The sequence below is a fragment of the Mizuhopecten yessoensis genome, unplaced genomic scaffold (assembly GCF_002113885.1).
Source record: "Mizuhopecten yessoensis strain PY_sf001 unplaced genomic scaffold, ASM211388v2 scaffold9023, whole genome shotgun sequence".
NCBI lineage: Eukaryota > Metazoa > Mollusca > Bivalvia > Pectinida > Pectinidae > Mizuhopecten > Mizuhopecten yessoensis.
The window spans coordinates 559,376-610,872 of record NW_018407840.1 but is presented as its reverse complement, the minus strand read 5'-3'; the positions used below and the strand labels follow the sequence as shown (position 1 = coordinate 610,872).

The window sequence follows — 51,497 nt, the reverse complement described above, 5'->3', positions numbered from 1 at the left end:
GGGAATTGGAGGATTCATCTGCGTACCAGCTTACATGCAGCTTTGCGCGAGATGGTTGATACTGTAGTATATATATCCGAAATGCGAAATAGATTTTACACGTAGATTATGAAGTTTAATTTTGCAAAACTGTAGAAATCACGGTTACCGATGAACTCTTGTTAATCTCCTTTAGCCTTTTTTATTTTATTGTTTTGAATTCTAAAAGTACTCACCTTTCACCAAGACGGCCGGGGTTCGATTCCCCGCTCGGACGTGACCAGGTTTTGGGTCAACAGCTCGACCACGGTTTCCTCCAACTTTGAGACACCTAGCGTGCACACACCAAGGCTAACACGAGTGACAAATATAATTTAGAACAACTTGTTCTATAACTTTTGTAAAATAAGAAAAGATAATATATATTATAATTTAGAATTAAAGTGATTTTCTGTTCTATTTCACATATGATCCCCACCACTACTGCAGTCCCAAAATCGAAATCCAGTTCGTATTTTATTGTGGAGTGAAATGCTGAAAGCACATGTAAATTAATAAATATATTATAGCTCTCTTAATATTGGTATCATACTCAATTAGGATTTAATATGTTTTAAGCACATTAATTTTGGCATATTTCGTGGTGTATTAAACAACAAAAACAAATAAGTTTTAGCTGGCAGAATAAGTACCACATTTGTCTTACCGTGTCTTTTGCATGACGTTTCTCAATCTGAGCATTTTGAGGACCACATATTGACCCTAACAATGGTTGATGCTGTTCTGATGGGCAATTAAGGATGCAAGCATAACAGGGGACCGATGGAATCACCTTGGCGCACACCAGTAAATATGTTAATTAATCAGAGGCCACGGCGGCCAGGTTTGATTACTGATCCGAAAATAAAACACTTTATGCACACCTACACATGCTCACGAATTCTCATGTGAATTTTCACAAGTAACTGGCCAGTTATCATTGAGAAGTGGACGCAAAAGTATTTGGCGGACGGAAAATTAAAAGAAAATGATGTGACGAAATTGTATACTTCATTTGCCACTCGGGACGTTTCGCTTATCGATAGAGAGCGTGTCGAATGACATATGAGATGAGTTACCGATACGAATCGCTCACTCAGTCATAGCTTGACAAAGGGGCCAGTCGGTCTTGAAACGTCGCAGCTCATTTAATTCGCACATTGTTTGTGTATAAAGAAAAACTTTTGATTTTATATATTTTTAAACTGAGGAATCTTATTGAAGAAATAACTGATAGTAATAAGAGTAAGAATTGGTTTCTATGCGCCTTCCTTATTGTAATTTTTGATAGGAGTTGCCTCCCTTCGACCACTAAGTTAATACTTATAAGCTTTTCATAACGCTATTCACAGCGTAAGAACTGCTATTCTCAGCGTCTGAGGTCAGGAAACCAGGATCGGTATTCATCAAATCATCCTTATGCTAAAACTAAGATTCTGTACTCAATCCCAATAATTTTACAATTTGTGAATGGTTTGGAGGAATTTTGGGAGAACCTTAAAGCAGCATACCACTTTCGACGTTTACAAGTGGCCTTTGACTGTGTGACATGGTGGAAGCAAGTAACAAGGAAGTTTGTTCGAGCACAGACTCCATGCTTGAACGGGCCCAGAACATCCTGACGTCGAACCTTCACATTTGATATAGAGATGTCTCCCTTAGGTTGTCGTCTACAAGTTTACATATATATGATTATCTTCAAGTCATGTATGTACTAAATCTCAAACGGAAGTTGGTGCGAAACGGTGTAAACCGGAACATATCAGTGTATTTACAGGCGAATCTGAGCCTGATTTCGAATAAAAACAACATAGTTTCATCATTTATCTTCCGAAATTTTGTTTCAACGGTTGCGGCGATATACATAAGCAAACGGCTGTTATAATAACACACATCCGTTTAAGCATAACACATAAATGGTTTGATACAGTAGGGTTATCCCTTCAGTACCATCAGACTGCAATATCAAACCACAAATTAAGATTTACATGTACAATGCTCATATGCATAGCCTTGTAATTGTATTTGGTATTTTCATGTTTATAAATATCAGGAATTCAAGTAGTTTGTCGTCACGATGCATTCACAACACAAATATTCCTAAAGAGCGTTTATATATGCATGCTTAACCAAAGTAAAGTCGACTATATATACATTCTCTAATAGTTACTATTTAAAGATTGGACTAATATATATATTGATCTCAAGAGTGCACTTCCATTATTCACCCCTGCAGTTCGGGGGTCGGGAAAAGAATGACCTGCTGTTAACCTCTGCAAGAACTCCTGCAGAATTGCGATTTGCCTTTGTTTCCTCTATTTGGGAACAATTAATCGACCAAAATAAATCGGCTGCAGCCATTGCAATATTTGGGATCTTTTCTTTCTTTCTTTCTTTTACTTATAAATACCTTTTATTTCTTAGTGCCTTGCTTGGCAACACCTCACTTTTGGCTTTAATGTGAGCGTTCGCCCAGGTGAAGAAGGCAATGGGCTCTGTCCTAAGGCGGGGGCATACCAAAGTCCTTTTGGTAATTGTTATCTCTGCTGACCTTACCTGTAAATAGGACGTTAAACAAAACTAAACCAAACCAATCCGCTATCCGTTTATCAATCGAAAGATCAATTTATTATCTAGTTCATTCCTTACAAAAACAAAAAAAATCAATGGCACGTTGATTTTGACGTTAACCAATCAGATCCCATGTTTGGAATTCCCTGCACGCGCTACGACGTGTTCTTAAAGTAAGGTCAACACTTGACAGATTCTAGAACAACCAGTGATAAAGCGTGTTGCAAACAAAAGTAAATGATATACGGAGATTTTCATAGGAATTTTCTTTGGTTTTAACTCGAAAAGCCGATTTTAGTTACAGCTACCCCCTATTTTTTAATGAAAAAATACTCATTTTTTACCATTTTTTTACAGATTAAACGCTTGATATAAAAAGTTATGGTATTTGACTTTTTTTAATATTTAATGAATTAAATGAAAACGTGTTTCTCTTTCTAAAACATCTACAAAAATGGGGGGTCAGTGTGCTTCTTTTTTTGGCCCATTATCATTTGTGTTATTTTTTAGTTTTTTCGGGGTCAAAAATCAAAAGTGCTTCAGTTACACTAAATACGTAAAAAAATATCAATAATGTATAATTTTCCAGTTTGTTGCATATTATTTTTATCATATTGAACATTATAAAGTTGTACAGCAAAAATGAACCTGCTACAATTAAAAATGGCGACACAATGACAATTTAAGTGATCAATCTAGTGCCAAAAAAGGTGAAAATTTGGCCTTTTTTGAAGCAAAAGATTTACACAATAATACACATTTTCAAAATGGCCGCCGAATTGGTAATTTCTCAAAATTCTTGTAAAAAAAGTGCTACAAACAACAGGCATCTAGTTTTTTGACATATTTTTTAGATGCGTGTTTGCTAATAAACTTGATCATAAGTTGTTAAATATTACAAAAACCCATTACATCAGATCAAAACGAGACTTGAACGTGATTGAAACCTCAGAAGAGTACATCCTTAAGTCCGCACCGGGTGTATTGCTTCTGAAACATGTTACCGGTTATGTTTTCGATTCTTTTATTTTCATTATACTGTGCTTCTTTTCTTCTGCCTGACTTCATTCCTAAACATGGGGAATTTCGCAGTCTCCTATTCTTTGATAGGTAATTAATCGACAGTTTGATGTCGTTCGCTCAACTGACAAGACTGAGCGTACAACATATGGCACAGAAAACCACATTATCCAATACTCCATTATCTAGTAGCCTGTATCGTAGTCAGACAACCATTGTACATATGATTGATATTGATTTCAGTCTTCAGGATTTAGCGTGAACAAAATCATTCGTCAAGGCGATAGGAATGTGCAAAATTGGCTAAGTCTATTTTCGCATTATATTGCAATACATTTATATACAGTGTACCAGTGAAGAACAAATTCCGACATAATAAATCTTCATTTTTTCTGTGAAATATTTTTTTATGATGTATTTATTAAGTAAAAGATCCAACTATTATGTTTAATCTGTCACTTAACTAACATACTCATCAGGACGGTGTTATGCTGTGGACAATGACTTTCATATCGGTTTAGTTTTTGTGTTTTACGTCCTATTAACAGTTATGGTCATTTAAGGGCTTGTCCGGTTTTGGTGGTGGTCAAGTGAAACCAGGGTGCCCGGGGAAAGACCACCGACCTGTGACCAGTACGTTGCTACTGCCCAACGTAGGCCTCGAACCCGCTACTCAATAATGGAAGACTAGTAATCGATTAGGTCAGACGCTTAACCACATACATGAAGCTATCGCCGCACTGGTCTTCATATACAAGACATGGAAATAATAAAAAAGAAACATTTTAAATAATACGTGAAAGGCTATGATGTTATCGATTCATGTTTGCACACATATATGTTTTGGTATTCCATCTTATATTTTGTATGCATACATTTGATTGCTATTATTTTCATTCATTGACAATTCATTGCAATTTCATAAGTGTTTAAAGATTTATAAGACATTTCATTTAAGCTGTGTTTAACAATTAATGCTACAGGTGAACGCTGGTTAAAGGAGAATTCAAAAACGACGAAACTAGGGCAAAATATGACCACGGGAAAGGGGCGCCTGAAACAGTGCAAGGGCAATACGACCAGGTGTTCCGGAGGTGTAAGCTTTTTCCTCTTCATTGACGACACCCGCCATGTTAATCTCGGTCATATAAAAAAAACAGTATCTAGTTACCGAACCGACCACACGCACCAGGCAGAGGACTCGGTCCGTAAAGCAAACGATATGAATAACGTTAAAAATGTGTTGCCAACTCTCAACCATAAAACAAAGAAACGTTATCGATGATGTCCTACCAACTTTGTCAATGATGACCTATCTAGTTATAGCAAAGTATTAATTTTGAATAATATAGATGAGCATTAAAATCATAAATACGTAAAAAGGCCGGCGGATTTTGAATATTGTTGAATATCTGCAGAAAAGAAGATGCTAATATGTAACCATTTTTATCGTTGATTTGATGCTGTAATAATGCTGAAGGTATTGAATAATGTAATAATATAATCATCAATTTAATACTGTAATAATACTATCATCAATTTGATATTGTGATAGTGCTTTAGTTAATTGATTATTGTAATAATGTTATAGTTTGATAAATATTTTCATATTAAATTTTTTCAATATTGTTATTATGTTACAGTTAATATACTTAATTTTGTCATAATTTTATATTTTATTTAATATTGTAACAATGTTATTTTTAATATAATATTGTAATAATGTCATAGTTAATCTGATATTGTTATGAGGTTATTTTTAATTTAATATTGTTAAAATGTTATAGTTAATTTGTTTTGTTTTTGTTAAAAAGAAATTATTGAATGTTTCTTTCCTTTACAATTTTTTGTTGTAGCAAATCGGCTTGCAAAAAATGTTAAAAAGACATCAAAATATTTTTTCATGAAAGATATTAATTCAGAAACTGCGTAGTTATGCAAAATACGAATTTTGCTGATTCGTCCATAACCAGCTGTCGGCACACGGGGATATGAAGACGACACAAATTAGAAAAGGGGATTGTCCTGTTACCTATAAATGTCAGCCAGACAAAAGGATGATAGAACACACCGTGTTCCGTACGTCAGAAACCGCTGTAAGCCGATTAGGGTTTAATCCTATCTCACAAGGGTCTCTTTCAAACTAATATTACTGGTATCTTTTCAAAACACAAACATCTGTTTCGTGGATGTAATCTCCTGGAAGGAAAATGAAATTAGTTTGAAACATATTTTGTCCTCCCCTGTAGAGATTTTATTATACAAAGATCACGGAAAATGTTGCACTGACTCGTCAAACAAACGGAATTGCAACATGTTGCACAACCCAAGAGATTGGTTGTTTAATTGATGTATGAATCCAAATTAAGACTGGGGAACACAAATCTTATTGTCTTGTCATGAATAAAAAAAACCAACCGAAATAAATAAAGAAATCCATAAACCTATGTCTTGTCAATGAAAAACAAAATACCCTTCTCCTCCAAAGTCAGTTTATTGTTGTTGTTAAATATATCTTTGCAATTGCTTAAGGGATCAACTTTCCCTTTATCAAATGATACCGGGTCCATTTTTATTTATGTCCGGTGTACTAATATAATATATTGTTACTAACTATATAAATAGGGTTTCTTCATTGTCAAATGTTTCGTGTTTGTTTACTTCAAATTTTCTCAAGAAAAAACCCCCCAAATCTTGAACACTATGAGAGCTGACAGTAAAAGTTTTGATTTCTTCATTTGCCCATATTGAGTTCACTCTTGTAGAAAAAATTGATGACATTATGCAAAAAAAATGCGAAACTTTCCCGATGTAACGCTAAAATAACGCGATATAATGTGAAACTAACACGTCAGTATATCGCGAACTTTTCGCGTAAGTTTCGCGTTGTATCGCCTTTTTATATACAAATATGAGCTCAATAGGGTTTCGTAACAAAATACACTTGGTATCGCCGATGTTCCGATTGATTCGAAAACCACTCTAAGTACGCCAGCGTGAAACCGGCAAAAGAACGCGTACTCTGTTCGTCTGTTCCTCCTTTGACACAGAAACGTTTCCATATTCTTGTTTGTCCAGGAAAGCTAGCTATTTGCAAAATTTGATCGGAATATGTTATCGGTTTTTAGAAGAAAAAAATCAACTTACCATCAAACTATATTTTATTTCATCTTCATAAAACAAGAGCTTACGGTGAATACTACTGAAACGGTTTTCAATTTTGTATCAACGTAGACTATCTGGAACTTAAAAAGCTGAATAGTTTTTTTTTTGTTTTTTTTTGTTTTTTTTTTTATCTTTTTATCATTCTGAAAATATTTGTATAATGCCTTGTAAGTCAGCAAAAACGAATTGGCCTGCTTCATCACACTGTATAGTTGAATGAGAAAACCAAAGTTAATGAAACTTAACATTTGAGTGCTTTTGCAATTGTGACTTTAAGCTTAGAGAGTATATACAAGAAATCAGGCAAATTCAACAAATATTTACGATAACATTGCAGCAGTTTCGATAAAGTCTAGCTGTATCGGAAATTATTATTCTATATCTTTAACCCTTACACAACTATTCACGCATGCAGGAAGTAATTATTTTGTCTTACTATATTGCATATTGCGTATTGCAAATTAAGCCTTTTTGTAGTTCCAACTTCAAACTTAAGAATATAAATGAGAAAAAAATGTATAACACGTAATATTTAACAATAAATATTTTTCTCTACATAATCTCAGATCAGAAACTGTAGAGATATGAAATTGTTAAATTGATACATCTATATAGAGTTATACAAAGTTTAAGAAGCAAAGTTAAGGAATGTAATAAATTGACCAATCAGAACACAGTTGTTCAGAAAATGGGCGGAGCTTTACAACGAAGAACGAACATCTGTTAGAGCCCCTTTGCTTGCAGGTATAAAAGCAGGCGAGTTTGATCTGTTATTCGGAATTCTCCCAATTTGATATAAACTGTTATTAGAACTTAGATTTTATCAAGTTTTATTACAGTAATATATTTGCTGATATTGAAGAAATTTCAGTTACCCTCTTTACCCTTAAGGGACAATGGCTGGGCCATTAGGAAGTATAGTGATATGGATTTTATTCCTGGGAACGGCAAACATCTGGAACTTAGCAAACGGCCAGCAAGCAAATGGGTAAGTACAACTCATTTTTCTGCTCCTCTGAATAAGATTTTGGGTTTTTAAGACTACAAATGTCATAGTGTCCTTAAACGTTAAGCTCATATCCTTCTGTTTTGATTTACGGAAATGTATTGCATTCGAATTTTTCATGTGTCCTACTTCGATGTTTTATTATAAGGAAATCAGCTAAATAAACTGTTCACATGTCTTACTTTTTCAAGGATTTCAGGATAGTTTGGTATACCGTAATACACGTATAATAGGTAATGTAGTTAATATGAGCATGTGATGGATATATTTATCCTAAACTTTTTCGTTTCTCTATCCTTTTGGCTGTATCCTACGACATAACCATCTAAAAAATAAAACAATATAAAAAATCATTTATATATAAATAAAACAAAAAATATAAGAAATATAATCCTAGCGAATCCTCTTCAATTATAGAGCCTCGCAACCACGCCATCGAACATACAACGTTCACACTTTACAAATGAATTGTTCACAAATGAAATAAAACAGTTACGGACTTTGTAAGGGTAAAACCGCTCAGTCAATATACATTTCTCAGGTTAATGGAACCTTTTGGAGACAAGTGAATCTAATGATGTGAATAATACTAGTAAATAGCTCCAAAAAATTCAAAGACCTACTTTTGTAGGCTCATATTTCATCATTTTACCCCCACATAAATCCATAGCTGTGTTTTAAGTTTTCACTGTGTCAACACTCTTGTTCAAGTCCGTAATATTGACTAACTTAACAGCCAAGTTGTTGATATATATTTTTGTTCGAGATTTGCTTGATACTTTATGTTTTTCTCATATGAAGGCTGCGCGCCACGTGAAATGGGTTGCTTAATTCAATTCTACTAATTGTGCTATTATTTCACAAGATTTCCAAACAAAACTGATATCAATTGTGCAGTTATGTAATTACCTTAGTGTATGTACCAAAGCAGTGACTACCATTGATTCATTTGCATCTGACACTAAAAACTTTACAGATTTGAATACATTGAATAGAAAGTACATCTCTGATATGCCAATGCTTAAATTGATATGTTCACATATGATGATGTAACGTTTTTAGTTTGTCTTTACTGCAGGGAAACATCGTTATATTTTGTTTTTCGAATATGAGTTGTTTTTTTTTTTTATCAAATTGATAATTTCCCATATTTCATTCATGAGAATGTAATTTTTTTTTTAATAATAATTGGTTCACATTTTAGAACTAATATCTGTGACTACGAGGAAACAAGGGAAACCGATGTGAGAGACTTATGTCGAAATTACGTCGATTTAGTCTTAAGTGACCAATCAATGGAACTAGATATGGGCAGGAGTTTCGGGAATGAACTAAGGAGCAAGATGAAACAAATCGTCACAGGTATTGTTTTGATAAAAACTTCATTCCTGTACAATGAGTTGTCAAGAGAAATTGTAAAACATCTTGTGGGGTATCGAGATTATTTCAGAAACAAATCCAACATTAACTGCTTAGAGCCGAAGGGTTTGTAAAACTGAAGCTTTAGATAAAACAAAACAGAAGTTATTGCAGAAACATTTTTATTTTAACTTTTAACCAAATGTTATTCGAAATATGAAATCATTTAAAAAAAAATCATGAAAGAGGAATACAGAAGATGAAATTGATCACATTAATCAGTTGTCTGAATACGTTGAAATAGAAAAGTTACAATGAAGACGAAACGTCTTAGATGCTCATGGTTCTAATGTAAATTATACCGAACCTTTTGGAGACAAGTGAATCTAATAGTATGAATAATACTAGTAAATAGCCAAAAACAATTCAAAGACATATCTTTTTTCCAAAATAATGTTATGATTTTACATCTTTGCAACCAAACCATACTACATCTTAAATATTGCTTTCTTCAATAAAAAATAATAATATTGAAAAAAACGTGCTGAAAAAGTATAAACTTTTGCAGTGGTGACATTCCATTTTTTATTGTATTTATTGTAATTATCAGTTTCTCAAGCTATTCAAGGCTTATAACATTTTTGTTTGACTAGAAATAAGAACTATTCATCACATCTTTTACTCACCAGTCACAATCATTGGCAACGATACCCATGAAGTTCATTTAGTGGTAAAATGTTAAAAATATTGTCATGAGATCTGGAATATATTTTTTCGTTAACTAATATTTATCCATGTGTACCTGATATTCATATTTCTTTACAAACAGTCATTGCTCGTTAGAAAATTGACTCAATCTCTGTATACATGTATATGGATATGAAATACAAATGTTATATTTCCAAGGCGTCGATCCAAAGTACCGTGACATGATGTGCATCTATAAACGGTAAGTCTATTTTCTTAAAAGGAAATAAACAACCAATATTAGTGTTTATTCGACCCTGCATTCCTCAATTCCAACTAAAAAAACCTTTTTTACAAAGCTGCAAACAAGTTCAATAATTCATGAAATATAAAGTGGAAAATGAGAACATAGTTTAATTTGTTGAGCTGAAATGCTGAAAGAATAGCCAGAGTACTGTGTTTGTTTGGTCCATAGGTTTTCATTTGCCAATATAGTTTTTTTATAGTTTAATTTTTGAATTTGGTTAGAGGAATGACGAGTATTATAACTAAGGGTTCGCTTTAAGATATGGCATAAATAACCGCAAAAACACGTTTGGCGAAAGAGAGAAATTTGATTTTTCAATGACGTAAATTTTTATCCGTTTAAGAAACTTATATACGAGCAATGTTTATAGTTTTATTACTATATTAAGATATGATGGCGTTAAAACATATAAACCTTTATGATGATTGCCACTTAATATCAAGGGGAAGACTGATTAGGTTTACTCCTGACCTGTTCAATCTTTAAGCACAGATTAAACGTATTTTAATGACATTGACTATTTTGATTGTATCAAATTTCCATTTCATCCACTAATTTGTATTCATCTTTCTCCCGCGATTATTTATAAACTTTTGATCTACTTTGGTGTTCTTGTTAATTTTCTGTTTGTTAACTGTAGCAATATTTTTCGGGTGGACAGATTACACGTCGTGAAAATAATACTACTATTTTAAGCATTTTATGCAGGTGATACTTGCGACATATGATACTCTTTCTAACAAGAAACGTATTTTACTGCATAACTTCATTTAATTGATTCAAAATTTAAGGGAGTCATTGTTTTAATTTGTTTTACAGGAAAGAGTATGTAAAGGTGAAAAAGTGTTGTAAAGGTTGGATCCCTGAAAACAAATGTGACATTCGTAAGTATTTCCTATCAAAAGAGTAATCTAGAAGGACCTAAGGTCAATGGTGGAAATAGTAATGGTGAAAACGTATTCGTCTTACTTCTGAATGTGGCATTTATGAAGGTATATTGAAGCTTCGATAATCAAAATGGGAGGACACAAAGTTTAGATGTGACTAAAACTCGAACGTACTGACGAAAACAAATTGAAATAAAGGACACGTACTTGTTTATTGGGACTTTAATCACATGGTATATATGACAAACAATTCAAGTCAAATATGTTGGCAACTGTTTTTTCCAACATCAATGCATAGCATGCATTTGTGATTAGGTGATTTTCCTGTGCGTAAAATTGAAAAAACCGGTTCCAACTGATTTTCTGCTCTCTGTTTCGCACTTTGCTTCAAACTTTCTTAAGAATATGCGTGATACCATTGATCTTTTATTTATAAATTTTAACACATTTTTTCAGCTACTTGTCAATTTCCTTGTGAAAACGAAGGGAAATGCACGGATGTTGATACATGTACTTGCACCGAAGGTTGGAGTGGATACTTGTGTCAAGACGAGAAGCTGAGTACGTATTACATGTTGTACAAACACATTTTTTTTCCAATTGTATTTCAAAAAGATAAAATAAATAGCAAGTGGAAATGCTAATTTTATTGAAGACTATATGTTCTGACAGTGCATTGGCATAAAGAAAAGTCCATGTTTCATAAAGGTCATATAAAAATGAGCTGAAGCACAAGTTGTTATTACATGCGACCATCAAAATACTTCTCAAATACATTTAAATCATTTTGTTAAACAACATAGCAATGACTGATTAAGATTCGGAGTTAATTATAGCTTTATAAGGCTATAAGGTTATAAGGCTTTGAACAATACGTTAATTCTGAACTTATCTACGGAATCGGACAATTGATAAAAGAACTGGGATCAAGCCTTTCCTACATGACAAAAACACATATGATTCGAATTTTCTTTTGTTAAAAAATTCAGGCAAATAGTTTTTATTTATATCTTAATATTTTCAACAAAATAATGGTGTTGTATTCTATATTGATTTCTACGTCACAGATATCCGACTTTAACATTTTTCTTGTTAGCAAACTTAGATATAATTCAAAAACACTTAAACGGAAAACAGAGCTACAGATGTATTCATATATATCATCCAAACTTGAAAATGGACACTGTGTTGTTCTGCCGGATTTCTATCAAAGACCAAGCAGAAGCCAAGCTAATGCGTCATACTCACAGTTGGTGCGAATTGCTTAATTCATCGTTAATGTTTCTTTATATTACTGTGTACTGGGAAAAAAACATGTGATTATATAGTAACACTCGACGGATACATCGACTTGTCTAGATCTGCTATTTCACTAGAAGTTATAAACTCATTTGTTTCATGAACAAAATTCCATGAAACCAACAGGCTACGTATATCAGCTAATTACAATAAAACATCTTGTTGTTAAAGATGGTTTGAATTGTTTCGTACACTTGTACTTTAATACTTATAGACTGAAAAAGAGGTATCAAGAGACGGTTGCCCCGGTAGCTCACAATATCTACCGGTCTTCCAGTGCTACAATATTAATAGGGTTTTCAAATATTCTTCCATGATTTCTAGTAATACAAGCATGACCAATCTCTGTACTGTATTTCGATTATTTGAATTGATTCGTTATTTTTTAATTTTATAATCTGATCCGTTTTCCTGGAAAACGATGATTTTGTATTTCCAATATTACAATTTTAATGGTTTTTAGTATTTCAATCAATATACACTTTCTAGTATAGCAATCTTTAATGTATGTTAATATTCTTTAATGTATGCTAGTATTCCGATATTTAATGTTTTTATGTCTTTTAATCGTTACTTTTTTACTAGTATTCCAACTGATTCGTGGCTTCGAGTGTTTTGCTCCTTACACATTTTCCATTATTATAAACTTTCGTTAAGGTGGTGTATATTGCATACACTCTATATGAACATTACACTGGTAGCATTGTCCAGATGTTAGGTTTCTAATGTAAAAAGGTTTGGTCTATCATTAAGTATTCACACACACTATTTCGGAGAAATAAAGAATGCTTTTTGTTCTGCAATTGATTTCAGCTCATTTTGATCAGTCGATGTTTTGTTATTTAGGTAGATTTAAAAGTTTTTTTGCTCTTATTTGAAATATACCCTTTTCCTGATGTTTTCAGAAATTCAATTTCCAAAAGGACCAGCTAACTTTTCTTTTGCTTTAAGTTGCATAACATACATTCAATTTAACACGTAAATTACAGATCAGGATCCAGAGAGTAAATATATGTACATTATGATAAATCCCGTAAAAGCTCCATGGTCACATGCACATGTATAGATCTACCTGGACACATTTAGTTCGACACGAACACGTACATAATTCTACCTGTTCACGTTCCACCACAAGTGCACGTATTAAATGTAGATATGCACCTTTTTAATTCTGCCCAAACACGTTTAGATTTTACTTTTAAACTTCTGTTGATTTGCCTGTTCACGTGATTGATTCTACTGTACACATGTTTAGTTTTATCTGTACACGTGTAACATTTTACATGGACAAGTGGTTTTTTTTGCTGTGCACGTGTTTGGTTTTGTTTGTTAATTGTTTAATTTTACCTGTAAAGCAGTATAATTTCACCTGTACACGTATGTTCTTCGATCTGTTTTCGTGTTAACGTTGTCTCTGTACACATGTTTAATTATATCTGCACACGTGATTGGGTCTAACTGTACGCATGAACATTTCTTCACGTACATGTGTTTACATCTTTACGTTTTAGTTAAATATAGATACCTTCTGTGTTTGAGGTTTATGCGTTCATACTAATTGATTTTGTAATAAAAGGTAACTGCAAGAAAATCATGTCATTCATATAATTTATATAATGTGGCTCGTTATATATAAAAGGAACCTCTCTACAAACAAAGTTATCATTTAACGTACGTATGCTACCATTTCATTGAATATGCTATAATCGTTTAGCGTCAGTCAGATACACTTGTTACATTCTTACTTTGGAAATGCGTAAAAATCTCAAATTTGTCAAGCATACGTTGATTTTATGAATGCGCACATAATCAATTTGAGTATAATAGATTTTCCTGAACGAGCGCTGGTTGGTCGTCATGTTATCAGGTAGTCACTTGTCAAATTTTAAACTGTCACAGTTACAAGATTTACCGAATGTCGTTAAAAATTTGAAAACACTTAGCGCTAAAAGAAAAACCTGTCATCACGGGTGTAGGGACTCCACCCATAGCGTTCTTACGACATCCAGTGGAAACCACGTTCACTTGGAACATATTGGGACTTTTTCCCTAAGAATGCTTTAATGATATCTAGGGAAAACCACTTTTCTCCTGGAATGAAATCATCCCTGTTTTGATTAGGGAAATAATTGTCACAATGAAAATATTACAGCAAACAGTAATATAAAGTGACGTAATAGCTAAAAGAATTACTGATGAATACACGTCCAATGGCAACGACGTTTATATAACCAAAAGATTAGGATTGTTTCAAACATTTTTGTCAAAAAGCTGTTTTAAGTATATAAAAATGTTTTCGATTAACCGTTTTAACATTTAGACACAGAATGATTTTTTCGAGCAATACTTTTACTGTAATGAAACTTGAATTCCCCCAACGGTTACGAATAAATAATACTTTTTCAATCACTTTTTATCACATTCAGTATATTGATAACGCTTTATCGTATAATAATAAACAAATCCAGAATTATTTGATTTGTTTTTCCTCTCTCTAGAACACAAAATAGAACATGTCTCTATGTCTATATAATTTCCCTGTCTCCATACTTTTAAATTGTTAACGTGTAGACATCAGTTTGTGTCGCGTGCATTTCCTTTTCCTATAAAACAAGCCTTCTCTGCTTTTGAAGTGCATGCTATTCTTCCTGACTAGCCTTTTTACTCATGTATTTATTGAATCATAAAGTCTTCAGGTACGTGGCGTCACATTCGTCTTTGTGAAAGTTGCTGAAATCTTTACAAAGTAACCATAGTCATTTAGCCATATTTTAATTACTTTCATGCATCACTCTTTTGATAGTGTATTTCATTGTTGCCATTGTTAAAATGTATTTCATCATTTTGACAAATATAATAATTTTATATCAAAAATAACATCAGTCACAGTTTGTAAAAATTATCTTTCTTATTATTATTGAACCAGCAAAACGGTGCTTTCTATCTAAAGGCGTCGATTGCTTGTCACTTCTTCTAAAGCCGGCAGTAAAATTGACCCTAGATTAAGAAGTTGTTTTGGTTCATTTAATGAAAAGGCATTAAGAGGTTGACTTCACAACAAATTTGTTAAATTATTGTCAGCAAACTTTATCAGAAAGGTGAAAAGTCCTTTCAAAATTGCTTTTAAATTTCAAGGGTGACGTTATTAGTTTATTGCGCCAATATTACGCTAATAATTAATGCCGTCGAAGATACATTAACTTTGATTGTATTAATAGAAGATTTTCTGTTGAAAATCATACACAATATAAACCATATATAATTCATTCAAATAACAGATAATACTGATAATTTCAAACGCGCTTTGCAGTCCTAAATAATCTTGATATTCTGCCAAGTTCATTAAACATCTATGCTATTTAACCGGAAACCATTAGCTATCCTCTATGTATTCATATGTGTTAGTTATTTTTAAGGCGTAAGTAAGGAGGCCCGCATAACAGTACGACAGCCATACAATCAACATGTGTTATTCATTTGGCTTTGATAATTATGGTGGTGCGCCTTTCGTAACAAGGGTGATATCACGCAACCTCGTTTACTTTGCATAAGTGAGTATACATTATCATGATATATAATTCTTATTCCTTGTCAAGAACCTGGTACTAACGAGATGTACTGCTTCGAGAACAGAGAATGCTACGGGGAAAAGGCTGCCGGATATGACAATGCACTTGTAACTGCAGATGATTGCTGTAATAGTGGAAAAGCTAAAAGTTGGGGGGAGTACGGCTCACCAATGTGTAATAACTGTGACGGTGAGTATTTATGAGTATAAGTGAGCTGACACAAAACACACACATGATGTTAAAATAGACAAAGTCGATGTTTTGACAGAGCATCAACCCGATGTTGTTGTTTGTTACTAAACATTGCTAAACGAGTGTGTCAAGTAAGAAAAAAATCATAGATTTCTAGCACATTTCATAAATAATATTCATACAGCATATTTCTTGTTTTATCACATACACATGCGATGTGCAGTGTTACACACGAAATGGATTTATAAAAGGACGTCAAGTGATTAGTTTTACATCATACGAGATCATTATTGAGACATGGAAAATGCGTTCATTGCTTATGAATCAAATAAGATGAAACTAAAGAAAATAAATGACTATCGATTATGAAGGCAGGCATACTTTCAAAGAGGTAATTGACACCTAAGAATATAATATTACAAAAGCACGCCCTTACCTTTAACTGTGATTCCTACTGTTTCCTGTTTCAATGAATTGCAGCGTACTACATTCGTATGACCTCCAACCAACCCATGTTACACAACCAGTATAAACTACGTTTGTTGAGTTTCTATCCTCCTCTGTTACACAATTATGTTTTCGTAGCGTGCTGTGTCGCCTTATCGATTCATGTCATATTTACATGTCATATTTTCATATGTCATATTTTCGTGTCATATTTTCATGTCATTTCATTGTAATATAACAACTTGTATGCTCTTATCATGCTATTGTGATATTTCTGCTAATTTAAAACTCAGAGATTTATCTGGTCGTAAAACAGTCTTTTGCAATAAACAGGCTTTGATTTTATTTTAGAAATTGCCGACGACAGCAATCCACTGATCAACCAGAACACTACACTCAATTACAGAACCTGTCTTGCCTTTGGAAAAAGTTATTTCAGAACATTCGATGGCTTGGAGTATCTGTTCGAGGGAGAATGCAAATATGTCTTAGCACAAGGACAAGACTGGTCAATTATAATCGAACCATTTGAATGCACCAGTGCTTGTGATTGTTACAAGGTGAGTCATTTAAATTTGGGATGGTCGGGTGGCAGACTGGATGGCTCACTCACTTATTATGAAAACCGTCTTTCTTCGATTTCCTGCCCGAACCTTACTATATACATGTAGGGATGGCCTGCTCTTCTGTATGTGGACACTCTGTCTTCCACTTGTATTAATGCCCACTGCTCAATGAGGGGAAACACGATTAAGTAATAAAAGAGAGTAAAACTGGTTTCATAACTATGGCAAAATTAAGAGTAAGTTTCCGCAGAAAAAATACTTGCTTTCATTGTTATAAAGGTTGATTGTATTAGGAAATGAAGAGAGTTGTATTAGGAGAAAAGGCCCTGAGGTGTAGAGTAATGATAATGTAGAATTTTATAAAGACACTCTATGTATGTCTATGCCTCTAGTATTGTGTTTTGGTCAAATATCTGTTTAAGGGCTGCCTGGGATTAACAGGTATACAGTACGATAAAATTTTCTCAACTCCATAAACTTACAAGCAAGGTAACAAAAGTGAAATCGTTAAACAAATTTCGACGACATAACGTAAAAAATATATTTCGGGGCTCTGGAGTCTTAAAAGTTTATAATGCCTTAAAACTGATAATGCACATTTGTTTCTGATATCTATTGAATTGAGTTACAGGAATTTTTGATCCTGCCCAGGTCAAAAATGAATACAGATGATTACATGTTTAAACCTAGGATTAAGATATTTTGCTAGTAGCTACCTGATTGAAGTACTCTTAAGTGTCTTCAAATAAATATTCTAGACTCACCTCCTTTCGAAGTCATTGCATTGAAATGTAGAATTATGATTTGAGATGAATTGCCTTCAGTGACTTTCAAGATCAAAATATTTAAAGGAATAAAACTGAGGGTCATCAAATCTGGTGTGGTGATTTATGGCCTGTAGTAAGCTTATACCAATTATCTAAGTCACATTGGTCAAATGTACTAAAAGATCTCAAGAAAGCTTCTGAGGGACATAAGAGGAAATAACTGTGATGTGTTAGACTGCTTGCTATCAAATGTTTTCAAAAGAAGTATATGCAAATACCATTTACTAGCATATGAGGAATACAAAACCAAAGTGACCTCAGGTTATTAATTTTCTTTGAACTCTTTATGGCGGATAACTATTGCAGACAATTCAATGACCGATTCAATTTTTTTTAAAGGCAATTGGTGCTACTTTGAACAAACAGTTTGCAGACATTCCCGGAAAGCAAAGCAACCCACCCTTTTTTGCAGTTTACAATTTTCGAATCTGCAATTATGTTTTTAACACAACAACTTAACATAGATACTGGTATGAAAATACATTGAAATTGAAGCTGTAACAACACGTTTTCACTTTAGGTTTATTCAATCTTTAATAGACAACATCTTTGAACAAGAAGCAGTTTTGAATGGAATTATATGAAATAATATTAACCGAATCATATATATTTATAACAAAGAATAAAAATAAAATGTAAGGTAAAAGTCGCATCTTTCTTATGATTTTTATTGCAAACGACAGACGATCGTATTGCAAAATATTTATTTGGGAAACAATTTTAAAATAATTTAATACGGATATTAAAATCTTATAAAGCATACCGAACGAAAAAGGTGTATCTATGGTTACAGTTCGTAATTATAAAGTAAAATATAAAAGATATTTAACCCACGGTATGTTTTTCATGACGTCTTTTGTTTTGTTTTTCTATGTTACAGAAAATAACAGTACTTTACCATGGTCAGCAACTTGTTATCTTCCAAGGAAAACTAACAATTAATGAAGCAGAAGAGATCCCCACAGATGTTGCACAGATCAAAAATGGTAAATACTAGAGAATGTTTCTGTTTCTACATCTTCATTTGTTTAATCATAATCACGTTGAGCTCGGTACTTTGTTATATTGACTTGGTGTTAGATTTTTTAAGAAACGTTCGGTCAATATTCACTTTATTATGTCATTTCAGTTGTTAACTCATAATGCTGTTTTCCAAAGCAGTATTTTTTATTTGACAATTTGCTTAAGCTCCATCTTGTTTAATGAAGAAAGAAAATTAATTTCATGTCATGCATACCATTCTCAGGACTTTTCTTTCGTTGAATATGTTTTATATTAACCTGAAAAGTGATATTGACCTCGGTTTCGTCTTCGTCAACATCGTTTTTGAAGTCTGAATATCTACCCTAGGAAAAGTCCAAAATTGATAAATATTTCATCCTCCTCAACATTTTTAACATGCCGATTGGTAGTTCACCATTGGCATGTTGGTAAATTTCAATTTTTTTTTCAATATTATACACACAAGATATAGAAGACATGTTTTGCGCTTGTGTCTCATAAAAGAAGCAAACTTCAAATGACTTTTTAAATTATTTCAATACAGTTACATCTATATAATGCAAACTTAACTATGTCTCTGTCAAAACGTGCCGAATGTTATTAAAGGCAGCATCTAGATTCATTTTAACAGTAGACTTTATAATATTGTTGAATTTTATATGTTATCGTTTCCAGTTTGAATTTATTTTGAAATAAAGTCCCAGCCAAACCGGTCAAAAGCCAATGTGTAATGGATCTAATTGAAATTCAAACAATTGAGTAGAAAATCGTCTTTATCTGGAAAGAATAATTTCTATCCAACGTTACTTCTAAAGTGTCATTATAAAAATGAGGTTAGTAATTTGGTCATATAAGTGTATAGATATATAAGCCATATACGCGTTAGGGTTATAATGTGGATTGACGTTTACCGGTACTATTGTTATATGAAATGTGTTGCATTTTTCAGGAATAACATTTCTGCAAAGGTTTAATCTGTGGATAATGATTAAAACGCAAGAGTTCCGAATGAAGGTTGACGATAAATCGACAGTGTATGTGACAGTCGATAAGGATATCGCTAGTAATGAAGAAATACAAGGTCTTTGCGGACTTAACAATGGCGATGCATCAGGTGAAGTAAAGCCGTACAAATGTTTTGCATTACAATCTTAACATTTCTACTGCACTTGGACTCAATATTCCTACTAAAAGATATGAGGTTTATTTTCCCATTTACTTTCAAAATTTGCTTGTGAATATAAGCAAGTAAATGTGAGAATTAACCTCATTTGTAGATTGTTTTATAATATGATTATTCAGAGGTTTCTGATTAAAATAATCATGTCTTTATTCGACGTCATATAGTTTTTACATTGTAATCAATACAAAAGTGCAATTTATTTTACCTGGACGACGTTTCACTGTAAGTGATGTCGTGACACGCTCTAGCAGATTTCGTGGTGTTAGACCTGCACAAGTTCGACACGTTAAGAAATTACAAAAAATCCACAAAAAACCCCGCAATAGCACCGAATGTTGATATTAGGATTGACTCGTATTGTGTTGGGGTTCATACTCTGTTTGTCAAGACGCGCTAGAGTTTATTATCCATTAAAGTCAACATAACATGATTCAATCGTTACATAATTGTCTCGTGTTATAATCAGATACGTTAAACATGGTTTTTAAGACGACGGTGTAATAAAAAAAATAACAGTTCGGAATAGACAATCGATATATAAACAATTTGCTAGCATTTTGTTTTCGTTGTTCATGTTATGTTTATATTAATTCCAAATATGGCTTAGCTTTCTTGATGGAAATGCTGCATCCGTTGTTTGGCGCTGCATTCAGTTTAATAGAGTTGCATCTTCATGCATTGTCAGAAATATTCTCTGGTTGTTGTTTATGTTGAATCTGAATCACTGTTTAAAGTGTTTTAATGCCATTTTTTGCCAAATGCTTTAGCTGACATTACGCATGACTAAAGACTACCTTAATGTGACAATCATAGATACAGATACTGTTAAAATTGAAATGTTCGCGTGTGAAAATGTTCGCGCTGTGACCTTTTGAAATGATGACAGTGTGGATTTTTTTACGTTGGTGATAGGTTCTGAAATCATTATATTCTGTTTATATATAACTTATACAATCTATAAATACATATTAGTATGTTGGCACTTTGGGGCTTATTTACTCAACGTGAAACAAGTGAACATTTCCACACCGCGAAAAAATAACAAAATACTGGTAGGTAAGATAATCATAATGATTAATTGATGGTGGTTTCATACTTATCGCTTGCTTACTCTTTGACATAAATTGTATTTCTTGAAATCGTTTCGTGGTAAAATAAATAATCGATAAACAAAGTATGTTGAAATTAATATATATATATATTTTTAAATATTTAGACGATTTCCAGATGAGATCTGGACAGGCTACCTCAAATCCAACAACATTCGGAAATTCCTGGAATATTGATGAAAACTTTGTACGTATTAACGAAGATTATTTCTACTAAACTTTAATTGACTTTTGCTCTGTGACTGCTGCTTATGCTGCGTCAGTATCATCAACATTCGGTTTGTCGTGTTATCTATGTATGAAATCCAGCTTTGGTTATGTATATAATTTCTAAATTTTAACGTGTGTTGGGATCATATCAAAACATTATTGAAATATAAGTAATTTCTTTACTCATCCGAAAAAAACACTTTAATAAGAATACTCTCCTAGAAAAGAGCACGCCATGCTTACAAATTCCAAGATCTTAATCAATTTTAGTCGTCTTACGATTTTATTAACGATACGTGGATATGTATGCATATATATATATCGATTCGGGTCAAGAAATTAATATCAACGGTAACTTCCAAAAAACCACTTGTTCCTTGCAAACGTACCTATATTTATATTTATTAATATGTTACTTGTGTATTTAAGTGCCCCTCTGCTAGTGCTATCCAGCCCTGCAAGGATGAAGTTGAGCAAGCAAACGCAGCTGCAGCATGTGGTATTTTGCGTATGAATACATTCAGAGATTGCAGAAACTATGTAAGAATGCTTAGTTAGAATCAGCATCAAAACGATTCCACAATCTTGAAAAATCGTACTGTTTTACACTGAAAACGCGTCTTGTCTGCAGTTATATCCGAATTTTCGTTTAAGAATTTAGTGTGAATCGATTTAATAATTTGAAATTACGTACAGTGCATAAACTTTGTGTTGTTTTAACCAAATGAAGTGCCGTAAACGTATTATATGCATTTATAATCGATGATTTCCGATATTACTGCGCAAATATCAGTTCTGTTTTACATGAACATATAAATAAATAATGATAAAAAAATTGCTGAAACTTATCCTGTGTGTACCAACGATTATTTTATCCTTTTCATTTATATTATATATGTTTTTTTTTTCTACCCAAAAGGTTGCATTTACCACATGGTACCAGCTGTGTGTTCACGAATACTGTAAGGTTGCAGCCGAGGATAAAGAAAAAGTTCGGTGTAAGGTGGTTGGCGCTTACGCTCATGAATGTGCTCAACACAACATCATTGTTAGTTGGAGAAATTCAGAACTATGTGGTAAGGATTTAAAATGATAGTTCCATTTGTTACCTAAGGAATGTATTGCAGTTTTGGTTAGGTTATCAGGTGATAACTCCAGTTGGGCTGTTAATTGAAAAGATGGTGAATCCATCGTTGATGAATTGACTTGTGCTCAACTGGAGATATCACTTTATAGCCTAATGAAAATGGAAAACTGTTCCTTATATTTTTCTGAGAAATGGTTCATAATTATTTCATCCATTTGTCTGATCAGGTGTGGACACGAATTTCATTTCCGAAACAAAGTAACGTGTGATTAGTTCACAAAGAGTAACAGCCTGAAATTTGCATTAACATGGTTAACTCTACTCCACATCTTCTGGTCATGACGTCACAAATTTGTTTTGCGTTCGCGGAAACTTTGCACATCTCTGTCCACATGTATTATGGTCGACGTCATAGAAACTTGTTTCGTTCTATGATCAGGTTATGCGAAAATAACTCCAGTTTGCGGGAGCTAAGGTTATTTAGTGAATGTCACTGTAGACTGTATTTACAAACTAGAACACAACAAGTATGGTATACCTTCAGTTGTGTGTTCCAGTCTTCCGCTAAAATCCATTACATTAATTTACTTAATGTATTTGCCTAATACAGGTAAATTTGTGAACATGTCAACTAAACTGTGTCTCACATACATGAAGAAATAGATATTCAAAGTTGTAATTATTCAGCAGCATGCATCATATTTTGTTACTTCTGAAGTGGCCTACATGTGTAGCTATGTAATTTAAAATATCAAATTATCTTTTCGTGTACCTGTAAAGTTGCCAATACGGAACAAATTAAAAACATATTTGAAGTTACAAAAATAAAATATCCTTGTTTGATTACAGAGAAAAAAATCAATATCCGTCAATTATAGACAATCTTTTTAAGATTTAATTAAAATTGATTAAAAAAACCCAACAACAACGACACAACTGTATAGAAAGTAAGTGTGAACTATACAACTTCTTCTTTTTTAAGCACCGGAGTGCCCCGAAGGTCTTGTGTACAACGAATGCATTTCTCCTTGTCAAAGAAGCTGTTCAAATCTATTTGCTGAACTCTCAGATGAATGTCAAAGTAAAACTGAATGTGTTGCCGGTTGTACGTGCCCACCTGGACTCATTTGGCAAAAGAACGAATGTGTTGTATTGGAAGATTGTAAATGTTCTTACCAAGACAAGTTTTATGAACCATACGATACCATTAGGAGCGATTGTAATGAATGGTTAGTATTATGTAGAATATCATTATCATGTTTATGAATCCTTTAATTTAGCGTGCCATAGTATTCATAAAAACCTGTGGTTGAATGCTATTTTTACTTTAAGGTGGCATAAATGTAGACGAAAACATGTTTCGTTTGTTTTTGTTTTAAATTTGTTCAAAGTGCAACTGTTTTACTTTTAAGTATATGTTAATTGTACATGCATTATACTAATGTGTTTTTTTATACATTATATTGATTCATTGTAAACCTTTAAATAAGATTGAAACTATGAATATATTACACAAATTATAATTGTATTTTGCCCTTTTAAGCACTTGCGTGAAAGGACAATGGGATTGTACTGACGAGAAGTGCTCGCGTACTGCAAGCTTAGTTGGCCTGCGCCATATCACAACATTTGATGGTAAACAATACAGTTTCACACCTTGTTCCTGCACATACACGATGACAAAGGTACTACCACTAAGAAAAGAATAATTTATTTTTGCTATCAATATAAATTGCATACATTAATGGTAAGAATTCAGCAATATTGAAACAAGATGTTTGCGTTGTGACTCTTTAAACTGGAAATCTATTTTTCTTCGTACCTATAAGAATGAATATATTATTCAGGTGTGGATATACACTGACACGTAAAAGAAATGCAACCCCCTTAAATGTCCATAATTTTATAATATTAATAAACTATTGTTAGCCGTGTTGAATACAAAGGTATCATACATATTCACCATCAATTCACGGTTGATTGAACTCTGTCACACTTCGCATGTTCGTGCCCGCGATACTTCAATACATAGCCTGTTTAGTACGTGCACCGATACACCTTGCCTTATTGTATGCGTCCCAGACCTATTTATCAATCTTCAGGTATCGGGTTAGAATAGTCCGGTAAAACCAATTCGTTTGTGATTTGGTCAAAATGCCTAGACTAACTAACGTTACACGCAACAGGGCAGTACAGTTACTATTGGCTGGAAACTCCACAAATGCTATGGCAGGAGTCCTGATTGTCCACAATAGCACAATATGTCGCCTTTACAGCCGTCTTAGAAAACTGGTACAACTGCCGACCACCCTCGAACTGGAGGACCGAAAGTTACGACGCCTCGTCAGGATCGGTTCATGCGATTGCAGCACTTGCGCAACCGGTTAAGAACTGCAAATACAAACTGCAAATGAGACACCAGGAACACTCAATCCTAGATTAACCTGAGATACTGTGCTGAGGCGTCTCCATTCTTACGGCATTAAACCGCGTTGCGTTGCAGTTGGAATGCCCGAGAACCGTCATCGACGTGACGTCAGACTCCAATGGATCCAGCGACACCGTCCTAACGTGTTTCCTATGCAATGATGACGTCGTGTACTCTTCTCCAACGAGTCACGATTCACGCTTTACCGCTCAAATTGGCGTCAAGGTGTTTCTCGACGACGTGGTTTATGTTATGCCGATAACTGCATTGTGGAACGCGACATGTTTAGTGGTGACAGCGTATGATGTGGGTTGGGATATGTAGTCGCCACAAAACCCCCGTAATCGTCATTGAAGGCACTTTCACAGCTACAATAGAGCACATGTGGGACATGATGGATAGACGCATTCGAGACTCCACCCGCTCTGCGTCAGGCGCTTTTGGAAGCTTGGTAGAACAACCCTATGGTACAAATGAACAGTCTTATAGATTCTATGCATCGCAGAACTCGAGCAGCATGCTAACGGAGGTCATACTTGTTATTGAAGTCGGAACGTTCCAATGGCCACCCCTCGACTTTTGTTTTGCCAAAGTGATTATCGCTAGCAATAAATTAACTGAATTATCCAATAGAATAGATGTGTATCTTTAATGGGCTATGTTACTTAAACGGATCTTTTAAAAGAAATATTAAATATTTTACGGAAAATTTGAGGTTGCTTTTCCTTTGCGTGTCATTTCATAATCATTTTTTTGATAAATTATATTGAACGAAATAAGAGGAATTAATTTTGTTTTATTGATGACCTATTCCATTTCATGTTATTTTGAATTTGTATTGAATTTGCTCCAAAATTCGCAGTTGTTTCAAAATTGCTCATTTGGTTTAAGTTGTCCTCTTCGTTTTCTATGCATAGATGACAAGAGCAATTTCCCAAACTTTTCTTACATTTTAGGTCATGGATCCTAAGATTGAGGACAGAAGGGGGAAACTACACATCGAGATTGCTTTCACCGATTGTAGTGTCGCACAAAGCACCCTTGGTCTTAAGTGCTTCCATTACCTGAAGATGCACTACAAATCACGATCCGTAGAAATGCGTCGCAACGAAATTTTTGTCGATTCTACACCCATAGACACAAATTCAAATAAATACCATCTGTACAATTCGCCTGAGTTTTACATCAAGAAAGTCACCTCCAAATTCGTGATGGTGAAAGGATTTGGGTTTCAGATTTTATTTGATTTCAACCAGGCTGTTTATGTCATATTGGATCGTGTTTTTGTGGATCAGGTACGTATAAGCATTTGCACTAAATAATAATTGTTTTACTTAATTTGTCTGATACAAATTTCACATTACTTTCAATATTTCTGAAAAGTTGGAACTTGATTTTTTGACAAAAAACATTATATTTAATTGATCTTATTCAACCTTAAAATTCAAACAGCTAGTTCCTTTTTGCTTATGTATATTTGGTTAAATTTATTCATATGGGCTTTCCACTTATACACATACAAATCTTTATGTATTGCATTTAATCATAAAACATACTATTCGTGACAATTTCCATTTCATTATTTGGAAACATTTAGGAGGTTCCAAAACGAGAATGATGTTTGTGCTAAGATAATGTTTGTTTTCGAAATCCTGTTAGGTGTGATAAAATTACCATACTAATCAATTTTCAGAATCTTGTAAAAACGTTGATATATCTAATCTAATGCCGTTCATTAAATGTTTCTGCAAGCCTAGCTCTAGTTTACACAACAAACTAAATTACAAAGAATCAATACACGTAAATAGCACAAACCAATTATTTTCGTATGGTGTGTACCTAAAACTGTCAATGCTCTCGTATTACTTAGTATTGATAAGATGTTTAGTTCAATCATTACCTGTCTATTTAATGCTTATTCAGCAAAGAAACACAGGTGCATGATATTTTTTGCATATATCTGTCCTGATAGTAATAGCGCTTTGTAAAATTTATTCCTTATGTTCAATGAAATATCATATGTATATAATGTATTTATGAACTTTTAACATTTCTGTCAAATGCATTTATATATGTTTAAAGGTAAAAGGACTTTTTGGAACATACAATGATGACCTGAACGACGACTTAATGATGGATGAAGGCATGGAAACAACTAAAGTTCCCACCTTTACAAGTTCATACCGTTCTCAATGTTCTGAAGATTGCAATAATGATGATTCAGAATATCAGTGTTCACCGGCAAGTATATAATTAGATAATGGCGTCACTATAATGTTGCCTGATTTAAGGAAAACATGTTATGATTAGTCATGTCAAAGACCATAAGTACGCCTGCTGTCATCATTTCTAAAGTATGGAGTCATCTGAATAGGCTAGGAGAGTAATAGAATCTCTCACCCCCTTGGGGGTGAGATAGGAGAATCTCAACCCAGGGGAAAGATTCTTAAGTTGCCAAACACGAGGCTTTGCCTCGTGTTTGGCAACTGAAGAATCTTTCCCCGAGGGTTGATATTCCCCTATCTCACCCACAAGGGGGTGAATGATTCTTTTTCTCTTACCCTGTTCTCCCATTGTGTTTCCTATACACAATGTAAGGATAACGTTACATGCTAAATTCAGGGTTGACGTGACGTTGATGGATTGTTGACGTGACGTCATTGTATTGTTGAAGTGACGTCATGCAATTGTTATGAATAGGGGAATCCCCCCGTCTCAACCCTAGGGTGAGACAAGGAAATCTCACACCGGTAAAAGTGCGGATACACCTGTCCAGGGTAAGAGAAAAGATTATCTCACCTGAAGTCATACCTGCGTTTGTGATACTTCAAACAGTTATGCAAACCTAGAGTGACAATGCTGAAAAGAACGCTAATTTTGCATGCGTTTTCATTAAACTACATGAAAATATTTTATGCATGTTATTCGATGAATTATTAAACATTTGGATAGTATGGGTATTAATTTTGAGATTGTAATAATTCGTCAAACTTGAGAGTACTTTTACGAGTCTTTAATGATAGCAGGGGTACATAGTGAAACAAACAGCAAGTCTACTTGCGGATTTGTTCTCCATTAGCATAAATCACATGCAATTGATGAGCTATAGCAGAGACCTAGCTTGACGTTTGATGATGTAAGCTAGATTGAAATTTCACTTCCGCATCAACGCTTGAGAGCGTTCCTGGAAGTTAACTAACTGATTTTAGCGATGTCGATCAAAACAGATCAGAAGACTTTCCCCATCAGTTTTACATGTCGACATTTCTTTGGATGTCCTGCTGACGTGATGGATATTCGGAGTTGTTAGATTTGTGTGTTGGGAAGTTGCGCTCGATTCATGACGCTGCAAAAAGGGGACAATGACAGGTCGCAATGATTTATCGCCATAACTGGCCCAAAGTTTATTTTCTGTTTACGACGCATAGGAAATATCTACATCACACATACTCACATTTTACATAAGGAAGACCAACCTCATTGTCATCCATGTGATCAACCATTTACAATCATACACTTTATGATTGAATGCGCTGATTTCAAACAAATACGTGACTGATTGTACCCTTTATGAAATGTTTATTTGATACAATTTCTGTTCAATCAATCTATGACTATTTACATTCAATTAATCTATAGATTTGATATGTTTAATACAATTTTCATTTGCTATTGATATATTTCGACACACTTTCACCTTTTGTTTCAGGTTTTTATGCATTCAGATTTTTTTGTGAATGATTTTTTAATTAGTGTCTGGCCTTTAATGTCGATGGGCCGTAAAACAATACGAAAACAAATACAAAACTTAAAGTCAGAATTTTTCTAAACAGAATAATTTTAATTTATCTTAATACGTCTTTGTCCTATATCTTAATGCTGACACCAAATGATTAGCGCCCAGTAACGTCTAAGTTCAATTGTTTTTGCTTCTAATTTCATTGTTATTTGATAGCAATATAACTCAATTAAAGAAACAAAAACGGGATAAACTGGTTTGCATAGTGCATAATTTTTAATTCCACAATGCAATGTATTCAAGTATTTGAATGCTATGCGTATCATGTTTCGGTAAGCATATATCAGAAACATATATTTATATCCACAATACAATTTTCAAGGAATTGCCAATACGATAAACATATTAAAATCCATATATTTTATTAAATAGAAAAAAGTGTTATATTTATGTCTGTCTGTTGGACATATTGTCTCTGTCATCTTCTTTCCCTATCTGTCTCGCATACTCTTTTTGTCTGTCTCTGTGTCTCTATCCCTGTGTGTGTGTGTCTCTCTCTGTGTCTCTATTCCTGTGTGTGTGTGTCTCTCTCTCTGTCTCTATCCTTGTGTGTGTGTGTGTGTCTCTCTGTCTCTATCCCTGTGTGTGTGTGTCTCTCTCTGTGTCTCTATCCCTGTGTGTGTGTCTCTCTCTCTGTCTCTATCCCTGTGTGTGTGTCTTTCTCTGTCTCTATCCCTGTATGTGTGTGTGTGTCTCTCTCTGTGTCTCTATCCCTGTGTGTGTGTCTCTCTCTCTGTCTCTATCCCTGTGTGTGTGTCTTTCTCTCTCTGTCTCTATCTGTGTGTGTGTGTGTGTGTCTCTCTCTCTGTGTCTCTCTCTCCTTTTTCGTTTTCCCCTGTGACTGTGTATGTAGAGCTTTGTGTGTTTAGGATGTGTGCAAATTCTACAGTAAATGCGCGTGTATTACTACTTGTATTTTGTATTGTTTTTCAACTATGCAAATATTGAATTGTGCACATTTTTGGTGAATATCAGGAAAACGACTCGAAGCCTGCGGGCTGTTTGTGACCATCGTGAAATAAATAAAAATAATAAATTCGAATTTCGGTATATTTGCAAAATAGTTAGTAAATTATTCTTGACATTAGAATAATATGCATCGTAATCAAAAGGATATAAATGAATGGTATTTCAACGACGTCTACTTTTTTTGTTATAAATATGTTTGAAATATAAACACAGGTAGATCTATGTAATTATGACGTTTTAGCGAAACGAGAAACTTAGACCCTGACGAGCCATTTCGGGGACAAAAATCCAGACTGATCTGTTAACACAACATTTAAGCACTTTATTGACGCATTATTTAATAGGAAAGACCACAATATCATAAAGTAATTTCATTTTTATCATTTATTTAATAGCTGAATAGCTGAATATAGTCTACACGATAGGACAGTTTATTTACTATGTTTTTTAGCTCATTGACACCATTAAACAAATGATAACGATTAGGATGTTCGGATGGCGCTTTTTACCAAGATGACCGGGGTCCAAGTATCTGATCGGATGTGAAAAGATATTGGGTCACATGCCAATCCACGTGGTTTTTCTCCGGGTATTTCAGTTTCCTCCCATATTAAAACCTCCTGTGCGCTTCTATGCGGATAAACACGATGGATTTGTATAGTTTGGTAATTGCATAATTGTTGTCAAAAAACTAAAGTTGATATGTAGATAATTATGACCTTCATGACAATTTCATTTCATTTCACAGACTCCGGAAATCATTTCTTTGTGTAACAACTTGAAAAGTAGTGAAGCATTCAAAGAATGTTTCACAATGGGATCTGTATCTGTGGATACTTTTCTTAAATGGTGTCGAGAAGACGTATGTGCAGTATCTACACAATATAAAGACGACATGTTTTGCGAAATAACCGCTGCCATGTCAATGCAATGCTTACTGTCTAACATGAACATTGACCTCGACTGGAACGCTTACGATCCGTGGAGCAAAAAGTGTGGTATGTTCAGTGAAACATTCAATATTGAATTTCACTTATTTTACCAAATTCTAAAAAAATCAAAATGATTGAAAATTTATTTTATGTTTCCGATTCTTTATTATATTCCATTGTTATTGTTAATTATTCTGGTTGGAATGTTTGATAATGTTACGAAGAAGGAGAACAAATAAACTATTGAATATAGAGCATTTCGAAATAAATCTAAGGTATAACACCCTACTATGAAAACTGAAATAACCATACATTTTATTATTTACTTTCACAAAACTGCAATTATCTAGCAGTGCTGGAATCTATTTATAAATTAGTACCAGAAATGAAAGCGTTCAAAGCTAAGTAAGGAGTTGTTTATTTGCTTGCAAACGTACATATGCCCTTTTACATCTATCTCTAAACATGTTGTATAAAGGCTAAGTCCGTTTCTGTTCCAGTCGATTACAATGAGTGTACATCAGGAACATACACAGAGTGTTCCTCTATATGTAAAGGACATTGTCTGGATGTACAACTCAATGATCAGACGTGTATCGAAATGTGTGTCCCGGGATGTCAATGTCCTGACGAAGGATTATTTTCACCAGAAAGCAACCAATTGACGTGCGTAAATATTGAAGAATGTCCTTGCTATGACCCATATACAAATGGAAATGTTCCCGCAAATGCTGTGGCTGTCCATGGATGCACCAACTGGTAAGTTAACATAAAGGTTGATACAAAAAGGTGCAAAATAAACATAAAACAGTTTGTATTGTTATCTGCCAAAAGAAGAACAAGTTTGATAGGCAGAGTTTTGTACGGAATTAACATTTGTTTTTGATAGACAGTGTTTTGTACCATATAAACATCTGTTATAGACCGACAAGGATTTGTGCGGTATAAACTTCTATAATTAATAGACAGGGGTTTGTACCGTATAAACATTTGTTATAGACCGACAGGGTTATGTGCGGTATAAACATCTATAATTAATAGACAGGGTTTTGTACCGTATAAACATCTGTTATAGACCGACAGATTTGTGTGCGGTATAAACTTCTATAATTAATACACAGGGTTTTGTACGGTATACACATCTGTTATAGACCGACAGGGTTTTGGGCGGTATACACTTCTATAATAAATAGACAGGGGTTTGTACCGTATAAACATTTGTTATAGACCGATAGGGTTATGTCCGGCATACACTTCTATAATTAATAGACAGGATTTTGTACGGTATAAACATTTGTTATAGACCGACAGGGTTTTGTGCGGTATACACTTCTATAATAAATAGACAGGGGTTTGTACCGTATAAACATCTGTTATAGACCAACAGGGTTTTGTGCGGTATAAACATCTATAATTAATAGACAAGGTTTTGTACCATATAAACATTTGTTATAGACCGACAGGGTTATGTGCGGTATAAACATCTATAATTAATAGACAGGGTTTTGTACCGTATAAACATCTGTTATAGACCGACAGATTTGTGTGCGGTATAAACTTCTATAATTAATAGACAGGGTTTTGTACGGTATACACATCTGTTATAGACCGACAGGGTTTTGTGCGGTATACACTTCTATAATAAATAGACAGGGGTTTGTACCGTATAAACATCTGTTATAGACCGACAGATTTTTGTGCGGTATAAACTTCTATAATTAATAGACAGCGTTTTGTACGGTATACACATCTGTTATAGACCGACAGGGTTTTGTGCGGTATACACTTCTATAATAAATAGACAGGGGTTTGTACCGTATAAACATCTGTTATAGACCGATAGATTTGTGTGCGGTATAAACTTCTATAATTAATAGACAGCGTTTTGTACGGTATACACATCTGTTATAGACCGACAGATTTTTGTGCGGTATAAACTTCTATAATTAATAGACAGCGTTTTGTACGGTATACACATCTGTTATAGACCGACAGGGTTTTGTGCGGTATAAACATCTATAATTAATAGACAAGGTTTTGTACCATATAAACATTTGTTATAGACCGACAGGGTTATGTTCGGCATACACTTCTATAATAAATAGACAGGGTTTTGTACGGTATACACATCTGTTATAGACCGACAGATTTTTGTGCGGTATAAACTTCTATAATTAATAGACAGGGGTTTGTACCGTATAAACATTTGTTATAGACCGACAGGGTTATGTTCGGCATACACTTCTATAATAAATAGACAGGATTTTGTACGGTATAAACATTTGTTATAGACCAACAGGGTTTTGTGCGGAATAAACATCTATAATTAATAGACAATGTTTTGCACCGTATACACATTTATTATAGACCGATAGGGTTTTGCGCGGTATACACTTCTATAATAAATAGACAGGATTTTGTACGGTATAAACATTTGTTATAGACCGACAGGGTTTTGTGCGGTATACACTTCTATAATAAATAGACAGGGGTTTGTACTGTATAAACATTTGTTATAAACCGACAGGGTTATGTGCGGCATACACTTCTATAATAAATAGACAGGGGTTTGTACCGTATAAACATCTGTTATAGACCGACAGATTTTTGTGCGGTATACACTTCTATAATTAATAGACAGGGTTTTGTACCGTATACACATTTGTTATAGACCGACAGGGTTTTGTGCGGAATAAACATCTATAATTAATAGACAATGTTTTGTACCGTATACACATCTGTTATAGACCGATAGGGTTTTGTGCGGTATACACTTCTATAATAAATAGACAGGGGTTTGAACCGTATAAACATTTGTTATAGACCGACAGGGTTATGTGCGGCATACACTTCTATAATAAATAGACAGGGGTTTGTACCGTATAAACATCTGTTATAGACCGACAGATTTTTGTGCGGTATAAACTTCTATAATTAATAGACAGGGTTTTGTACGGTATAAATATATGTTATAGACCGATAGGGTTATGTGCGGTATAAACTTCTATAATTAATAGACAGGGTTTTTAACGGTATAAACATCTGGTATAGACCGACATGGTTTTGTGCGGTATAAACATCTGTTATTGATAGATAAGGGTTAGTACTGCATACACATCTGTTACGTATGGTTTAAACATCTGATAAACATATCAGATGATGATATACAGGGTTATGTACGGTAAAAATATAAGTTATTAATAGACAGGGTCTTGTATAGTTTAAACATTTGTTATTGATTCAAGTGGGTTTTGTGCAATGTTAACATCTGTTATTGATAAGCATGGTTTTGTAAGTTACAAACATCTGTTATTGATAGTAAGGGTTTTGAACGTCATAAACATCTGTTATTGATAGTAAGGGCTTTGTACGATATACATATATGTTATTGATATACGTAAACCCATGTAATGCTCATGCGATGAATGGATAACCCTTCATGAGTATCCAGTAAAGAGTATTGCGGTTTATGGATAAGGTTTATGTTGATCAGGAAGTTAGGGTTGGTGGTAGTACGATTATGTTATCATTTATAATACAAAATAACTATTGAAATATGATTTTTTTTCTTTCTAATTTCTATGAAAATGCTAAACCTCTGAGTGAATTTAACATATTGCTTCTGATTTTAAAATGTTTAGCTCAGTTTGATATTACACCATATTGATTATCACTCAATTATTTCATATCGAACATGGCATACACATATTTCGTTGATGTGTTTTATCCAAACGCATTTGGAATTTACTCTAATGTAATCACAGGTAACTTAAGGCTTGCATATTTTTCTTTAAACCTATTATACAATCATACCTAATTTATTGTTTTGTTCACTTTCATAGGCTTGGTCGAATTTGCGGCATCTTGTTAAGTCTTATTTTTAGATGTAAAATAATTGTGTTTTTGGTTGTCCTCAATGAAGTTACATTTTGTCTTTTCCTTTACAGTACATGTCACAATGCGGTATGGGATTGCGAAAATGACAACTGTGATGTTGAAATTGTATGTCCTAAAAACCAAATATATAAGAAAGGAATATCCGGATGCACACTCACCTGTGAAACGCTTGACAGCAAGGGCCGCTGCGAGTCGGATGTGACATATGACGGCTGCGGGTGTCCTGAAAACCATTATAAAACTCCCGATGTACGTTACGAAATACTTAAAAACTATATCGTCATAACGGTGTAATAATTTTTGTTTTCAACTTGTAAATAGATCTACGTTTCTTCAAATCGATCATTGTATTTTCAGAAGACAATTAGGTATTTTATGATAAAATTATTATTTCTTGCTTATTCCTGTCTTTTCAGAGTCTTTAGTTAATATATCAATGTTGTTTTTGTGTATTTATTAAGTATCTGATCATCAAAGATTCAGTTTAAATAGAAGTGTATAGTCTCATACATTCAAAAAATTTGACGGTCCTGATTTTGTCCCTTCGAGGTGTGATGTATTCATGTTATGAAAGAAATGGGCATGTTTTGTACAAATGTTTTTATGCGTGTAACTGAATAGTTTCACACCTGTCGATGACAAATCTGTTCAATGGCTATTGATTCGATCTTTATATTTTGTCTTTTGAAAAACATTTGTGTTATAAAATCCTCTTTTGTTACCTGCTCAGCAAAGCGAAGAAATTATATTAATTCAGTGTTTTTTTTCTGTAACAAATATGAACATTCTTCATTAATTTTCTGGGACACTGTACTTTTAAACAAACAACATATCGCATTTTTGTTTCAGGGAACCTGTGTAACAAAAGAAAACTGCCCATGTAAAGACAATCGCAATCAATACCACATGCCAAATACGGAGATTGAGCATTCTTGTAAAGTCTAGTAAGTTTTCTGATTTCAATTTCTGTGAATGAACTAAATTTAATTATCTGTGAATGAACTAATTATAATTATTATACCTTTAGTGAATATTTTTGTAATCCGATTTGTCGAGGCAAATATTTCTTCGGCTGCAAGTATCTGAGGACAATCTTGCCTCGGGCTCACAAGTCCCAGACATGGCTGGCCAACAGAACTTGAGAATCCTCACAGGAAATCCATCGTATAACATATCACGAGTAAAACGAATCCACTACACATCACAGATAATTAAAAAAGTGTGCATGCATTTCTGTCAGAATCGAAAAGTACACAATGACCCAAATCTTACACTTGATGCCATTAACATTCCTGTCGCTAAACAGACCAAATTTCTCAGCCTCCTTTTTTTATTAGAAAATCTTGTTCATACCACATATAATGTATCTGAAAGATAAGTGTTCTAATGCGTTAAACTGTATACGAATCCTTTCTCGTAATAATTGGGGAGCGAACTGTGAAATTGAACAAAACTCGAGTATGGCTCTATGGTATATAGCTCGGCGCGCAGTTCTTACCTGCATAGATTAGACCCAATCCATAACCGAGGGCTACGTCTAGGACTTGGATTTTTTCGAATAACACCAGGAAAAAGCTTTTACGTGGAAGCGAATGAATCATTCCTTTATGATGGAAGGAAAAACTGGTATTATAGTTTAGTATTCAACCCAAACTACTGAAACATATTTACGCAAAAGCCAAAACTTCTGCCAACATTTGGTATCCGAGTTTTAAAATTCCTGCAGGAACTCAACATAAAGTTGACTTACATAGCTGCATGTTACATATCCGATGTTCGTCCATGGACCATACAAACTTCTGATTTTAACTTTACATGACTGAGGGAAATCCAGTGTTATTCCCGAAAAACACCAATCCTCCTTTCGGTAATGCTTTTCGAAATACCTTTTTCATACACAAGTTTACACCGATTGTTCCAAAGAAGGTCAAAAAGTGGCAGAAGCCTGCTGTTCTGCTATTTCTTGCACTTCAGTTCGACTACAAGACAGACTCTCTATCTGTTCTTCAAAGTTTATAGTTACGAGATCCTAAAAACACACTCGTACTTAACCTTACTTTACGCATCTCTCTTATCTTAAAGAAATGTAAAACTACTTTACTATGGGTTCCATGCCATGTCGGAGTTAAAGGCAACGAATTTGTTGACAGCGTAGCAAAACATGCGTTAAATCTTCAACACACAATTATCAAACTACCATTTACAGATTTTAAACCTATTATTTGTACAGCCAATCAAAACGAATGACAGCAACGCTGGTCTATCTTAGCTCCGTACTGGGTACCTATTTAAAATGAGAGATCTACCTTCATGCCGGTCCAACTCAGTTGAAACTTATGAGGAGATTCCAAGAAAAATAGCACACAAAGTGATGGTAATTTGAAAATAAACATGGCGGCAAGGCAACCGTCTAAACAAGTGACATTCCAAAACAAATCCACAACAAGAATCAACTCAAGGCTCAGCGGTTAACGTACCTTAGTGACGCTTACTTTAATGTTTGTTATTCCTGGTCAGTCCAAAATCCAATACAATGAGCTGTCCACTGTCAAAATATTTCGATATTTTGAAGTAATTAGCAAGTCCTTTGTGCAGGGTACACTCGAACATATCGATACCGGCCTCAGACAATGTGTTGTTAATTCAAATCAACAAGCGCCGATCAAAAACACAAAAATACTACACAAAGTGTTCTTATCTTTTTGAGATTTTCAATTCAGCATGGTTTCAATGACAACCATGTTTAAACTTTCCCTCTGCTTAAGTATTTAAATGTTTAACTTATCAAATTCCTGCACGTTTTGTTTTACATTTACCAGCGAATGTTCCCTTTGCGGCGATTAAAGGATGTTAGAATTAATAAAGTTCTTCTGGCAACAATGACGTAGTTACACACGGCCTTATGAATATTTAAAATATGTCTCACATGCGTGTTCTGTATCCAAGCACGCTACAGGAGAAATATCATGATCCGATGCTTCTTTGTTATGCAGAGATTTGTTTAATAACTTTCACTGATTTGGCCCATGTCGCCTTGAGAGATTGAGTCAAATGTTGTCAAACAAGTTCACATTTCTAATTGTTTGCTTCAGACCAAATATCTTAACCTATACATCCTGGTTGCATTGCACACCCAACACCACACCAGTATCTTACTACCAATGTAGGCATGTAAGATAATTATATTGATGCTGTATTTAATATACCTATTTCTGTTTTACAGTAAATGTAGTAATCGCAAGTGGGTAGTGATTGCAGAAAAGAACTGTCCAGGTATGTAATAAACGATATTGTATGATTATATTCAGAACCCCCCCAACTTATTTTGTTTACATTGCATTCATTGTATAATATCTCGCTTATCATGATTCTAATCGGTACCCCACCTTAAAATATTCATCAATGTGATAATTCGATTTCAAGTAGAAGACTAGTAGGCCAAATATCAGACCGTAGTTCAAAGCATTTGCGTTTGTTCAGGAGGTGGAACACATGAGAGTCCAAGAGGTTTGATTTATTTTGTAACAATTACCATCTTCTGCTCAAAAAGAAAAACAAATGTTTTTATATATTTCGTTTATGCATATATAATAGTATAATACTGATGTTTAAGTTAGTAATGACAGTAAAATGTTATCTCTAACACTAATATTGACGAATTATTAAGTAACAAAATGTATATGAAAATACTGTTCCTATTTCTAACTACAGATGTGTGCTGGGTGTCCGGAGGGCCTCATTTTAGAACATTTGATAATGTGGATTACAATTTTGACGGAGATTGCACATATGTAATGGCAAAGTCAATTAACTTAGAAGACATGGTGAACTTTGAAGTTCAAATCACACGTTTGAATTGCGGCATTTCTTCGATGCCATGCTCTCGAATGGTTCTTTTTAAAATGGGATCGGCTAAGGTTAAAATGGTGAGAGGGAAAGCAGTTGAAGTTGACGAAAAAGAAGTTGAGGCCTCCTATTACTCGTTTGCGATTGGAAAATATCAAGCCCATTTGTCTGTGGAGTTTCCTTGGACCGTTTTGGCTATTCCAGATTATCAACTTTCAATAATGTGGGACGAGGGTAAGTTATTTAATAGATATTATGTAATCCATGCTGTATTGCATTCTAATATAATCATTTGAATTCGATGTTGCTATTATACTGTCCTCTTTATTGACAATGTTAAAGTAAATGTGATAGTGTAAAATGAATAATTTGTTTGTTTGTTTGTGTTTAATGGCCCATCGACAGCTGTGGTCAATTAGGGCCATGGTGATTTATTTATTTAATTTTGAAAACGAACATGTTCGTAACGAAGATAAAAACAGATATAAATAAATAGTTTTAAAAGCATTCGCATGGTATGCGTAAAAAATAAAATTAAAAAGGTTTAACATAGTGAATTAACTGACACAAGCTTTCATATGCGGAACATTCAATTAACATATGTTCCACTATAAATGAAATGTATAGCAGCTTTTAAATATTGATTTGATAAGCAAGTGTCTTTGGTGATGTTCCGAATAGTTTTTGGATCTGTAAAAAAAGTCTGTAAACCTTTAATTAATTGATTTTTGTTTTGTTTTTGCGAGCAGGAACACGAGTTTACATTTTTGTTGGAAAATTATGGAAATCTCATATGGATGGTCTTTGTGGAAACTATAATAAGGACACTGAAGATGATCTCGGGGGCCCCGCTTCTTCTGGCAATTTACATGCAAACACCTATAAAACATCATCGATTTGTGCCGACGACTCGACCACAACATTCACACCATGTGAAGTACGTATACATCATAAACGTGTTACTGATTAAGGCTAGGCTATTGATTTGAGATTTGATTTCAAATATTATGAACGATTGAACAGTGTTATCAGTTCTTAATATTGTACAGGGCGGGGCATTTCGAATGTAAATATGTATACCAAGATAAACTCGGGATAGGGCTAATTATGATGCCGATTATTTACCAAAAATAACTCTTACTGATTGATAATTCCTCTTATTATTCTTTGGAAGCAGAAATCTAGATTATCGATCATATTTGAATAATAATAGGAATGTTTGAAATTGCCGAAACGTTCCAAATTCGCAAAAAACACTACTATATATATAATATCAATTCCATGTTTCAAACATGTTCGTAATTTACAATAAATTTGTTCAGACTAACTTCAGAATTCCAAGAAACTTGTATAATGACTGTCTTGTTGAATTTCATTTTTGTCTCGCCGCCACGAAGTGGAAGCGAAACTATGGTGTTACTTTTCCAGCGACGGATGGCGTCAACATTAAGTTTGTTTTGCGTTTAAGTTAGTTTCACTGGAAGTATAAGTCCAAAACCAACCAAACTTGAACCTTAGATGTATCTAAGGTAGTACATCTAAATCAAATGCATCAAATGCAGCCTATCTTTCATGGTCCATTGACTTTGTTAGCATATCAATTAACGTAATGTTTTTGCGTTTAAGTAGGTTTCTCTGATATGTGCATTGATGGTTAAAGCGGGGCAAAGGCGAGACATATTAATCCGAATGGCTTGTGATAACGTGGATTTTCTCTATGCAGGGTCATCTTAGTCACCGTACGAAATGGGCTGAAGAACAATGTGCCGTTCTCAATGGAGAACTCTTTGAACGTTGTCGTGATGAAGTAGCGGTTGAACCATATTATGATCAATGTTTGTATGATGCTTGCAGGTAAATACATTTTAAGTTTTAATTATTACAAACCATGTTATCTTCTACATCGAGAAAAGACATTAATAGTGCACACATTCAAGGAAAATCCTGAAATACTTCAACTGCTTGATTATCTTCAAATTTCCTTATGATAAAATGTTCCAAAAGGGTTTTACAAAATGAGTGTTTCATCTGTTTTATCAAAGATTTCAGCTTGTTTGTGATATTGTATATACTTGGAACCTTTACAAACATCAACTGTATATACATTCAATGACTGTACATGTTTCAAAGTCTATTTGTACATGCTAATATCTCACCGTACATATTTCATATATAATTTAACATAGTTCATAGGTATACGTATGTAATTTACATATCTAACCGTAAATCATCCAAATATATATAACCGTACATAAGGCTCCAATCATAAATATTGCAGAATTTGTTACTTGTAACCTGCCTTCTCGACTTTGTTAATTAAGCAACATGGTCAGTGGTAGATGCAAAGGGAATAAAATAAAGCGGAAATCAGTCTATATAAAAAAAACTACTCTGGAAGTGTTTACCTTTTTTCCCGCAGTTAATTTATTATGTGGTTAAACAAAATAATTTACAAAATTGTTGTTGCGCTCAGTATGTTAGAATTCTACAATGATTGTTGATTATGTTCACTTGAAGCTGTGACAATGGCGGTGACTGTGAATGTTTGTGCAACTCCATTGCAAACTATGCCGAAGCTTGTAACAGAAAACGTGTCAGCATTGAATGGCGTTCACCCCGATTTTGCCGTAAGTAGTAGCATAATTAGTAAATGAATAACAACTTTAAAATGTAAATGTAATTGTCTGTCAGTTGTTAGCAGTGCAAGGTTTTGTGGGTTCTTATTGATGCTGTGAGAATGTTACTGTAAGTAATATGGGTAAAAAAACCCATGGAAATCCGATGATAATTTGCTAACCTACACAGCTTTATTATGTTGTATTTACACTTGCGTCACATTCTCCCTTTTCGAAGCACAGAGAATGTAATCTTCATTTTAGCCACATTAAACACCTGATCGACTGACTAACCTTGCCGGAATGTGTTTCTGTCCATAATCTAACCAAAGCATCGCTTGCTTTGAACCATGAACATATAAAGTAAAGTGACTAGGGCCTGTATATGAAGAACCCCTCTAATACTCTAACTCATCTTATGGGCTATTTCTTGACATTTTCTAAATAAATCTTTCTCACTATATTGTTAAATTATCAATGTAACTTTTTCCTGACTTTAAACTTTGGGAGAGAAGTAAGAGAAAAGGGACATTCAGCAGGATGAAGAGCAAATGTCTACCTAGAGACAGAACGTGGTTCAATCCCCACTCAAATGGATGTCATTTTAACAATGAGATGATTTGTTTCCGTTGTGCTTAAACCAAAATGTTCCTACCTGTGATTCTTTACTTAATCGAGCACAACAGGGGTAACCTGGTATCAAGTTTCGTTCAATTCAAATGTTTTCATTACCTGGTTTTATGTATTACAGCAATAATGTGTCAGAAAGGAAAAGTATACACGGCATGTATGTCTCCATGCCACCAGACTTGCAAAAACATTGGGGATGAGCCAGAACCTTATTGCAACACAACACAGTGCGTTGAGGGATGCATGTGTCCAGAGGGATTTATTGAACACGGTAAGACAATTGATTTACAGTTATGATAGGTGTCAAAAACAACATTTCTTTAGAATAAATTTTCAATCGATGCTGTAATTATATAAACAATGCAGTTGATGGTAGTGCATTGCTTTCAACTTTGAATGAATAATTGCTAATTAACAAATTTAATCTACATAAATAATTAATTTCTAATTTTGTTTACGAGTAATTCTACTTTGTAATACCCGTTATGAAGGGCACTCATTTTTTTAAAACCTCACAATTTCTAAATCTATGTTATTACATACGGTAAATCTAAAACTGTTATGGATGTTTGATCGTGTGATTCGTGAAATCATAATCTGTCGTACCATACATAATTTTAACCCTGCCTTTTTCAGAGGACGGATGTATTCCTGCTGATGAATGTCCATGCTATCACGAATCCATCCCGCATCCATATAACACTTCTATTGTTCGTAATTGCCAAGTATGGTACGTCCTCTCAAAAGAACTACAAAAGTTAGAAGAATTAATCAGGCTATTGATAGAAAATTATACGAGCTGCAGAGAGTAAATAAGTATGATAAACTGTTTAGCAGTTTAACATGGGTATATCCTGTAAATAAATAAATGCCAACAGCAGGTTCTTTGTGGTTACAAAGAGTTGATCGAATTAATTTTTTTTGTGTGATCCTAAGAGGAATGCATACTATGACCCCAATGTATTAACGAGTTTTACTGTTCACATTGAAACATATGGGGATTTTTTTTTTTAAATATTTTCTCTCCTGTCACTTATTTGTTCCTTTTCTCGGTGGCCGATTTTTTTAAGGCGTCTGACAGTCTACGATCACTAGCCCCACCCCCCCTCATATGGGTCGTCGTGGTTTCGAGGCCTACATGGGGCAGTCGACAGGTACTGGCCGCAGGTCGGTGATTTTTATCCAGGCACTTTTCCTTCAAAAAAACCTGGCACGTCCTTAAATTACCATAGCTCTTGATAAGACACAAAATACAAACAAACAATTCATAGTCGCTTCAGCTCAATCGCTTATAGTTATCTCTAGTTATGTGACTGGACGTAGTATCATACTGCCGTATCCACTTTATGACATGAGAAATTTTAAAGAGATGGATCTATTTTTTAGTTTCTGTGTTGACTCATTATCTGTGGACAACGCATTCATACGACCTAACCTACTTCAACGATGTAAAATCTGTAAAAAAATAAACAAATCTTTGGTCAAATAAATGCTCCATATTCATTGATACCAAGCGGATAATTTTTCTTCAGCTGTTTCAGTGATTACAATTTAATTTGAAAATGCATAAAATTTATTGAATAATTTTAATAAACGTACTTAGTTGAGCGTACTATCATATTTTAATCAAGTATTGCCTTGATGAAATGGCACACTCACGAAATATGCAACGAACACATTATAAAGGAGATTAAGCTGACGCAATCATAACTCAGCATACTATATAAAGCGCTATCGTTTGTTATGTCAGCTAATCTCATTTCATTTTTATCTGCAGTACCTGCATCAGAGGCAGCTTTGAGTGTGAAGGCCAAGAATGTGCGCTGAATTGTACAGATGACCAGTTTAGCTGCACGGATGGACAGAGTTGTATAGAAAAGATCTTCCGTTGTGACTCAGTGATGGATTGTCGCGATGGTTCAGATGAAACGGAATGCGGTAAGACAATGCAAAATTATGTAATGTTTTTTTCTTCAATAATACAATCGGGCATGGTAATTGTTTTGTATTTTGTTTTCGTCATGTTTATATAAACTTACTGCAGTTTTGTTTTAACATGAATCACAGCTGATATTCTGTTCATGTCTCTGTACACACAAACATATTCTAAACGCATAACACACACTTCATCTGCAATTACTACATCAGCAAATCAATGTGTGTAAAATTGCCAAAAAGGACTTTCAAAAGCTGTTATACTTCGTGAATAATAGCGCGGTATGTCCTTTTGGTGATGAATTACACATTGGTCACACCAGCAGTTAACTCAAAACACGTATGAATGTGCACCAGCAGCATATTAAAATCAACTCGTTACAATATTAACAAATTATCAAACACATCTTGATTGATTCGCTGGTGATAAGCTTAATGTATTACTTATCTATTAAATGTATTATTCTGAAACTAGTCCACATGAACGAAAAACCAAAATGTATCAAAATATAAATAATAGACTTAATTGATAATCGACAAATTCCGAGCCAGCCTGTTCCCTCATCCTGTTAATATATTGTTTATTTCTTGATATTTCCGAGCTAACGTTATGTATTTTATCATAATAAGAACACAACCATCAATGGGTTTGTTCTTGTCCTCAAAGATATATTTTTTTCTTTTTCAAAAAGGTATCTCCTTGAAACAGATGACTATCGACCTTTTTATTTGCTTCTGTTTCGTATTTGAAAGCAGTAAAATATAATTATAGCTGAATTCAACTAGCTCTTCCTTTACATGAATTGTTTTTATGCCTGAGGATTTTTCTTTATAAAATGAAGCATTTCAATTCAATTCAAATTTGTTTTGTATTTTAGTTTGTGAACCTGGACAATTCACATGTTTTAATGGTGTATGCATCAACATGACTGAAAAATGTGATGGGATGCATGATTGTTTGGACGGAGCTGATGAGATTGGTTGCCCCTGTAAGTATTGTGAAGGCATATTACAAAAAAACAACACCTTCCACATTGTACAAAACCTTAAGTAAAAATATGAAATCCAAAGGATTTTGGAGTTATAGTGTACAAGTAAATTCTACTCGTTACCACCTTGAGCTACATTAGTAAGCCGTGGTAAATGCTAACTTGTAACTGTTGATATTAATTTCTTGCCGGTAAAATACAAATATAGTTTGCTTTTCTTTTTGTAAAATGAAGTAAATATCGTCAAAACTGAATTACATACAATCCATTTACATGTATTACTCAAATGGTTAGCTTTTTATGTAAGTATATATTCACGACCACCCAGATTGTTTTTAAGACTAGATTGAAATATTTCATTGATAGTAGCTAATATTGTATTATCTCATCTCTACTAAGATAATACTGATGCTGTTATTAGTTTGTCTGTATATGTTATTCTTTATAAAATGCAGTATTCATGATCTCTTTGTTTGATATGAGGGTTGATCGTTTTAGTTACGCTCATAAGGGAGCCTTGTGCTTTTGTTGTCACTACTACCGCAGGCTGTTTTTTGAGGACGTGAAATTACTTTGATTTAATTTGCCTAACATGGCGGAAGACGCATACCCTTATGTAATACCTGGTCTTATTATCATTGTTTCTTTTCATGGGTCTCTTTGTAAATCTCTCCTTTGTTCAAACTTTGCCTTATATTGTTTTTGTTTTGAGTTTGTTTTATTGTGTTATTGACACCTCAGTATTCTCATGTTTTGTCTCATGAAGAACGTTTGTTCAGAGATAAGTGATTGAACAAAACAGATTATATATGTTTATTATCAAAATCATTTGCAGATCACTGCGAAGAAAGCACAATAGAGCAGTTCCAGTGCGCCAATGGAAATTGCATTCCTATGTCATTCCGATGTGATGGAAATTTCGATTGTCATGATGATACGTCTGACGAGATGAACTGCAATTGTAAGATATCCAGTTGAATGGAGTTTCTATTTCATATTTCTTTTAAATGAAAGCTGAGTTTTTTCTTATTTTAATTCATCAAAACATCGTTAATATTTAATTGTTGAAATCGTTAATATCTAACTATAGTAAAGTTATAACTGACATCATAATACTAAAACAACCGTTAATCTAGAGCTAAAGCTACGCTACAATTATCAATATAATACAATTGGATATGTCAAATTACATAAACTCGATCATTGTGAATGTACTATCACAACTAAAACAATGTAACTTAAGTACTGCTATAATTGTTAACATAATATGATTGCAATAAAATATATACTAATGTGCTTATTCCCAAAGAAGGATTTAAGACATACATATGGGATTGAACCTGTAAAATTTGTTGATACATATAGTATGTTAATAAGGAAATGACACTGCAATTTATAACTGTTTCATCCTTTTAGGACTCATGTGTAATCACAACTGAAAAATATGTAACTGGGTAGAGTGCAACTTTATAGCCTTATGTGCATCACGTGTAGAAGACTGTAGTGATGAAGTTGTACTCTTGCGATTACTTATAAGTCATACTTAATACTCGCTTGTATTTTACAAACCAAACCTTACTTATGTGCTTTTATCAGCCATTTACTGTCAAATATTATATTTGAATGTGCTGGATTTCAAAAATGTTTTTAAAAAATGTAACGACTATTAAAAGCTAGCGTGATACATTTTCGGTGCTATTTTTATATAATTATTTACATTAAATTCACTTTTTGATAAAATAGGATTTAATTTATATTTGGTTTGTTTGCTCTTGATGGTGTTTGCATCTTTAAAACAATTTAATCCTTTGGGTTGAATGTAATATATCCGTTCTTGTATATGTTTATTGTATGTTCTGCGCGAAATGACCTGTAAGTCGTGTAGAGTCCTTGATTGAAGGCTCTTAAAGACAAATACCATATACGATGTCAATAGCTTTTTTGTTCGATACAAACTGCACATCGTAGATATGTGTGAAGATAAAAAAGTGTAGGACATGATAAGGTTTTTGTTACCAGCCTTGCTAAACTTTTCAATAAATTCGGCGATAGAAAAAGAAGATAATATTACGTTACATTAGATTTTGTCTCTGGCAACTAAAAAGTAGTATTATCCTCGAAATGTATTTCTACTGAAATTTATAAATGGTTAAAGATAGTGCTACAATACATGTTTATGATAACACATCGAAATCAATTTTCCTATGTTTGCGCGATATTGACGGTCAAAAATAACAAAAAACATCAATGGCATGAAATACCTGGTATGTAAAGCTTCCATTGCTGTCGACTGATTATTTTTGTTAAGAAATCTAAGAAAACATCCTAGTTAAAAATATAGAGATTTAAATGGAACTCATTTAAGAGAACATTATTTTGTTTTGGAATTTCATCTGATAGCTTTTTAATTATGGTGCATTATTATCTATTATATATGTTAAGGAATTGTCGCTGAATGAACTTGAAAGTGAAAAGTTGTATGCTGCTAAACTAAGAATCTAACTTTTCTGCCGATTATGTTACAAACACTGTACCATGAAATTAGATGCAGGCGAAGTAAGGAATAGTAGAATTGAAGTCATCGGCCAGTCCTATTGAAATCTAGGCCTTGTACAACTCTACAAGAATCTTCAAGTACGATACGTGAAACTTAGTGATATCATCACTAGTATAACGTCAAAATGGTTCCACACAAAATATGTATGACGCTTTGGCCGATACAAACAAGATATCTGATCTCATATTAACGGCATCAGTAAATAAAAAATAAGATTTATCAGTACCAGCAAGTTATTATACAACATAAACAATATTCAAGGTGAACTATTAAGTCCTTTATGAATAATTTGATCAATGCTGTCGCCTTGGATCTCCTATGTAAAAATTCAGGTGAATACAATTTGGCCAATTCTTACGGTCCGCAATAATAATAAATATTTGTGTTCACTTGTAAAATCATTGTTCCTTGCGGACAGCTTGTCGTTTGTGAATGATACACAATAATACTTTCTTTACCTTTGGTGTTTTTTCCGCTATGTGACAAAAGGTGGAAGTTTATTTTAAAAGTGATGATTGGATGCAACCACTTCGCATAAGGTCATTGCTTATCATATGAAGATCTAAATTTCAATTATTTATTTATAGACACAGGACCATGTGAGCATGTAGCACATTTTCGATGTGGACAGTCTGGAGCATGCTTGCCACTGTCACTCAAATGTGATCGTCACGATGACTGTGGTGATGGGTCTGATGAACCAGAGAGTTGCCGTACGTATTGCCGAAATTATTGCGCAGTATATGGAATGTAATTTTACCTTTATACTATGAAATCAGATATTTTCGTGTGGCCCACATTCCCTGGTTTCACAACAAAACACCATATCGTTGGAACATGAATTCGTGGATAACGAGAAATCCACTCAAACGGAGAAATGCTTTATATCAAACTTATAATTACTTCGTAGACCTAATTTTCGTGGATGAAGTTAATCCACAAAATTTAAAACCCGATGAAAATTAATGATTTCATAGTAACATATACTAAAATTAGATACAGAAAGGAATAGAGACTCGTAGATCACAATGTAATTATCAACTTGTATAGTTACATGTATATATGATTATATTATGATATTTTTAATAGAATGCATCACTTATGGATGTACACCATCTGAGAAGTCAAAATATTCCAGTATCAAACTTTTTTTCTCTTATATGTATTTTTGTTTGAGAAAAAACGAACAGTTAAGAGCATAGCAGAGGATGAACAAAATGTATCTGTGTGTTCGTTTTTGTTCTAAATCGATGTGATTTTTTGGTTTTAACCAATTGCAGGGCGGTTTCACACAATATCTCCAAAGTGTGTTATCAGATATGTATGAATTTGAATCAAAAGAAAATGTTGAACTCTTTCTAAAAAATTCACAAAAGAGAGGGATCAAAATGCTTCATTTTTTATGTCCTTTTATTATTTCTGGTATTGTTAACCGTTTCGGGATCAAACATAAAAAGTCTTTCAGTAGCACTAAATATGTAAAAGAAATATACAATTTTCCACTCTGTTGCATATAAGTTTCGACCTATTGAACATTATAAAGTTGTAACGCAAAAATAAACTTGTAACTACAATAAAAACCTGCGATCAATCTAGTGTCAAAAAAGGTGAAACTTTCCTAAAGAACAAGAAAAATTGTCATTTCTTTAAGGTATTGTAAAAATGTTCTACAAACAACGTGTATCTAGTGTTTGAAATGTTATTCAAATGCATATTTTACAATTAAAATTGATCATTATTTGTTTAATATTACAAAAAAACCCATTGCATGATATCAAAACGCGACTTGAACGTGATTTAAAGCACAGAAGAGTACATCCTTACAATGTTTTGAAACTTACACTCTTTCTAACAGACATGTGGTTTTCAACAAATCATATTGTTCAACTGCAGTCAAACTGAACATTAACGCATGACTTTTACTGTTTTAAAAGCAAATATTTAAAATTACCACTGTTTCGGAATCGATAACGTAAGTGTAGGCAAGTCTGTTTATTTCTCAAAAACGTGAGTTTAGAACTTGAGCCAGTTCACCGCGTATGATTATATGTAGATATGGGCAGACTTCTTTCCGCAAACATCGTGTCAATGTTTACAAACAAAACGCTAGCATTAAGACAACCGTGCGTTCGAGAGACCAAATGCTGTCGGGTTCGAGACAAGACAGATCATGTTCATGACCAGTCATAACAATGAAGCTAGTGTCAAAAGCTACAGTCGCGATTGTTCGTCGATACAAAAACGCTACACTCTCTGATCTATTAGTGTCGGCACAGAAACGATGGCTATCTTTCCTAGAAATGTAGGTCCAATTTCTCGCATCCTAAATGTTACATCAACAGTCACTCGGTCGACAAACGATTTATACACATCCTACAGTGTACATGTCATCTGTACAGACCCCTGGTTTGCTTACAAACAGCAATTTCAAAAACTGCACATTTAACTTCCATCAGGCCTAGGCTAGTCACTATCGCTCGACGAAATGATAGCACTATCTATTTCACGCCTTTGGGCGCATCACATTTATATTATCGACGTCCGCGGTCATTAGTATTTTCTACTAAGTATTTTGCCCCAGTACATCAATTTCATACAAATATAAAATTATTTATTCCAAAGTTAAATATGGATATTTTATGTGAATAAAATATTGAAATAGGGGAACTTTTTTCATTTGTTGTCACGGATAAAGTGGGCCGGGTTTATCTGTCTGTCAACGACTTTTGCAAACGTCTGTTTCGCATGGATTAACATGACGTCAAAATATTTTTTAACGCAGATTACACAAAGTAAAGGCTTGTATCGGCCTCTTTTAATGATGTTAAAAGAAAATATTGCAAATATAAGGATTAACCATTTTTTGTTTAGTTTATGAGATAAAAAATCCAATGAAGCAGTCGGTAAATTGTTCATAAATAGTTCGCGTTTACGCAAACTACCTCGTGCTCCATTGGATTTATTATCTCATAAACAAAACAAAATAAAAGGTTAATCCTTAAATAATGCACTTCTAAACAGACTTTTAGGTTCCTAAGCGGGGAGATTTATACTCTGAGAGAACGAATGTATGAATACAATTGGTGGATTTGCCTGCAGAATATAACCTATAGATGCAAAAGTCGCAAAGACAAATATGAACAACTGTAAATTCAGTTTAAATAAAACACTTTTGTTCAATGCATCAGTACACAGTCTATATATCACATACTCTTGAATATTAGTCATAGTTGATTAATGCGGTTACAACAAGGAACATTTATGCATTTATGTGATCAGAAGAGGTTAAAAACAATTTTCTCCATTTGTCATTCGAGTGATGTCAACATACAGTCTACTGATAAAGTCAGTCAGAACCTATGCAAAATATATATGTATTCTCTGTAATGTTCATGATAGAAAATGAGTTCCGCTAATTTAGAAATGCCATTGCAAGTCGGATATTTAACACTAGTAGCTTCTCGTGAAAATATAAAAAAGTGTCCCGTTGCAGCAGACAGGTACACAAATCACAAAGGCCTTCAAATCATAAAGGCCTTCAAGCCATAGTATGCACACATCTGACCCAATGTTACTGTTTTGGTATCACAATAAACTAGTTGTATCATTTGCTTATAGGAATATTCATTTTTATCGCTGGAAGAGATTGACACTTGAAATGCATGTCTTCAATACTTGTAATAACCAATGAACAGAATTATAGAACTTTGTAAAAAAATATCACCGTTTCGAAAAGTAAAAGTGACGTTACGAACATTTTTTTCCATTTGCCATTCCTCTGGATGTCAACATACAGTCTACAGATGATGCAAAGTCATTCTAAAATACCACAATACATTTAGTTGCAACTGAACCAGCATCACATGAAAAGGAGAGTGTGAGTTGTAGGTTTTATATTTCGATAGTAAAGCTCCGTTAAAATGATATCATTTGAATTCACAGAAACGACAACATCTGCCACAACCGAATTACCAACGACAACGACGTCAGGTACATTATCGTTTTAGAATGTTATGTTTGCACCTTACCTTCGTGTACATACTGCATATCACTATATAATAAACTGAAGTGAATTTGTTTTACTATAAAACAACTTAATGATGTGTTGCTTTCTTGAAAATATTACTATTTGTTACATATTTAAATCAACAAAGATGCACCAATACCAAGCGTGCATATAATTCCATTGATGCAATGTAAATCCACATTTAGGTCTTTCTGGCTTTGTGCTACAATAAAAACATGGCAGTTTTATTTTCAACTAACTGAACTAAGCACGTATTCTCTTTGACAATAATATATTCTTTGAAAACAGTTTACGTGTTATTGCTTTGAACAATCAGACGTGAATCCATTGCTCGTATCACAAATGGATTGTTTACCAGCATT

At 33.7% G+C, this 51,497-nt stretch overlaps 2 protein-coding genes across 2 annotated transcripts; both read left to right on the top strand.

Annotated features, from left to right (window-relative positions):
• Window positions 1-7,618: 7,618 nt before the first annotated feature.
• On the top strand, window positions 7,619-27,192 carry LOC110457091 (SCO-spondin-like). Its single transcript, XM_021508191.1, has 16 exons — window positions 7,619-7,762; window positions 8,985-9,142; window positions 10,046-10,088; window positions 10,953-11,017; window positions 11,477-11,581; window positions 15,916-16,077; window positions 16,879-17,087; window positions 18,801-18,906; window positions 19,872-20,036; window positions 21,322-21,401; window positions 21,854-21,964; window positions 22,344-22,500; window positions 23,494-23,740; window positions 24,055-24,196; window positions 25,896-26,234; window positions 27,022-27,192. The coding sequence occupies exons 1-16, from the start codon at window positions 7,671-7,673 to the stop codon at window positions 27,190-27,192; spliced, it is 2,352 nt and encodes a 783-aa protein (XP_021363866.1). The 5' UTR covers window positions 7,619-7,670.
• Window positions 27,193-30,473: 3,281 nt separating this feature from the next.
• On the top strand, window positions 30,474-45,529 carry LOC110457090 (SCO-spondin-like). Its single transcript, XM_021508190.1, has 11 exons — window positions 30,474-30,705; window positions 31,140-31,398; window positions 34,587-34,785; window positions 35,386-35,480; window positions 37,760-37,809; window positions 38,248-38,616; window positions 39,132-39,319; window positions 40,106-40,236; window positions 43,405-43,565; window positions 44,441-44,551; window positions 45,387-45,529. The coding sequence occupies exons 1-11, from the start codon at window positions 30,522-30,524 to the stop codon at window positions 45,527-45,529; spliced, it is 1,890 nt and encodes a 629-aa protein (XP_021363865.1). The 5' UTR covers window positions 30,474-30,521.
• The last annotated feature ends 5,968 nt before the right edge of the window (window positions 45,530-51,497 follow it).

Bases quoted from the DNA above. Each gene is read 5' to 3' on its own strand.
- LOC110457091 (XM_021508191.1), top strand. From the start codon at position 7,671: ATGGCTGGGCCATTAGGAAGTATAGTGATATGGATTTTATTCCTGGGA. The intron at 11,018-11,476 runs GTAAGTATTTCC...ACATTTTTTCAG, and splicing joins TGAAAACAAATGTGACATTC to CTACTTGTCAATTTCCTTGT. The intron at 17,088-18,800 runs GTGAGTCATTTA...TCTATGTTACAG, and splicing joins GTGCTTGTGATTGTTACAAG to AAAATAACAGTACTTTACCA.
- LOC110457090 (XM_021508190.1), top strand. From the start codon at position 30,522: ATGGGATCTGTATCTGTGGATACTTTTCTTAAATGGTGTCGAGAAGAC. The intron at 34,786-35,385 runs GTACGTTACGAA...TTTTTGTTTCAG, and splicing joins ACCATTATAAAACTCCCGAT to GGAACCTGTGTAACAAAAGA. The intron at 40,237-43,404 runs GTAAATACATTT...TTTTATCTGCAG, and splicing joins TGTTTGTATGATGCTTGCAG to TACCTGCATCAGAGGCAGCT.